The 72089-nt window shown below is 36.7% G+C and overlaps 2 protein-coding genes across 4 annotated transcripts; both read right to left on the bottom strand.

The window, feature by feature from the left end:
- Window positions 1–10180: 10180 nt before the first annotated feature.
- Window positions 10181–24822, bottom strand: TESMIN (testis expressed metallothionein like protein). The gene is made up of 12 exons (XM_085298377.1): window positions 24346–24822; window positions 22248–22365; window positions 20636–20694; window positions 19515–19673; window positions 18734–18854; window positions 17214–17290; window positions 15600–15691; window positions 14826–14897; window positions 14155–14257; window positions 12532–12669; window positions 11787–11962; window positions 10181–10343 (listed from the first exon to the last, which is right to left on the bottom strand). Exons 1-12 carry the CDS (start codon window positions 24820–24822, stop codon window positions 10181–10183), a joined length of 1755 nt encoding a protein of 584 aa, XP_085154503.1.
- Window positions 24823–27050: 2228 nt separating this feature from the next.
- CPT1A (carnitine palmitoyltransferase 1A) lies at window positions 27051–69256 on the bottom strand. Of its 3 annotated transcripts, XM_085298432.1 has the most exons (21): window positions 69156–69256; window positions 68415–68468; window positions 65453–65646; window positions 56289–56443; window positions 54928–55067; window positions 54359–54530; window positions 50661–50762; window positions 49643–49780; window positions 48708–48785; window positions 48038–48145; window positions 46433–46520; window positions 41771–41966; window positions 40510–40698; window positions 40173–40278; window positions 38231–38347; window positions 37063–37227; window positions 35754–35888; window positions 34261–34413; window positions 33169–33273; window positions 31604–31696; window positions 27051–30127 (listed from the first exon to the last, which is right to left on the bottom strand). In XM_085298432.1, exons 4-21 carry the CDS (start codon window positions 56427–56429, stop codon window positions 30041–30043), a joined length of 2313 nt encoding a protein of 770 aa, XP_085154558.1. In that variant the 5' UTR covers window positions 56430–56443; window positions 65453–65646; window positions 68415–68468; window positions 69156–69256; the 3' UTR covers window positions 27051–30040. The 3 variants fall into 3 exon arrangements, with proteins under 3 accessions (XP_085154558.1, XP_085154559.1, XP_085154560.1); XM_085298433.1 differs by lacking the exons at window positions 68415–68468; window positions 69156–69256 and adding an exon at window positions 66990–67070; XM_085298434.1 differs by lacking the exons at window positions 68415–68468; window positions 69156–69256 and adding an exon at window positions 66393–66411.
- Window positions 69257–72089: the final 2833 nt, after the last annotated feature.

Raw genomic sequence — 72089 nt, 5'->3', positions numbered from 1 at the left:
ATCAGCTGCTCACTCATCATACTGACACAGGACAGCTGTTCCATTCCCTTCCATAAAACAGATCCATTTATTTATAATGCTATGATGTGGAAAACAGTCACAGTTTGAGTTTGGGTATGGAGATGACATAAGTTTCAAACACTGACCTAATCTTGCTCTGTTTTGAGGCATCTCACCATTTCTGATCCTACACTGCAGACACTAGTTTATAATGTTCTTTAATCTGTTCTCCTTGCTTTAATTTTTAATTTACCATGATGGGATTTTCATGGATTTTATGCCATTAACTGGCAGGAAGAGTCCTAACCTGTTACAAGCATCCTAGGCACAACAATAGTATAAATGAACAAAAGGGTAACACAGGTGTTCTCATCTAAGTTTAATGTTTTGTCATTTCAATAGACAGTGATCATTCCCACAATTTCCATATAGTTTACAGTTAAAGAAATCAGGATCATGTAGGCTGCTGTTCCTTTTGGAAAAATACTAAGCTCTCCCTTGGCTGTCAGTTCTGCTGTTGCTGAAGTTTGTTGCACGCGACACTTTTACAATACAGTTGTTTAGGCCATGCTCTATACTCTGTTCTCTAGGAAAGCTGAAAAAAAATGTAGGATGCACTATTCATGTGAAAAATTCGTGTAAGAAAAGGCTGCAGAGATATAAGTTTTTATCTTCAAGAGACATAGCTATGAACGGGTGAGACGTGAAGGGACAAAGCTCAATATAAGCAAGTCTGCTAACATACTACTGTCTTTCACAACTCACTGAAGTCAAGTGAGTTCCACTGACTTCACTAACTGTTGAATCTTGCCCCTGCAAACTGGAAAAAGCTATTTTAAATGACAGTTTTTTTATGAAAAATGAAAATGAAAATGAAAGCTATTTTAATCTCAGTAAAAATGGTATAAGCCTCTGAAAACCCTTTCTGAAAGAAGCAAAAATRTTAAAATATAGAAGTGAAAAAAAAAGATGCGTGCATATTCGTTGCCACTAAAGCCAAAACAATGCATTGGATGTGATTCATATTCACTGAGGAAGGCTATTYGGTGTTCAGATGTCTATCTCATACTTTCTCTCTAATACTTCAGTACATAACCAGAAAACTGCTAAAGTGGGTTTCTTAAGGTCACTTTGTCTTGATAAAGCAGCACTCARTCTGATACTTAAGGTTTTAAGCTGAGAAGTCATCTGAAACTTCAAAAAAGGTAGTTAATTCTGCTTTGATTTCCTTGTCTAAAAAAATAGATCGAATATTTCTTTTTATTTATTTTCCATTCACATCAGTGAGTTGGACCATGCTCTTCACAGAAAGATTTTTCTCTTGCTGCATTAGTGCAATAGTCCCAATTTTGTTGTGCCCTATTACTTAAGCACTGTGATTCACGAAAAAAATAATCAACAACATAAACTTACTCCTAGTGACAGAGCATCAGAAGTGCATTCCTCTTCCAAAGAAAAATTCAGATAAGCTTGAACACCAATGTTTTTGTTGTTACACTCCTCATTTTTGCAAATAGTAGTCCCTAATTGAGCTCTATTAACAATTCAGATATGAGGAATAGACTCTGACAGTACATGACCCATACTTTTTCTGTAATTATATCTGCACTAGCATTGACAGCTTCCAAACCACAGCAGACCTGCAGCAACCTCTGATGATGATTATTACACTCACTGCAGTCAGAAAGTTKATTGAAGACTATCTGTTACTGCTTTTGACAGTGTCTACATCTTAATAAGCTTCTTAACAAGAGACAAGAGAAAAGATATGCAATGAAATGGAGTTGGAATTAGTGATAGSAAAAATATGACAAATTCTACAGATATGGATAGCTTCCTATTGAAGTTGCTTTCTGTTGCCCCCAATCCTCTTAGTATCTATCAGAGAAATACAGTATTTTCATCCATCATTTCTCTTCATATAAAAACAATCTTTTTAAAGTTGTTACTCTGTTCAAATGAGATATCTGATTTCTGATCATTTCAAAGGAGGTGCTTGATTTGCCACAAATATAAATAAGAAATGGCAACTATGCACACCATTTTCTAAGATCCTTTTACAAATAGAATTTAGCTTAACTTGACGCCTGACTTTCCCATCTCCTGCAGTGTTAACTGAACAATCCAGGTTCATCTGCAAGGCTTTACCTCTGTAATCAAAGCAACTTCTGGAGCATGATGCTATTCTTACCAGTTTTATACATCATATTTTGCTGGAAACATTCTAGATATGACCGCTTTTTCTACTCCTGGGCAATCAGCTTGCAGTCAGTATTTCAAAGAGACCAAATCTGACACCTTAGTGCAATAGAAAGTAAAACCTTCAGGGAGCACTTACATTAGGCAGCATCCTTTCATCTGCCCACATCCAAATATATGCTGCCAGTCTCAAAGGACCTAGTTGCACCCTGTGTCTGCAAATTCTGACACAGCATCATACCTGTGAAGAGATGGACCTTTCAGTATCTCCTCTAGACTATTTAGGAGTTATTCACTTAGCTAAGCTTACAGGGAATGGTCTGTCTGTTATTCCTCAGCTGTTATGCTRAACACCTAATACTGTGTTTAAAAAATGTGAAATGCCAGGAGATTTTCCCTAGAGACACAAAAGGAGGTGAAAATTAAAATATAAATTAAATTCTGCASCATGTGGACTAATTAGAAGCTGACTCTAGTATTCAGGAGGTTTGCCATAAGAACAAATTAATTCCTGCTTACTTCGGTTTAATAATAAATCCACACCAGCAGAACAATCCATTTCAAAGAAAAAAAGCACATACCACCTTTTTCATAATAAATCTGTTTCAAGGACATCTACCTCTTTCAAAGCACAGAACACAATCTTGTTCAAATATTCCAAATACTTCTCCATACTCCAACTTCATACCGGTGGCAAGAAAGCACCTAAACACAAAAGATCTTTTTTCCCTTTGTGGAGTAGGAATTTGTAGTTGTAAACTACAATTTTTCTTCCAAGCCCTTTCCAAATGCGTAGACTTCCCCTCCCCCATGTCAATAATATAATTATACCCTAATGTTTCTCTTGTTACAAAGACYTGAAATATTACATGGCCTTTTACCAGCTTCCTTGCCAGCACAGAATACAGAAGGATGTGTTTCTAGATACAGTAATTATCTTAATTTTGTAGGAACATAAGATTGCTGTGTAACTGGCTATTACTAACGCAATTACTCTGAAAAAATGGCACATAAAGAGATAGTGTCAGAGGTGCTTCTACATCAGCACTGATTGTAGTAATTTAATAATGAGTCACATTTGGTCTCTGAAGTGGGTAATACTGAATAGTAAATAACCACACTATAATAAAGATTTATGAAAGTATTATTTTGGGGCATGCTTAGAGGATAGCTATTGGGTTTTGCAAATTCACTATACACCTCTTCCTCTCCTTAACTTATCGACAGTATTTCTACAATTTATACTACAGTAAAGGCCCCAACWGAGATCAAGACCTTACTGTATTAAGGACATGCTCAGGGTCTGACAGTCTTCTGTCTAAAGGCCTGACTCAGAGCCTGCTGAAGCAAATGAAGAGACTTTGGATGGGTTCTGGTCAAGCCCCTAGTAAATGGCAGACTAAAGGAGATCAAAAAAGGGTGGCCTGTTATCCCACTTCATAGAGGGGACAACAAAAGTCCTATTTTAGAAAGTGCTTTACAACATGCTTAACTTTATGAATCAATGTAGACTTAAATATTTCCTGAATCAAGGCTGAAGAAATTCAGTGAATATCTCTATGACCAGCCTGGAAGCCTGTAGCAGAGCTGAGAACTGAACTCAGGTCTCTCTAAGTCCCATTCTGCTCCTTAGTCACAAACTACACCATTTCTGTAACAGAACTTTGTGGTGTGCAATTAATTAGTACGTTTGTTAATTATTAGCATCTCTCAAACTGACCTTCTGACATAGCTTAATCAAGTACATCATCATAGCAGGTTGCATTGCACATGCTGCAATGGCTGGAATGAAGGTCATCGGGGTATGACTGACTATGCCATATTAATTGATTACAGAATCTCTACAGAATGAGCTGAGTTGTCATCACTACCCTCAGAAGCAGAAATACAAAAACGCCCAGAGTGCCAAACATTCATACAACCCTTACTGCAACAGATCTAGTAATTTTTTCCTCCTTTGTTCTCTTCTTTTTATTTCTACAATTAAAAAATSTGAATAAAAATCACCTAAAACAGAGACCGAATGATGACATTATTAGGGTTTTATGATCCTCGTAAGAAGGAACTGCTGCCGCTGTTGAAGCGGTACAATATAATACAAACAGTATAATCATTTCATATGAGTACAAAGTTCATCGCTTTCAATAATACTCACTAATTGTTATGGTATGTGCATAGCTGGTCAGGCCTGGCCAAGGTTAATCTAACAGGATAAGGATGTGAGAAACTGCCAGACACCACAAACAACAGAAGGAGAAAATCAGTTATCCAGCCTCACCCTGGAGCTGAACTAATAGGACAGTAACAGGAGAAACTTTCAGACATAAAATGAAAAGAGGGTATCAGGAATTTCTTTCGGGTGAAGATTGTGAAAAAATAGTGAAAGGAGGTGTGCTGACTTACCAGGGCCACTAATGAAGGTTGAAACTACTAAGTAAGAATTTAAAATCAGTAAAACCAGATCCAAAGAGGAAAGAGTAAAATGGAGACCGCTTGTTAATTTGGGGGGGAGGACAACAAAAGGACTATTCAGGGRTACCTGCTTAACATCTCTGTGTCTGATCAACACAGCTGGAGCAGGACAATAAATTTGTTGTTCTGACCACGTTGTCAGAACCTCAATTGCACCAACAGACTCTGCAACTGTTCCCCGCCTCGTAGRGGGTTGGCTGCCTGTGCTCAAGGTCAGCTCTGATATGGCACAGCTGTAATCTTRGATCAGACTTGTGTGAGAAAGAGTTGTGAGAACCCTTGATGGGGGCCTCCCCCTTTTACTCAGGAGCTGTATTTGAGCTTAGGTCTTCACTCTTGTCTAAGCTACATTCTCCAAACACTTCCCAGCACTCTCTTACTCATTTCATACAGGGACCAATTAATTCAAAAGAACATYGTGCTACAGAAAGAGTCAGGGACTGAGGCCATCAGCAGCGATCTAGGTCTTTGAGTTAGCAGAGCATAAGAAACTCATAATGGCAGGGAGACCTACATTATAGAAGACAACAAAATTTCAGTGATCCCTACCTACATGGTTTCACTGAAAATCCTTTCATGATCCCAAAGTCAGTTTGACCAACTGAAGATTTAAGCCTGAGTATTTCAACAGGGGAATTTAATCTCTCTATTGAATTCACTCTGCCTGCATTTTGTCCCAGTAGCTGTCAGTGCTCAGAACTTAAGTTTTCTAAGGAGGATGTATCAAGGAGAAAAAAATGTTTTTCTGGGTGCCACAGGTGACTAGCAGAAGCCCTGAAGTGTGAGATTCATATAATATAAATACAGCAAAAACTACCTATTCTTCTTTCAAAATCCCACGGATATGGGAATGGACGTTATTTGCTATCCCCARGAAATCTATTTTAATTATGCAACTCTTTCCATAGCTATATGAAGTTCCATATTTAACCATTCTAAGTTCCTGGCCCAGACTATTCTATTTGGAAGAAAATTTTAGAATTTTATTCTTTGAATGGTTAGGAAAACTACTTCTATTTTTCCATTCTATCTTTAAATGATATGTACTGATACTATCCTTTAACTTAAATAGCTTCTCTCCCTCTTTGATATTTACCYCTGAATTTGTATATAAAGTCATCACACTTCCTCTCAGCCTTTATTCGCCTAGACTAAATGAGTCAAACTCCCTTGATCTCTCTACCTAAAGGCAGATATTCCAGTCTCCTACTTGTCCTAGGGGGCTTTCTTTGTACCTGTTCCAAATTATCTTTTTTGAGCACAGATGACCAGAATTTTACACAGTGTTTTTTCCTAGGTTCTCTCTTATRCCTCCATTTGCTTTCAGGTTCTTCTGCATCCTGCTCTCTATTAAATTATATGTCTATCTAAAAATATTTATTTAGATAAAAATATCTAAAAAATATATCTGTTTGACAATTAGCCTTTTTGTTTTGAGTCCATATACATCAGCTTCTCAAGGATCAAGTGATCTAAAAAGAGAAGTGTTCTTCTGTCAGAAGAACAGATTTTTAATCTGTAAATTGAAAGTGAAACCTTTACTCATTAAGATCCTCAGAAACAGCTGGTTAAATTTGATGACACCTGCCATGATGAAATAGGGTTAGATATTGCAGGGAGAAATTCCTTTTAAATCAAAAACTAACCTAACTAATGGGGAAGGCACTGGAAAGCATCTTTTAATTTTTATGTAGAGATCTCAAGGAGTGGTTTGCAATTGTGACTGACCTCTCTCATCTAATATATAGCTGAGAAATTCAGTTCTCCACGTAATTTTTATCTGTATCAATCCGTACCTCTAAATAAGATTTCACATACCATATTACCACATCCTTCAGCAGAATTTCATGATTATAGGCCACTATTTTAGATCAAGAGAGACTTCTCATCTTCGAGGGCCTAAATAATATTGATTTGCCAATCCCCAGTCTCTGCACTGAAGATTTTGAAAACAGTTTGCCAAGTCTTTAAAATACTGTCTRATATACTCATAGGAAAAAAAATAAAATAGAAAAAGATGTTTGATGAATATGTTTGCCTTAAATAACTTTGCTATTGTACTCATCAAAAAACTCCAACATTATCCATTTTTAAAATACAAGATTTCTTATTATTTTCAGACCAGGCTGACATATTCCCAGATTCAATAAGGTCTTTCTGCTTTACCTGCAAGGTTAAAATGTAGGTATCTCATGGAGTTATGAATCCATGAGCTTACTTGTTACTTTTAATTCATCCTTAATTTTCTCAGAAATGTGAATATCTAATTATTTCTGATATGTCATAATTTTATATTCAGAGATTGAATACGTCTATGAAATACCTTAAAAAGAGAAGATCATTTACCAAGAACAGCACAATAGCTGCTGTAAAGAGAGCTATCCATGCTTCATCTCTAAGCTATCCTTTTTATTTATTTAACTGCAGGGGTCAGGATTTCTTTTGCTAGATGAAGCAGCAGGGGACATGAGGCAGCGCTTTTTAGTTCCTCTTGTTAACTTTAAGCCATCTGAAGTTTCATTGATTACTATCTAATTTCCAGTATGCTTGTATGAAGCAAAAAATGCAAATTCTGAACTTATTTGAAAACTTTTTTTTCCCCCCCTAATGGAGTGCACACRTGTTCCCATTCGAATTAGTTAACATTTTTTTTCTTTCTCTTTTTTGTATAACTTTCAACCTCCTTGACTTACTCAGGACTAGTTTTATGATTCTCTTTTCCCCAAGTCAACTTTTCTCTTGCAGTATTTTTTACAAAACTCAACTTTTCTTAGTAGAAAAGGGTTACTTTTATTTACGAGAACTGATACATCTTTCCTACCTGACAGTCTCAGAACTGTGGCTTTGCGCATGTTGTTCTCAAGAATTTTCATTACTAGTCGCAAAATGGTTTACTTATAACCCATTGACAACACAATGCCAGTTTTAGCTTTCTTTACTGCTTATAAAACCCTTATAACATGTATTTTTTTAGTCTGTTAACTTTAATAGAAATTGCTTCTGCTAGCCTTGTCCATTTCATCCTATATTACCAACTATTGCTCTGTATTAATTTTTTGTTTTTAAAATATAATTTCACTTCTAATCACCACAGAGCCTGACAACATTTTTATAGACTGAGTTTACATCATCTGCAATATAAAATACATTAATTCAAACTGTTTTTACCTCTCTATAATACCCAAAGATAATGAGTCTCAGATTTTTAAATCTGGTAGTAGATTCTTGTTGCTACAAACGAATCTTATACACTCTAGTGCATTATCTTTTATATTAGTTCAAATTTATATAAACTTCCTCTTCTGCCTTCTCACTTATACAGTTACTTTTCCACCATGATCCTTACTGTGATAGCATTGACTCTTTTATGTTTTTTTTCAAATTTACACAGAAAAAATGTAGAAAATACAGAAGGCCTCCCCTGCGTGTTCTTAAGTGGCATCCTGGGTGGAAGTCTCAGCATTATATTATGTTTATTAGAGATGGGAGCCTAGAGTAGTTACTCAAAGCTGTAGCTCAGGTCTTCTCTCATTCATTTCCCCTTTTTGCTCTTTGCCTACCTTCCATTCACTCCTACACTTGAATTTTAGCTGTAGTATTTTCTTCTCTTTCCCACTGTATTTACATTTTAATTCTCTAGATTACTTCTTTTACTTTTTCCTTGTGATCTTTTTCTCTTTCTTATTATTATCCAACCTCTTGAATAGCCACGATCTTACAATTTTTCTTCTTCTTTTCCTTGTCATTTGAGGTCATCTCTCTTTTGAGTTTAATTTGTCACTTTACATCATGGTGGTGTCTCTTGATGCCTGTATCCAAACCAAGATGTATCTGAGGATGAGACAATTCTCATTTTTTCAAAGATTCTAACAGTTCTTACAATTTATTTCTCCTTTTCCCATTCCTTTCATTTTACTTGTATTTTGCAGTTCTATTCCTAATCGTATTTTTAATCCATCCTTATGTCATGAGTCCTAACCCTAGTCTCTTTTTTACTGCCTTTAATTCTACTGAACTTCACCTCTACTAGGAATGAATCCAGCAAGCTGATTTCTGAGATTAACTCACCAAGGCATGGTTTAATAATATGGGTGAGTTTTTTCCCCTCTTCTTTGTGTTTTGCTTCCTTTATGAAAAGGCCCTTGTGAACCTCCCTAGAACTCTCTCTGGGAATGATTACCTTTACATAACTATTCATTCCAAAAGCAAGGAAAGGGTTTTCAGGAAGTGAAACAGCCAGGAAGACATGAAGCTGACAGATGGTGCCATCTCYCTTTTGGAGCACTTCAGGAAGTCATTTTCTCCTATGACCTTCAGCAATCCCCAGTAGCAATTATTAAAAATATACACATAAAATACAATCCATCCAAATATCAACTACAGCTCATAACCTCCCCATTCTCCCAACACCTATTACTAAACAAATATTTAAAACAGCCTGCAGTCTTACCTGTTGTCCTGACAATAATTTTTCATGAATCAACAAGACATGGAGAAGATCTTTATTCTTATAAGCATAAATGCTAAATATATCTAAGTCCATATTATTAATATATCATAAAATGTCAAAAACAAACACCATTAGCTTTTTTATAATCATTCAAATCATTTTGAGTACATATTTTTTTTCAGACTTACTCTAGCTAAAGAAGATAAAACTATCACAGGGAAAAAGTCCACATAAGAAAAATAAAGAATTAAACAAATCTATTCTGAGCTTTAAGGGAAACTGGATTACAAATGTAGAATTCAGTAAATTTTGATCCTATATCCTATGTACATAAAAAATTTCCTGTCACATTCTCTTAAAAGGCATTTTAAAATAGGAGGAAAAAGGCGGTCAGCTTCCTCCTGTTTTTATGAGGATCATCTGTCCAATATATCTACTGTTTAAAACTGTTGGGGGAGGGGAGTTGTGAGAAGAATATGAGTATTATTTTCCACATCTTTTCAGCGTTAAATACCAAATCATGTTAGTCTAATTTCCAAATAAAGTAAATCTTAAAACAGGAAAAATAGATRGCCAAATTTTGGAAGGCCCAAAGCTCAACTGAGTAGATTTACTTACTACCACTGGAAATGGAATTTTTTCACAATTCACATAATAACACTACAGTTTAAGGTTCTTACTCAGTTTTTACTACATCTCTATTCATATAAACATCCAGTAAAGACATTTTAAGTTAAACTTACCGTTAATAAGTGTCTAGGTAAAGACTGAAGAATTAGACCAGAATACCCTAACTACAGATAAAATCTGCTTTAGCAGAAAATATATTAAGCTTAGTCTAACACTGCTACTCTGAAAAATGCTGGGTGTGATTCTGATCTCGTTTATCCCAGCATAATTCACAAACAATTCAGCTAAAGTCAATGAAATTAATCCTACRAAAGATTAAAGATCATCGAGTGTTAAAATTATGGAGACTGTGGTAACATATCAAAATTAATACTAATTGGTTTTATAACGCGTTGAACATTATTCAACTTTCAGTCTTTTAAATTTAAGTTATGCACGTAGTATCTGGGATAAACATCTCCCGAATTCCTCCATGATCATTCGTTCAGCTAGACAAACAGAGTAACCTCCTTTTTCTGCCTCTTCAGCCTGCACCAGGAGACAAGTACATGTTGCTTTCACTTCTTCCCAAGATATGCATACAGCTGGCTGCCTAGCAGGAAAGAATAAACTAGTATAAAATTACTCCATTTTAAATATATAAAGTAATTTAAAAGACAAATTACTGTTTGTATATAAAACTCTTAACTAAGAGTTAGAATGCAAAGAGCTGAATCAGAGTAGCTGCACTGTTACTGCAAGATATATCCCTGTAGTAGTCTCAGTATTTTGTACTGAGTAGTTTCTGCTGCCACAGGATTGCTTGAGTTTTTCTAATTAATCACATGGAAGACTGTATTTACACTACAGAATTAATTCATGCAAATACTGCCTGATAGGTACAGACATGGAAAGGTAATACTACAAGCCTCTTCTTCCTTCCGTAAAAAACGGTCAGATTCCATCTCATGTACAAGGAAATATGTTAAAAAGGCTTAGTCATTACTGCCTAGCAGGTATAACTGTACATTCATCTATTGCTGGCAAAAGAAACAGTACCTGGTCCCTCAAGAAGTCCCAAAATGGTATCTAAGCTGCCTTGCTTTGAATAAACTCTTAAAACTATCAGGGGCTGACATCATACAACCCAGTCTACTACACAATCCAAGCAAGTAAGGGCATTACTTGGCACCATCCACCTAATCAATAAATTACCAGCAGCAGAAAATATTCAAATATTTTCAAAATATATCATCAGAAAGTATTTTTAAGTTGAAATTAACAAAATCATTTCTAGGTAATGGTTAATGAAATGATTATATGCCGTATGCATGATGAACATTTTAGAGCCTGGAGTAAAGTTCACTGAAATCACTTTAGAGGTGCTTTAATTAATTTGAATTATTATTAACAGATATTTTATTTATTAAACTATTGACTATACCAACCAAAAATAGAGATTGGGCTACAGCTCTGTCAGAAAGTATAAGAGCATCAGCATAGTATAGCCTTCTCCAAAGATTTTATGATCCAAATTGCCAACACAAGTAAAATTGAGAGAAGATGGACCAAAGGAAAAGGAGATAGGGTGAGAGGAAGAGGAATATAAACATGCTAATTAATTGAACAACACAAACTTTATATTAATAATATAATTTTCTAGCTATATCTTTGGGCAAGGTTTTGATATGAATCAACAACTAAACACAGACAAATGAAAGAAAGGAGAAACTGAAGGAAAAATATATGGTAGATAAAGGATTAAAAAAAAGAGAGAGACAATGAAATCTGTGATAAATACAAAAATAATTACTGGTTTGTAAGCAGAACTAATAAATTCTGCATATCATATTCCTAAGGAGTTTCCCTTAAGATAATTTTGAACCCTCTTGTTTCTATAAATAAAAAATTACGTGCAGTGAAAATCTATTATACAAGCCATCTGTCATTTCAGTCACTATTTCTTAGATAAAAGATGATAATGATTACATGACAAAATTAGTGAAGTCAGATAGACTGATGGATTATGTATGCACTGTCATTTCCAAATATTCACCTGTCTTTCTTCGATTTTGGTAACATTTCAAATGCTGATGTTAAAACTGGACTATTTCCTTCATTATTTCCAATGTCCATGTAGTTTGGCATATTCAAATGTTTTTTTTCATCTGGACTTTCTTCATAATTTTTGCAACCAATGCATTTGCAAATAGAGGAACACATAATTTTAGCCTGGCAAATATAGAATACTTAGAATAAAAAGTGTATAAATCTTAAGTTAAACATACATACGAGTATCTGCTGGAGCTATATCTCCAAGGACTTATTCTAGATGTGCTGGTCTTGGAAACTTGCAGAGTGAGGCCATCAATATCAACATAGTAAGGAAGTGAGTTAATTTTCTCCAAGGATTCTCTGTGGAGTTGGATGATTCTCCATTGTCCTGTACATGGACAAATTACTCCTCCCTTCAATTTGCAAGTATCCTTGCAAAATAACAAAATACCACAGATACAAAGAAACTACCAGGTTTAGTAAAAAACCATTTCTCATTTATTCTGGAGCAAGGAACTGGCTAAAAGTTTCTAGAACCTGATACTGAAAATTTTAGCTGATCAACCAGATTCAATTCTTTGGAAATAGAGCCATATAAAGAAGGAGAGACTGCTCTCTATGTTCAATAAGTTTTATGATGAACAGTATAAAAAAAAGGAGAAATAATTATTTTTAGTGACTAATAGTTACAGAAAAAAATCCACGTTAAGGTCACGAGTAATGATAGCAAAATTCACCTGACCGACCTCAAAGCACTCACAATAATTCTTAAGGCATCCTGAGCGCTTGCAATTACATCCTTTGTTGTGGCGAGGTTTAATTTCTCCCAGTTTCCATTTCCCAATCTTTGGTAGAAAAGCTTCTGGGTTTCTATCAAGACAGGCCTAAAACAGAAGGAATTAGACTATAAGAAATTCAAAGACATATTTTTAAGCACCTGAATGACCGCAATCCAATATTTAATGAAGAAATTCTTACTTGCCACTCTCATCCTTAGTGGTATGAGGTACATGGATATAGGTGTCTTCCAGAGCATGTGAGAGCAGGAATTCATAGACTCTAAAACCAGGAAGCAGCTTGCATTGTTTTTATGAAACATCCAAAATGACCTCATCTACATTTCTCTTAGGACTGCTTTTCTCTCACTGCTGAAGCCACTCTCACTCGAAATAAAAAATTCTCACTGAAAAAAGCACCCTTGAATACATTGGCATGCACATCTCAGGAGGTTTAACTCTATCTTGTTGTGTTAATGGCCCAATATAAAGCCCTTTTACTGAAATCAGTGTTGGATACTCCACTGGAATAATAGATTTTAATTAGGCCCTAAGACCTCTTGATGCCATGATTTGCTAAAAGGCAAACTAAAGAAACYAGTACGTCCTCTATGCACAATATTTATGGATGGCAGAAAAAACAGAATTTTCTTTGCAGGGAGAGGCAAGATCTCTTTTACTCTAAAGGATGCCCTCAGCACAATGGAGAGAGTGCTTACACCTCACCAACCCCATCAGCTCAGCTACTCTAGAACATCTGATTTGAAAACTAGTTGTTAGAGGTTAATACCAAAAACTGCTCTGAATTTGAATGGTTAGATAYAGCAAAGTTCTAAATCTAATTCGATCAACTTCTTCTACAAGCCAGAGATAATGTGAACGATACAAAAGAGTTCTATTCTAGAGAGTTGCATACAAGGAGTCCAAAGCTAGTAACACATCCTGACTGTAGAGTACAAGCAGAAGAATATTTTTATTTTCACTTTAAAATTTACAACATAATGTAATACATATCTAATATATTAAAGTATTGCCCAGTTTCATATATACACAGCAATTAGTCCACATATTATTCTTTATGAAACTATAAAATCAGGGTCTCCAAGTATAGAAGCAACCCGCTTCTCAGCAGAGCAGGGTTCAACATTGCTGCCATGGGAGCTTCCTTCAGATTGTTGCATAGGTTATCCAAAGAGAGCCACACAGACAAATGCAGATGATCTGTCCAGGGAGAATAATAATTTGGGTAATAATAATTCGGTTTCTTTTGACTACTGTCTGATTTTGGGGCACAATATATTTTCCCTCAAGGGAAAGCATTTTCTGAAATGAAATTTGGGTTTGCACAGTTCCTTCCAAGAATAAAAATTACCATTCCGCTAACATACCATTAGTTACAATACAAAGCAGCAGAAGTTCCAAAAAGGGAAAGAAAAAAATCCCTGTTCTTCTTTGAAAGAATAACATGGAGGCAACACTTGGCTTTACTTCATTTATGTTAAAAATAACATATTCCAAATACTGTAAATAAAAAAAAAATAMTGTATTTTTCACACATGAAGCAAGTATCAATGTGTACTGTACTTTTATTACCTTAATGGCCTTAAATCGCTCAATTTCATGAAGTGGATTGTTGTAACAATTATTGCAGTTGCAGTTGTTGCAAAAATCACCATTAGCAAAACAGTCACAATATCTATGGTGAACATACAAAATAACATAAGAAATAAAAAGATTAACTAGTTTTAAGTTTATTCTACTTCAAAGCAGAATTTCTGGTTTCTACACATGGAAAATATTCCTCTGTCATTTAATCACACACATACATAGACAAAGAGCTTCTCTTTCAATTTTACATTTTCTAAAATATACCCACATGATCAATTACAAAAATTTTAATTATCACGTGTGCTTCTCTGTATGCGTATTATTTACGTGTGAGAGCAGCAGTGAGACAAAGAAATGATATTTCAGTATACAGCATTTACATTATATGTGTTTTTTCCACATATACTCTGAGCTATACAGCTTAGCTTCACTTTTTATTTTTCATACTTTGGACTACATACAATCATCTACATCTCTGTACTGATTTCTGAGCATGTTTKACACTAGTTTTTATCAACTGTAGATCTCTCTAGCCCAGTATTAGATAAGTAACTTTGGACTCATTTTCACTTGAAAACACACATTTATTGTATGATTATCCTGACATCTATATACTGCTAATAGCATTTATCAAATGCTGATAAACTATTACTTACAATTTCAGACACTGAGATTTAGTGCAGTTACATGGTTTTTTAGACTTTGTATCCCCTGAGCCAAAATGTAAGCTATAAAAATAGAAAAAGGAAAAAAAAAAGAAAAAGAAAATTTATACAAATACAATTAGTATGGAAATTAATTATTATTTTTTCAAAAGTATAAAATAAATACTAATTTTTTTTTTTAACATCAATATCAGTAGTATTTAACAAGCATGGACTCCCACGGGTGGGGTAAGGAAAAGAGAAGAGGAAGTAACCTGTAATCTCTCTCTATCCATCAACTGTCACCACCTGTGACTGTCAGTTCCCAATCATACAACCCAGTAATGGCTGTGCAACTGCAAAGCTCTCTCACCTTTCACATTGGAGTTACATCTGCCTCTTATTTAAAAATGATCTCCAATTAAACATTAAAAGAGTTCCAATAGCATTAGAAATAAAATACAATACAATAATATTAGAAATGTTTTGTATATAAATTGTACAGTAGTTTAATTTGGAAATATACCAATTAACTTAGAAAATTAAATGATTTTCAGCCATATGGATAGCACAATTGCATTGATCCTAAGAAACCCTGAAGCAGGTGATACAGTCTTGACTGCCAGCAAATGGCATCATGACTACTGATATAGGTACACAAAGCATTCTTACAGAACTACATTTTTGTTAGAAGAAGGAAAAAGTATGTAATATAGAAACGTCTAGAAGTCATTACCAGTGTAAAATTCAAAAGTAATTGTGGACTAAACGTTCCACACTTCTTACCCAACTGAAGTCATTTTCACTGGTCCTTGCAGATTCGATTCTGAATGGTATGTGGCAGTGCYAGCTACTGATTGTAAGGATCCATTTTCAAACTGTTCAAGATAAAATGCATATAACCTGTTTAGATTAAGTTTTTAAAAATACTCCTGTAAGTTAGCAGAGAAAGTGTAATACAGTGAAAATGCTCCAGGAATGATTTGATTATCAAGGATACAGACAAAACTCACAAAGGCACAGAGCTATCAAAAATGTATGCGTTTCTTTTTGAAACTGCTCAATATGCTGGGACCTCTGCATCTCCCAGGGCAAAGAACCAAGAACAGCTTTCAATGTTGCACATTGGTGGCACACTATTTTCAATTTACTGATAATTCTAGGTTCAATTACTTTTAATTCCAGTACTTAACTGAAATTGGCTAGTGAATTGACGATTTATATTAAATTCAGCTGAAATATGATATGTAAATAGGTTGAAGACAAATGAAGACTTTAAAAAAGAAACATTTCACAAGCCAACAGAACAGACTGTAGATCAGTTGGTCTCTTTGACAGACATATGATTAATAATGGTCTTGATGTGTGGAGAAACAAGGGAAGAAAGGTTATGTTGGGTTTACAGGTAAAAGAAGAGGGCAGTGAACCATTGTAAATCACATTTATTTTAATTGTTGATTAATCTAGCTGACAATCAAGATGAGGAAAACGAGTATATTTATAGCAAGAGAAGAAATCTAGGGAAGAACAGAATGGGGATGAAATTAGAGAAGAATTATGAGCTGTCTATGTTATTGCTCCAGAAAGGATAGTCACTAGTTTGCAGCTATTTTATCTTTAGTGATGAAAGACTATAGTTGATTGTTCCATCCATCCCTGGGACTCTTTCTATCCCTCTTTTATGAAAGGGGCCACTATCCATGAATCATCTGCTATGTTTGTACCRACATCACACATTCATTTCACACAAATAAAAAGTTTTCAGGTAAAAATTTGCAGTGATTATTGCTAACAGCTTYGTTGGAAGCAGAAACATTGTAGAAACTGTTGGAAGTAGTGATTTTACACTAGAAATCAAACAGCTCCAAAGTTTATTAGCCTTCTGTTCATCTTTCATTATTTAAAATAAATTGYAATACTATTCTCCTACTTATTCCATTGTCAACAAAATAATTGAAAAAAAAGGTTGTAAAAATAATGACCATTAAACTTTAATCAAAAGAGGATAGAGTAAGAAATCCTACTGGAAGAAAATATTCCTCCTCTTCTGGTAAAAGTCAATATGCTTTCCTTTATCCTTCAGAAAAGTCTTAGCATGGTTTCCAGAAGTAAAAATCTACATAAATACTGAATTCAAGATCTCAAAACTGTAATAAATTTATTTCGCATAGAAATCTGTGATTTTAATTCTGGTATTATTTCTAGAAAATGTTGAAATCAGAAGCCATTATATACAGGGAGTATATTGGATGCAGAATTATAAGTGTATATGTTAACCAAACATTCCTTAGAGAATACACATAATTGTTACTTCCCTACATATATTTAACCACCCATTTTAAGAAAAGGAAAATTAGTTTATATTGTGCTTAATAAATTTATAGAAAAAGGTTTCTTTACCTGTTTTTCATTCAAATCTAGTTTACCTGGGACTGGTAAAAACTGCCCAAGTACAGCTGCTACAGGGTGGCCCACATCTGAAAAGAAGACACTTATTTGAAGACTGCAGACCTACTCACAGTGTATTAAGTTTCATTTATACACAATAATTTTTGAATGAAACATACAGACAAATGGGAAACTTCAACTTCTTTTATTAAAAATAAGCATTTCCTGTTTGTCTTCTATTGGCACTTTTTGCTACAATATAGTTTAGAAAACAAACTTACACTCTTCCTACGATAAACATTGTCAGTGAAGGGCCTATAATTTCTCTCTCAACAATGTTTTTCCTATTGCAAAAAAGAAAAATAAAAACCTCACCACACACAAATAACTGTAAGAAAAAGTATCCAACAATTTGTTAGCTAGGAATTTGACCATAGGTTGTTTTCACTCTGACATCAAATACATATAAATTCAAATGACACTGTCTTAAACTATTTTGATAAAAGAAGGAAATGGCAGAAACACTTAAACATGTTTATGCTGAGTTCTTATTTTATGACTTTCCAAAGTCCTGAGAGAACGTCTGCAGTGGAGGTACTGAGCTTATAAAAAAATACTACTAAAAGCCCATGGAGAAAACCATAGCTGTAAGAGTGAGTCTGCGTAAGTCCTGGTGAAGCAGTGCTTTTAAGTATACAAGCATCCCAGCCTGTGCAGAAAATAAACATCAGGCTTACTGAGATAACCAGATGAATCTTACAATTGTACTTATTTTCTAATTAACAGAATCCATATCTGGAGTGACTATTCAGAGATGCAATCAGTGCTTGTATGGTGCCTAATAYTAAGAGGCCTTGTTTTCACATTGCTATCCATATGCACCATTAAGTGTTTCTGCATTTTATAGTATTAAAAACAAGWAATGAAATAAACAATGTTAATAACATTGTTGAGGAAGTTATATTTAGGAAAAGAAATATTTAAGTTAAAATTAACCTACACTTACATACTGTAGTACTGATCAAAGGAAAATGTATTACTCCACTAAACATCTAAATAGGTAAAACAGAAAACTTTTTCTTTAAAAACTGATAGAATTTCAAGTTCACAKAACGATATAAAAATCAGCGACACATACTCTACAGATTGAGAATCCCAAGGCTAAAGTACAAGCACAGTCCTCAAAGCTGCTCTTCATTCATAGAGAAATAGTGACATACGGTGGCGATTTAGGGTAAATGCAGATATGTCAGCCGCATATGCTAAAAATGCTTCAAACAGAAAGCAGCCTGTATACTAACAACTTTCATTAAATTCAATATACCTATTACATCGTTCTTGTTATTTTCACTGAAGTGCCTAGCACTTCTGCAGGCACTATAAAATAAAGTAAAATAATAAGCAGTGATAGCTGCATTACTTTGGTTCATCTCAGCCTGACATTGCTTAGGAATATAACTTACGCAATTGCACATTAACAATCTATGATACACTATCTGACATGCTAGAGATAATTTTCATTTTCATTGTACCTGATTGAAGATAATTATGTTGGTCTTGATACTGGGGAATTAAATGAACTGTTTTTAGTTCTCTTGTGCCAGAACTGTTTATACAGAGTATTTGAGTACTTCCATCCAACTGGCATATCAGCTGGAATAAATAACTAATGATTAGCTTTCATCCAAGAAACAGTAATTCTATGCATACAGATACAAAGGTTTTCATAAGAGTACCATCTGTCTCATAAAACTGCATAATCACAGACTGGAATCTCTGTCCGAGATAAATGGATCATTATGCATTTAGATGTTTTCTTTTTGACCATTATTTTCAATTTGTTTGTTTTTGGAAGCAACTATTGAGCAATGACACTATACCWCCTCAACCCAAGTGAGATGGATTTCTGGTTCTTTAGACTGCTCTATGAGGTTTTGGAGAACTTACTCTAGCTAGTTTTGTAGCATGCTGGTTTAGGATTCAGTTCCCTGACCAGAACATGCCACCATAATTCATGTTTCATGTTCATGTTTCATTTCTTTGATTTATGACTGTAAATCAAGATTTTCCCTTTAGATGAAGTAATTTTCATATTGCCCTATTTGTTTCTAGCTGATAAATAGAAAATAATATAAGTTATAAATAAAATATCACTATCACTAGATACAATGTAGATGAGTGTGAGGAAGGCACTGCTTTATTATTCTTGGTACAACACCCAGTAAGTGGGACTTTTTGCTGATAGAGTGTTACAAATAAATTAATAACTTCCTTTAGCTTATAATTCTGCTATCAATTTCAGGATGTAATTACCACAGGATTGGAATCATTTTTGTGTGAACAGCTGGGTTCCTCCAGTACACTGTGCAATGCTAATAACTTGCAGCTAGATTCGCCTACATTTGAATTCTGAAAAATGGCTTCATCTTGGTCATTCTCCATAACATTACTAACTGCCTCTCTTACTTCAGCCTGAAAAATAAATACTTTTACATATTAAAAGGCATATTTTAAAAGCTACTTTAAAGTCCAATGCAAATACAATAAATACAAATTTTAACTGCACAGACCATGCATATTAAAGCAAAGATTGTTTTCGAATGTAATATATTGAGAATAGTTATGTCTTATATGTCAAATAGTCTTGTTGAAAACCATTCACTATCCATCTTGCTGATCCATTAATTTATTATAGTGTCTTCTGCATAAAAGTCATACTTCCAGATGAAGCCTTGCACCCTTCAGTGCACATATTAAAACACTGAATGGATGGCCTTGAAAAACTTGGCTTCAATATCCCAGTAATTTGAAAAATATCCCTTTCATGAAATATCTGAATTTCTTTAGTTTGTTTTTCACAAATCTGGGAAATGATATTTAAAAAGTCAAGCCKTCTAAGAGAATAGTAAAGTTGCAAAGAAAATCTCTAAACAGCTAGGGAATGCTAATGTTAAAACTGGATTTTCATGCTTCATTCTGCTCATTTGTATATTTTGCACATCATACAGACTCAGACAGTAATCAGCTGCCCAACGGTATTTGGCAGAGTTCCAGAGGGTGAATGTGTTCAGGTGGCCTTAAATTATCTTGGAGTTGCCCCATCCTTAATTGGTCTGAATGGGCCAGAACCAGAACTGGCAGATGGGAGTCAACTAGACTTGAACCAACAGGAACAGAAACAACTGAAAAATCCAGTTTTTGTTCTCCCTTCCTCTACTGTGTAGCAGTTTATCAAGTCTATGGAGCACCATTTTTTGTTCTTTCTCTTTCATGAATAGATCAGATTTTGAAACAGATCAGTATTTGAAAGAACCTTTTACYTGCTGGCGCTCATAACAAATTCTGTTTTAGACATTCAACACTTCTGCTTTTAAATAGAAAATAAACAACAAATTATTCCAATAATAACAACAAAATCTTACAGGCATACTTACAATTTCATCGTACACAGAAGCACTAGCCTGAGGTAAGCCACAGACACCACTGGAAGATTCTGTTACACAAAATAGAGAACATTTTACTTAGTAAGAGGCCAGTGTTATATACTAGGAGCCCCCTGATAGTATCAGTAAGAGGAAAAGAGGTTTCAATGACATTACAGTATTGCATTCTTATGAAAGAAATATTGAGTATTCTCTTATAAGAGACTTCATTTCAGGACTGTTGGGAAAAAAAGACTTCTGTATGGATCTGTCTGATGTTTCTCAAAAGGTTTATTGTGCCTTTCTGCTAAAATTCACTTAGCAATGATGTTATGTTAGCAAGGCTGATTAATATGTCAGTTGCAACGTAAATACTGCATATTGCTATCGCACAAAGGGAGATTCAGTTGCTATCTAGGAGATTTAGCRTATAAAAAAAGATATACACCCGAAAGAGAAACTGGTGAACATTTGCTTTATAAAATGGCATCTACCTGATAGTAGACTCTGTCTTTTTGATCCTGGCTCACACACAGGGCTGGTACCCCAAAAGGGAGATCAGAGGCATCATTCTTCAAAGGGATACAATTCCTCCCATAAGCCCCAGGTTAGCAGGGTTGCACAAGAAACTGAAGGATGATTCCAATACACATATAAATTGAGCTTTGCATATCCAGCCACATCTTTCTCCCTTCATTCTGAGGTTTCTAGTAAGCAAGGGACATTCTTTACACATCATGAGTGCAAGCTGGCACTTGAATAAGGGCCAGAAATAATAGATGAAGGCTTCTTTCCCCATCTTTGGCATTTTCCCTGTACCTGTAGAAGAGCCAGGCACAAACTGACTACTAATAAAATCCTGAAAGGAAAAATCCCTCACAGATGAGGGACACTTCTCTAACAAAAACTTCTGAGCAGATAAAAAAGTAAATTTGTCTCTAATGTCAAAACATTTCTGGTTGTTAAAAAAGTGCACACCAAAGAGAAAACAYACAAAATAGTAATCAGAAATGTCATGAGTACACATACAGCACACAAATATAAACTACTTGAGACAAATATTACAAAATTAGTAGCAAATAAGAAATAGACCATTCATTATTCTTGGTCCAGTCAGACTTCACTTTGTAAGACCAAATCTGGAAGTCGGTTTAACCCTGAGTAGGGTGAAAAAGTAGGGTGTGAAAAAGTTATGAGCAGAACACAGCTAACAGCTACTCAAGAGCTTAAYATCATTAGCAGCATGGGTGCAACCTGTCTAAATTTCATTATCTGTGGTCAATCCCCAAAATGAAATAACTTTATTCCTCTCAATCCAAAAGAAAAATTGTACAGCAGGGAGGAATACCTTCTTCATAGAGCATGAAGGAATGGGGAAGAGGTATGGAAGGAGGGGAAAAATCTAAGACTAAACTACATCGTTGAAGCAACATAAACACATATGAACAGCAGTGACACATTCTCAAATCCTTTTAGCTATACTAACACACTAGGTAAGCAAAGGCTTACGCTGCAATTTCTCATCTCCACAAATTATTGTATGTATCTATTTATATCTTTCTTTAAGCTTATGAGAGGAGCCAAAAAAAACCCAAAAAGACATTTAGCCACTTTGAGCACTCACCATTTAAGCAATCTGGCAAGTTTTGTGTCTGCATAGAACTGTTATGGATTCCTTTGAATTGATCATAACAAATACAGTTATTCTCACCTGCAGCTGGAGGTATTAATGATCTGAACACCTGAAGAAAAGAATGTTTATTTGCAACTGTTCTATGAAATAAATATTGAATTTTTTAAAACCCAGACAAACAAGCAAAAAAAAATGACTTACAGTAATCTTGAAAACTGAAAGTTACTTATATTGTCAGGATGTAATTAGGCATATAAATGTTGCAGTCTGTTCAGCATTAGCTGATACTGCTGAAAGCTGAATATGATTGTTTTTTCTGTTCACCATAGAGTTATGGTTTGGATGTAATACAGTTATAATAGCATTGTACTTAATACTTACATTTTTGTTTTCAAATATAAAGGTTGTGAAAAGAAAACAGAACACAAGCCAACAATTTTGTAGTGTCAAATTACAATTGAGATTGTTCAAAATAGACAATTTGCTCTCTATCTGTATGTGCTCTGCTTCCTCTTTTTAATACAGATAGCAGCTTAGGAGGGTAAGTAAGCAGCACATAAACAGCCTACTAACTTTCTTTACTTCAGTAAAAGCATTCATAACCTTACTGTAAGATTGTGCTAAGACTTTTAAGAAACAGTGTAGAGTYAGGATTCATGCAGACTCCTAAACAATAGGAAGACAGCTGGTCAGAAAGACATTTTCCAAGTCTTATAATTTAGTCCCTTATACAGAATAGTGGAGCCTAACAAACTCTCATTATCTTCACCTTGACTTTGAAGAAACCAACTGCTATGCCTTAATCACATCTTTATTTTTCAGAGGCTTCCACAGCCTTCAGAATCTCATTAATGATTCAAAAGATTGAAGATCTAGATTATTAAAGGACTATTGATTTTATTGGACATATGTGCAAACAGCCTTCAAAAACAGAGATGCTTTTAAACCAAAACTGTCATCTCAAATCAGAAAGGAAACTAAACCACGTAAGATAACTGTCACAGTAGACTTGTAGCTCAGGATGAAGCGGCACTRGGAAATCGAGTGGGTTGGGCGTGGCCTCTCCCCCTCTCCCCATTTCTTCAATGGGAGACTTCCTATGCTGCCAGCCCTGCAGCTGCCGTCCGGCTTCCACTGGGGGCACCAGGGCAACCTCAGAGCCCGCTCCGAGACCAGTCCTTTCTGCCAGTTTAGGGTTTTTTTATGCTTTTGATTTTTGACTCTCTGAGCGGCAAACCTCGTTAAAATATTTACGTGGAACAAATGTCAAATGGAAGTTCAATCATTTCAAGATAGCTGCTCAGAGGACAGACGACTCCGAGAAGCAGCCACAGTACAAAAACAAAATTTGGGGATTTCTTCAGATACTCTGCAGCTATAAAGGAAAAAAGGTAAGCACACAGAAATATCCTAAATATAAATAGTCTGCATTAAACACTGATGACGGTTTTAGTCCTGTGCAGATCACAAATGTTTTATGCTACACTTTTCCAGATAGTCATTTATCCAACATAGAAACTTAAACTTTAAAATAGAAAAAAAAATCAATTTYGAAAAGCAACAGAAAATCTCTCTTACARAGCTACTTTGCTCATGGAGAGTTAACAATAGAGGCCACACTTTACTATTTTAAGTAAATTACTTTTTTACTCCTTTGGAATTTAAATTTTAAGATGACAATATATGTCATCTGTGGTGCAAAAGAACAAAAGGTAATACCCAAGTTGTACTTTATACAAATTCATAATAGTTGCTGTTGTGGATAATAATATATAAAACTGAAGTGGATACATTTGAGACACAGTAAGATTTTTTAATAACCAAATAATAACCCAGCTACTTTAAAATATGTCTCAAAAAATGGACAGAAAAAGAGCAGCCAAAAGCATATATTCACTGCATGCTATATTTGGCAATATAACAGAGAAATCTATTTCTGTATTTACTACTAAATTTGTTCCAGTATAAAATTTAGGACATAAAATTTATATGGGATCCACACCACATTTAAAGTTAACATACTAATTCCGTACACTTAAATCATGAATAAACATCGCTATAYAAAAATTCCTATTTTGTTTAATCTTACTGGTATCATTCTGACATTCTGACCGACTGTTCCTTCTAGAGAGGAAATGCTTGAAGATGGATCACTGCAATTTTTATGTTGCATCACTACAGAAGAAAGAAAATGGACACTATTTGAAGGCAGATAAGGTGAATGCATACGTTCAGCTTCTTCTGGGAAATTCAATTCCTTGTATTTTTCAAGGTCTTCATTGTCACAGCTGCTGTTTCCATGTGGATATATTTCAAGTTTTGCTAGCGTATTTTGATTTTCAAAAGTAAGAGGATACTTAAAATGATCTAACAAAGTCTCTCCCACAGCTACGGTGCATAAGTGATTGTCTTGATTAGATGACAATCCCTCTTCAATGGGATTATTAATTAATGCAGTTTCCAAATTAAAGTTTTCAGAACTAACTGGACTATTTTGGCTAAATATTTCAGTCACAAGTCCACTGTCTATAACCGATCTTATGTCAAGTAGTATCTGATTCTCCATAGTCACAGACAGACTCTCAGCTGGTTTGTATCTGTTTTTTTCTTTGAAGATAACTAACTCTTCTAATTCAGTATTCTTCAGAGCAGCTTTTAGATCTAGAAATGAACGAAATAGCCTTAAACCAAACATTTACATATAATACTTAAGATGTGTTAAAATGAAACAGTGAAACCACCTTTCTAACTTTTAAACACGTTAACAATTCAGAGTTAGATGGGGATTTTGCCACTTAGCTTTGGGAGATGAAAAAAACTGACACAGTACACTGGCAGAGCAATAGTTATGTTCTTCTAGGTTCATGCCACTGTTACCAAATTAGGCACTGAGTAGCACACTGAAACCAAACCCTATCCTTTCCTCTCCTTGGTTACTGCTACATGCAAGGTAAGGCATCTCCRCTCCATACAAACTGTGAAACCCAGGCCAGGATCCACTTGCACCACCCTCACTACCGTTTCTGGATTTAGATCATGCCAACACGGGGAGGCTCAAGCAGTCCACATCCTCCTGACAGGACTGGGACCTGGCAGCCCCTTAAGGCGCAGCCTCTCTGCACCCTAAACGAGTGCACATGGGGCAGAGCGTGCCAGGTAGACGGSGCCCCCTCCTCCCTCCAGGGACAGGAGCAGGTCCCACCTCCACCCCAGGGCCCGCCGCAGAGGGCAGGCTCTTGTCTTTCCTTTCCCCCTCGCCCTTCACCTTCTCCCATAGCGGGCGCCCGCCCTTTCCCGCTCTTCTGTGAGGGCGGAGGCGAGCCCGCAACCGACCGTTAACGGAAGCTGCGCATGCGCAAGACATTCCGCTGCCTCCCGCTCGGCGGCGCGAGCTGCCGGCGCTCCTGCGCTCAGTCAGGGCGAGGAAAGGAGGAGATTTAGTTTTCAAGTTATTGTTTAACGGCAGTACTGCTTAAACTGGAGCTCACGTGTTCCCGGGGAATTTCTCAGACACGAGACTAAGGTCAGTTTTTGAGAGGAGTACTCCCTTTCCCTGCCTTGCTTCAATAGGCAGCTTAGTGCTGCAAGTCCGGCACAAACCCAGGCACTAAAYAAGGGACAAAGGGGGTTTGCCGCCTTCAAGATTGCTGTTTGCTTATTCTGCCTGATATCCTGGGCACATTGGCCCTTTTAATTCAGTTTCAAGACTTAACACTCGACGCAGAAAAAGGTGCCTAATTTGGTTCTGAATTCAGTGCCAAAGCTGCAGTTTCAGGACCTACCCCTCTTCCCCCTGCAAATAAAAAACCCATCCAAAACCCAAAACTCAATTCCAAGCCACCTTTTACCTATAAGCTGCCATCACACTACTTGCACAGCAAAAGAAAAAAAAAATTCCTTATGCTTTGGACTTTGCTTCCTTTCCCCTCCCCCGTCACAAACATGAAAAATGGTCAAACACTTTCTAACAGCCACCAGTCTTCAAAGGAGTTCACTAATCCCAGCAGGATCTGAGCAAGTGAGAACACACATACAAAGTAGTATTTTCTGCGCCTAGAAAGCCTTCACCTGTTTGGACTGAATTTCACTTTACAAACTTGGTGTCCCTCCTTGGCAGGAGTGTCCAACATTGTGTGAAATAATATTCTTCCCCCCACACACACACACCTCCTTGTTAAGCGTTGAAGTGAAGCCACTGTGGTTTTAGGAATGTTTATTTTCAGCAGGGGAAAAAAAAAAGAGGGAGAAAAGCGTAAGTGAATCATTGGAGGGAAAAAAGCAAGGTCCCTCCTTTAACTGCCTCAAGGCAGTCCTCAGTCTTAATGCAATTTCAGAGGAGTTTTCAGGTACTAGCAACCTTCATGCAAAAAAAAACAAAACAAAAAAAAAATCTAAATGGCATTTTAACTTTCTGGCTCTCAACTACTTCTCTACTGCTTTGTCTTTCATATTCTATGGAGTGCAAAGTGCCACGCTTAAATTGACTGTAAAGGGCAAAGTGGTGCTATTTACTAGCTTGTAGACAGTGTCACAGAAGCCTCCAGCAGTGGTTTGTATCTCATGAAAAAGGCAGGTAAGACCTAAGTTGTTTCATTCTTTCTACTGAACCTTAAGAACAGTTTGTTAACATGTTCCCTGTTAACCAGCTATCTATAAATCATTGCTAAGACAAACAGTAGYCTCCTGCTACCACTCCTAACAAATTGAATTTAATTAGATTTAGCAAAAATAGCATCACAGGGCCAGAAAAAGTAGCAAGAGAGATGGGAAGAAGATGGAAAGAGACATTAAACATTAGTGGTAATTGTGAAACTTTATTTTTTATTTTAAGTCATAGAAGAGGGTAGAACATAAATATATTTGACACAAAGTGCTGGATGTAAATAACCAACCACAGGAGTAGAGTAAGTAAACAAGATAGAACTAGTTTAAATTAATACATTTTATACAAGAAAGCAACAGGTACAAAGGCTAAATTAGAACCATGATTTTCAAGGTCCGGCACGTACCTCCTTACTCCCTCAAAAACCCAACCCTTAGAGGGTATTTAGTTTGGCATGGTGTTACTGGACACTGAACTAGCCTCCCAATGCACCTAAGCTCTCCTAATCTCTCACATAAAAAGAGCTGAAACAGTAAGAAATTGTGCAAACGCACAGTTGAGGTGTTCCATCAATTCCTCACTGCTATGTAATAAACAGGTCAATTAATTATCATCCAACCTGACTTTCGCTGCCTACTCAGCCTTAGCTTTGAGCCCTTAAATCACTAGCTGAGAATGTGTGATTCAAGGCTTTAGTAACAGATAAATCATTTTCCTAAAATACAAACAATTTTATTCTAATCAAGTACACTGTACTAGAAAGTTCATTCAAATCTAAGTAATTTCAGTTAGATTCCTATGGCTTTTGAACAAAAATGCAAGCAGTTTGACTGTATGTACATAATATTGAACATCAAGATTTAAATTATTAATAACCTACATTCACTGTGCATTTCTAAGATTTACATCCAAAAAGCGTATTTTATTTACATATTGTTGACATTTTAAAGAAAATGAAATAAAATTCTGTTTAGGAATTATGATCTACCCCAATTAAAAAAAAAGATACATTTAACACTTACCACCCTTTTAAACATTTACAATAAAAACCAACTTCCTGTGCCAATTACACTTACTCTTTTTAAGAATGTAAAATTGCATTGATAACTGCACTAACTACAATTAGACTTGAAACATTTAAAACCTGAGAGTCAAATCTAAACTTTTTTTTTTTTTTTAAAGAAAATCCTACAAGCTAATATGTCTTAATGTTAAGTTAAGCACAGATTGGTCAGTGGTCAATGAAAACAGTGCATTATTTCTGCAGCTTCAAATGAATAGGTCACTATGAAGATGTTGCAGTAGTTTGATAAATGCCAGGCCTATCAGCTGCAGTAAGGCTTATCTCAAAATCTACTTGCCTGCAGACCATACCCAATCAAATAATGAATGTCTTTGGCCAATTCCTGTGGGGAGTCCTGCATTCATGTAAGCATGGATTTGCTTAAGTATGCATCTGAGATCTTTGTTGAGGCTTCCCACCTCCAAAGTATATAGACAGGCATTTTATTATCTAGATCAGAATGAAAAAAACATGAAGAGGCATAGAAAGTTAGGAAATACTGGCCAAAAACCACCCCCAAAACCAAGAAGTTTTCTATCAACCAAGAGGRCTTTTAAAGTTAGCATAGCTCGGGAGCAGCATTCACTGTATTTACTAAACACCATGCACCTATTTCATAGTCTTTTATATTCCTGAAAGAAAACATTGTTGCCCTGACAAATACATTTTACAGCACTACACAATTTAAAAAGTAGCTACACTCGAAGAAGCATCACACAAAGCAATTTCTGTTTTTATAAAAGCTGCAAGCTATTATACTTCTTGGAAAACATCATGCCACTTTGAGTGAAACAGTTCTCTCATTGCATTCTTCAGGAAATTGTGCGAAAGTTCTGATCTGACCAAGGGCCTCTCCAGGAACTGCTTTGAGATGGCTGTGATTCCCCCACTCTGGGGCTGCATCCTACTTGCCTTCATGGTTAGTCTTTCTCATGTAGAAGGTTGGCAATGCAGTATTGGTCCTTCCAGGCTGAAAGCAGGCAAACTTTGATTGTGCAGCATCTGCAGGCAGCCTTGCCCTGCAGGCTATCCAGCAGCTTTGAATWTAATTAAATTTACATTCCTCTGTACCCAGAAACTGTGTGTAAGATGCAGCTTTTATCTCAGATGACAACTGATACCATGTAGCAAAACAAGTGTTTGAGTATCTGAGCTCTGAAACAAAAGTTTCTCCTGCTTTGCATAGGGACCCATCTCCTGCCATTTGAGATAAGAGCATTTCATTACAGCTTTAAACCTAAATGCACCATTCAGAAGCATACTCAAGTCTACTTGTGTCACACCCACCTAAATTACAATTTGAAATCTAAATCTGCATCACTACTTCCACTTGTCCACCACTAAAATAATGTAAAACCAACTCCCAGTGTAAGATTTTTCCCTTGTTTAGAATCTTTCTTTTATAAGGCACTAACATAAACAAGCACACAGGTCCATTTATATAGAAATAAAGATGTAGCAAATATGCTTGCCATTAATTAGAAAAATGTGATACCTGCTAATTTAGGTGACATTTTACTACCTATTGTAGCACATACTTCTTCCAAAAAGCAAAAAAAAAATCTACTAGTTGGTGTGTTACACTGGGTCATATTCAGGGTGTTTTTGTATGTTAAGTTATCTTTAAAGAAAAAGACAATATAGGTAAACAGCCACAAATTCTGTCACTCATTGACATAAAGCAGATGTATTAATGAACATTCTGCTGTTAATTCATACCAAATCAAACCTTTTTAGGATTATGGAGGTTGAGATTTGGTATGTTTTATCCCTTCATTTATAGAATAAAAGCACACTCCAATTTTAAGTAGAAAAGAGCAAGTGTATACAGTTAAGAGAAAACTGCAGTAGTTGGAATATACATGCCTTCATGCAACAGTGTTATACTTCAAATCCCTCAGAATATACAAAATATCAAAAGTTGTCTTCTGTGGAATGAAACTCTTCCAAACTACTGAAAAATCATAGAACAGAAGCTACTGCTAAGCTTTTCATAAATGATTGAGTGGATTATGACTYGGTTTCTTCTCCAATTATTTCTTGACAAACTTTGCTGTCATGCACTGTTCAGTAAAGTTCACTCCAACAACAGAAGTCTATTGGCATCAGTAAGGCAAATCATTTGGTACAATTTTTACTGAGGCTAAATAGAGCCATGATGTCAACCATTGCCTTTTGGATGTTTTTTCCAAACCGATGAGAATCCTAAAGAGAAGGAAAAAAAGCTGCGCTGTCAGTCACTACTTATCTTTTAAGCAAAGAAACAAACCTTTTATTGTTTGTAATTTTGGAACTTACAGCATTATAAAAGACACACACAAAATGCAGRATTTGAAATCAAATAAATTCTAATGCAACACAAACAAACAACCTGGATTTATGTTACTAATGACTGTTAAGTCCTTCATTACGAATTTACTTTCCTACAGTCAGGACTCAATTTCACTGAAATCGGATTTGTCCATAGCTTTTTATTGTGACCAAAAAAGAAAAACCACACGCACTAGTTTATACAAGATGACTTTGCAAAAGCTAGTTTTCAGAGAGCACAAGGCTGGGGAAGTGTAATATGGATGATGCAGAAATGCCACAAAACAAAGCAACATTTTGTATTTGAGTTCATATCTGAATCTTGTGTGTGCATGCACATGCGTGCATAAAGAACTGTATGAAGTACTGAAAATAACCAAATCAGTGATCTACAGCATTAATAAACTATGAACCTGCTCTATAAACGTAAGTTACTTGCAACATTACATAACCTACTACAGACAAAGATACCCTAGTAAAATCAAGGCCAGGCACAAAACCACATGCCACCTTCTTTCTTTATGGAACTTTGACTTGACTGATAAGTTAAAAAAAAAAAAAAAAAAATACAAGGAAATTCAAAGTACAAAACTAAAAGGCACCTGAAGAATAATTTAAACTATGCAAGGACAAAGTTGTATTTCCTTATCTTTAATGATTAACCAAAGGCACTAAGATCTCTCAGGCAATTAAAGTTCAAAAAAAGAAAATGAGATGTATGTAATGTGGGCAAAACTCAGCATGTTTAATGTCATAAAATATGATGAAGGAGGATGGACTGAAGGTCAGTCAGTGCAGGCCTCCACAGTAGCAGGATATGGAACAGACAACGTCTGCTAGATCCTGATAGATGAATGAGTTCTATTCCAATGAAGTTTTTGTTTAATTATAAATGTTTCTTGAGCACTGATCAGATTATGGGCCAACTTCTTTCAGTATTATTTAGACCAAGAAGGTCTTAAAAAAAAAAAAAATAGAAGGAGCATAGTTTTACACTGTCTACAACTGTAATCAGAGCAAAGTCAAAGCAAAACTGTAGTAAATGAAAATGAGAGGCATCCTATTTGGCTGTTTATGAGACAGATATGTATTACTTGAGTCAAGTTCTAGGGAACTGTACGTGTTTAAAGATAAGCTCGGGCCACATGCTTTCATTTCACCTGAAGCATAAGTGAAATTGAAAACCACAATTTTCTTGTTTCATAAAGCTATTAAAGTTATAGAATTTGAGAAAATATACACAGCAGATGTTAAGGTAACAAAAACTGTGACACTGTATGTTGCAAGTCCTGCTAAATCTTTAGACAATGAGTAAAATTTTTTTAAGAATAAAATACAATTATTGAACTAAATGAAAGTATTATTCCATACCGTCTCAGAACACGAGAGTTTGCTAGAGACATGGAAATGGATAGAATTTTCATCCAAGATAATGTAAGAAACACCATAACCATCATCAGCCACCTGGTGGAACAAAGAAAAGAAAAATGAGTGCTAAACTCCCCACATGCTTCAATTTTTAAATACATCCAACATACAATTACATAGTTATTTTTCTATGAAATTTAATTCAGTTGCAATTTTTCCTAAGCAAAAATAAGCTTCCACATTTAATATATCATTTCTAAAGAATGCTGTAATTTAGGGGAAACAGGTCCAGTCTCATCTGAAGTATATGGAATTAACATTTTCTGAATACAGTCTGTAATATTCCCCCACTTATCTTTAAATAGAATTTGCTCAAAGACCGTTTCCTTGGTCCTAAACAGGTGTAACTTCAGTCCTTAAATAGGAAGGAATATAATAGTTTGGTTCTATATACCTAAACATTCTGTTTCAAGGGGTCACTCTGAAGATGTAAACAGACATGGAGCATACAAGCCTCGTATTACAAAAAGTTGCCCCAAGGCAAAGCCACCCAATTCCAGAGCAGAGCTATAACTCTAAACACTAGAGCACCTTAGCTCTTTCCTCCTGCTGCTGAGCAGCCTGATATTCTTTGTGTTAGTGCTACAAGAACATGTTCTACAGAATGGTAAAACATGAAAGGCATGTGAAAAGCCAGATGTACTCAATCTCTGGGCTGCCTCAGCTAACCAAAGCACACATCCAGCAGCTTTTGGAAGGATGTAAGATACTATGAAGGAAAACATAAGGAATAGGAATGTCATTTGGAAAGGCAGACAGAATGAAGAGAAGAAAGGAATGAAGTAGTAGTAAGAAGGGAGGAGACAATGTAGCATCAGCAAAGACAAAAGGAAAAAATRAAGTGGTAGAAATTTGAAATTCCTTCAGCCAAAAAGACTATTTCATTGCAAACCCTCACTTTTTTTGTTGTTTAAGTACTGACTTTAGAATCTGCTGCAGAAAGCAKGTTTTTCACATACCAAGCAGCATCAAAATAGCTAGGTTTCTCTAATAATGAAATTTAAATTCAGTCCAGCTTCTCAAGAAGTACTAGAAGTCACACCAGAAACATGAATCAAAACAAACGAACAAAAAAACCAACCCCCCCCCCCAAAACGTTCCAGCTTGAGAAGTCATCCAAAATACATAGTACCCGTCACTCCAAATTCTGAGTGGCAACGTAACCTTATGATCCCTCTCATTTAATGGGCTGGAACAGATTTTCCTCATTTGCATAGATACTGTGATAAGRGCCCCCAGTTCATCCCATCTCTCTATTATGGACCCCTGTAACACATTTGGTAAACATGTATATCCTTAAGAATAATTCCTTCTTGCAGTGAAATAGGAGAAAAAGACGATACAAATTTTTCTGAACACATCCACATCATGAGAAAGCATTAAACACCTGTTTTCAAAAGCCTTTGAAGTGCAACGTTAAGGTATTATAGACCTGAAATTTTTAGACTAGCACACATTCAAAACGGAACTGTTTTTAAAACAGATACTTTTATAGTTAGCAAACATACCGGCCCAAATCCTCCACCACAGGCTAGCATCTCAGGGTTCTTCTTTAGATCAATGTATTGCTGTGGTGTCTGACTCGTTGACAGCCTCCAAGGCTCTGACAAAACCTTTAATAGATATGAAAGCGATGTAATGAAGCATAGTACTCTTTAATAGCATACAGCTTTCTCAATAGCTAGTCAATGTAAGTTAGAAAACATTCAAGAAAGCAACAGTAAGAATCAACTCCACTTTATATTTCAATGGAATGAACAATTGAGAAGACTAGAAAGAAAATGCAGCAAAGCATCAGTCTTAATGTGGAAACCATTAACATGCAAGGTCTTTATCTCTTTATTTCAGAGAGAACTGAAATATTTTGAGTAGAAATTCTTTTTGAAAACAGAATGGTCTGGTCTACAGCCTGGTAAAGTCTGCTTAGCAGGTCTTTTTTAATCAACAGCCACAATCACCATCTGCCACAACTACATCATCATCAGTAGCCATATTCAAATCTCAGTAAACTAACACAGAAGTCAGAACTCTGTACCTGTCTATAATCTCTAACAACATACTAGTTTCTTGAAAGTCTAAGGAAGCTCTGGAAGGGTTTTTTTATTCTTAACCTGGCTGCTACTCACATTCAGGAGGAGAGATGCAAGTGTGAGTAGTTTCATTTAGAGAAAAGAATWAATTTTTTAATTAACCAGGAAATATAAGCAAAGTCATTTTGGCACAATTCCAAATGAACAACAATTCTGAAAGAAAAATTAAAATCCCTCTTGTGCTGTGTTGAAAATATGGTAAAAGCTACAAGCATTCAATATTCTTCTCAGTAACACCTGATACATCTTTCTTTCAATCCTGAGTAACATATACTAAAATTCACAGAAAGCATTACTGTACATCTACTAGTAAGTGTAAATATATAGCAATATAATACTACATTTGCAATCTACCAGCAGATGTTACTGTTAACCAATGCTTATCTAAATTCTTAACTCTTCTTCTTGAAACAACCAGAGTTATGCAAGTACATAAGCACATCTTGGAAAACATTAAGTAAACAAGGGACTATTCAGTGTAGTTAACAGTTATCAATAAAATCCACCTACTTCCTTAAGAAAAGGAGAATCAACAGCAAGGTATTTGGACACCACATAAAGGCAGAACAGATGACGGTCAATACCAGCACCAGTCATGGCAAGACGATATAGAAGCTGATGTTTGGCAGCAGCAATCCTCAAGAGTTTGAGCTTGTTTTCATTCTAACAACCAAAGAAAAAACACAGAAAAATAGTGGGCTGAGAGTAGTATGCAGAAATCAAGTTACAGCAATGGCTCTCAAGTCTATGAAGTACAAGGCAATGCATCTAACAGCAAGTAGCAGGATCTTCTAGTTTGTCTGTCACTTTTTTTAATACCTGAAATTGAGAAGTGTTGACTATTTCCTGTAGTAAACCATGCATAAAGAAAATACTTATATTTTAAGTGTGACCTAACCACAGAATCAAATAGTGTAAAAAACAAGATTCCARTTTGAGTTTACTACATTCTGGTGAATTCAACTTCTAGAGATACTGGTCTTAGAAAGCTACAGAAAAGCAAGTCTTAGCTTTTAGATTAAAATAAAGTTGGGATTGAAAGAGCCATTTTAGAAGGCAGGCTGACAACACTAAGTGTGCTGCAAGTGTCAAGAGAAAAATCTGTCCAAAACTCACATCTACATAGCCATTTCATTAGATTTTTATAAATGTGGAATGGCAACTAAGTATACGATACCTTGTCACTTCCTACCTCCAGTATCAGTATATTTTATGCTATCTATTTGGGAAACTGTAAGCAGCCTATTTGCTTTCAGCATGAGAAGCTGCTAAGTTATTYGTAACCATGCTAAGCATGCCTATCACTGGCATTCCAAAATAAAGCTTTTGTGGGAAGAGAGCATTTCGTGGAGGATKCAAGTGCTATGAAAAAATTCTAAGGGAGGAGGGGGGAAGAAGAGAGAGCAAAAGAGAAGTTGAAGAAAGCAGTGAAGGCAGGTTTCTTTCTTCTTCTTCTTCAAGTCTTCTCACTCCCCCCACCCCTGATGACATATTCTTCCATTTTGACAGAAAACCTTTTAATCAGTACTGTCCAATTTTTCCAAATTAAGAAGCTTTCACTTAGACTACAATTCCTTTGCTTGCTGAATGAAATTTTAAAGTAAAAAGTCTACTGAAATCAACATATGAAAGCAACTGTTTCTTTCCTAAGAATAATATTCGCTTCCTTGTCAGAGACTAAAGCTTAACTGATATGGTATGATTTACTTTTTATGAGTCTACATTCCAAGTTTCACAAATCATAAAAATTTCATGAGTCATTTCAGTTTTCTGAGATGTAAAAAAAATCGGTGCACCTAGTTAACGCCATTCACTTTTGTTGTAGTCTGGAAGTTCTGTCCTTACTGACAGAGGATGTAGACAATTATCTTAGGCTGTAGTTAATTCCTCAAAATAAACACATCTGTTTAAATGTTTAAGAACTATCTGGGAAATGGCATGGTGATCCAGTGATAACGCATATACCTCATGCATTGTATCAGGAAGTAACACAGTATACTCACGCTTTCAGTTGAATCTTCCATGGCTCGAACAAAATTACAGGATTCGACAGTACATGAGCGAACAGTTTCAGTCCTGCCTTCTCTGAACAAGCGAGTCATAGAGGCTTCATACGTTAAAGAAAATTTTCCCATGTCCTTGAAAGAGGAAAAATAACAACTTAAGTAGTTTACCCAGACTTCGTTCCTCTTTCTTAAGCAAGAGTTCAAGGCAAGCATACAGGATATGAATCATTCCACAAATTAAACTYGGCAACATACACTTTTAGTAGCCCACTATTAGCAATCTTACCTAAAGATAATAAAGGAAAAAGTAAGATTAATAACTGCAATTTGATAAGTGTTATCAAAAGAACAAACTAACAAGGACTACTTTACGCATCTTACATTCAGTTTTCTTTACAACTGAACCCAGTTTAAACACTATCAAAAATCCATCAGGAAACTCAGTGGCTTCCTAAATTAACACAATTATGGTACGAAGTCTAGAAAACTATGATGTCCTTAAGGATATTTTCCACAATTAAAMCTTTATAGCATGGAGAGGCATGGCACCATGGAGATTTTCAAGTACGAGAGAACTGATAACAGTCTGCTAGCCCCCAAAACATGGTTTCCATATTTCCTTAGGGACACATGATATACAGATTAAAGTTTAGTAAATGATATGAGTTTATAAATCAAACTATTTGCCATGTAGCCACCCTAACCAAAGGCAGCAAAGATTAACTGGTGAAAGCAACCAGGAGATCTACATGTTTTGACATTCCATTTGTAATTATGTAATAGAAAGAGTAATACAGTATCTCAACAGAGACAACCAGAATGCAAAACCAGGAAATGTAAATACATAGGTGCTGTCTAAAAACATGTTATAAAAAAGGTAAACTAAGAAAAACTCAGTAATCTCACCATTCATCTTGTTAGGGAGTATCTGTGATTACTGAACTAAAGGAGACTCTAAGCTAAAAATAAATTTAATATGGCTTAGACTATAAAGACTATAAAGGTAAGAAAATTCAGGTAGGTGTGTTACTATCTACTGCTTTCAAGTCCAAAATACCTAGATGATCTATCTCTAAGCAGAAGAGAAAAATCTGCCTAACTGTCAAAAAGCCAACCTTTGGACAATGAATTTCCAGCTAGTAATCTATTTAAGGCTTGTTCCAGCTTCCACTAAGTGTCCTTAATAACACTGCACAGACTCAGGGCCTATGTACTTTACACAGCCATGTTCTTCTAATCAGAAGTACATGAACGTACTACATCCAATTTAATGAGGTTCTATAAGCTTGAAACAGTTTGTTCTTACCCGATAGTGAGCAAGCTGCAGGGCAAGCTGCACAAATGCATCAGGGCTGGTTTTTGCTTTCTTGATTAGYCCCTTCCCAAAGGCATCAAAGAAAAATGAATAGAAGTCTACATCATCTGCCAGAGCTGTGGCAGTGCTCAGAGACCTCTCAATCACTTCTTGGCACTTAAAAAAAGACACACAAACATATACACATAAAACTATATTCATATGTATAAGTGTGTATAAACTATTTCATATATTACATATTATACTCAATAAATTTGCACAGCATTGTAACACATTTTAAATTTTACATAAACATTTATACAACATGCAAATACACACRTATGCACACATTCAATGGCACCTGAGAGAACTGATGAAGTACAAATATTTTTTATTGATAAATAACATATCTTGCCATTATGTAGACCCATCAACACCATTTTCCTTTTTGAAGGGGAAGAGGAGTAATCTTTGCCTGACAGTTAAGATTCAAGAGAAAAACATACCTCTGAACTTTCATTTTTCAGATAGGAGAGTTAAGTTTATACACATTTGGAGTCCAACAATTTCGCATTTCCCCCCCCCCCCCATTAAGACTTTTCAGATCACTAGAACATAGAAAAATGACATGTAGATATGGAACAGCAATGGTTGTGTGGCTTCTGATCTGTCATACATGCTTAGTTAAACATATCACCAACCACTACTATTTTATTTAAAGTTAAAATCCAAGTAGTGTTAGGATGGTTTGTCTTGAGCTCAGGCAAAAAACTCGAACTTTTAGATATGCAGACAGAATTTCGGACACAAAAAAAAACAGTCTCAGGGAGACCTTGTACTCAAGAGCATCTGTTGTCACAACAGCAATGCAATCTCAGCAATTTAAACCTCACTGTAGTACAGTAACTATTTAAAATGAGTAGCCACTTATTTTTGACATGTTAACAAGGATGATCTCTAGCAAAAACTTCAAGTTTGCTAGCCAGTTTTGAAAGYGTCATAAAAGCAAACAGCTTACTACGCTTTTTAGCGAACAACTGATTAATGACCACGTACGTGAAATACACATGGGACCTTCAAGAAGTTAAAGCACCATATCAATAAGGTAACTACTGAAGTGATGTGACTACTCRGGGAAAGAGCAACTACTTCCCCAACCCATTAGTTGTTCTGTACTCACTTCTTCTGGAATTTCCCACTGTAGTTTAGTAGGAATAGGAATATTTTGATTGGTATCTCCTCTGCAATGTCCATCTTCTGAATAGCCTAGTTCAAGATAGTCTGTTGCCATGGCATTCTGAAAAGAACAGAATTACAACACATTACATATGGCTGTCTAATTAGGATTTCACTGTTATACCTGTATACTCTATTTTCAGTGCACAGTGAAATACTATATACAATCATTTTCAATTTCTGAAAGCAGCCGCAAGCAAAGTCCTCTGATCTACCTCTTATTTTAAAGCATTTTTACTTCTGATACAAATAGGAGAATACCAAATATGCACAAAAACRCCCACATGTCTACACTGGTGTCTTTTGTTAGATGTTACTGACATAATTAAAATGTTTCAATTACTAACAAATTTAGATTTTTTTTTTTGTTACGAGTAAGTCTTAAGATTTTACAAGTTTTGCTCAATTTAGATTCTAGAAGGATTTCATAAGTTTGTCACCTGTTAAAGACTTGTTCATCAAGAAACAGTTTATTTCACAGTAAGTGCATATCCCTGGAAGAATTTAATAAGGAACACCTTGTCCTCTTTCATTACATCCTACTTAATATTGCAGTCTATATCATAYGTGCTTTAGAGCTTTTGGGTGGGGAAGTGGAATGTTTTCAAGATGAGCAATATGCCAAAGTACAGGGTGGGAAGGGAAAGGGGAAGGAAAAAAAAAAAAAAAAAAGTAGCTCTGTCCTACAAGATTCAGCATTCTTAGAGTAAGTCAACACAGAAAGGAGAAACTTGACAAAAATCTATTGCACTTTCTACATACATATTTTTAATCACTAGTTTAATCTAACTTTCTCACTTAGCAGACAGAACATGCCACCCATGAAATAAAAATCTAATTCACTGTAACTTTTTCTAAAAATAGACAATCTATAAACACTTAACAATAGGTAATTTTCTAGGAAATGAAATTCTATTTAGTTTATTTTATGCTTTCTAAGTTTTAGCAGGAAATTGGGCAACTAATAGTAATTYTTGAGTACAGAGATATGAACTGAAGCTTCACAAATTGTGCTCTAGAAGAAAATAAAAGCAACTSCCAGTGAGCAGAATGGCTAGTCAAAGCTAGACTGTCAAGCTAATCTCAAATCAGATTTGTCTTCTTTCTTCCCTGGTTAGAAATTACAGTTAGGATTTTTTTGTTTTTATGCAAAAGGATACTCTCAGATAACAAAATTAGAAAGCACCAGTCAGGCCTGAGACTCTTTTGCACAAGTGCATAACAAAATCAGAATTAATCAATGCTTATGACATAGTTTTAAGAGACGCAGTCAAATAATTTATATGTTTAAACTTCAAAGGGAAAAAAAAGAGAAAGGATTGCAAACAAACTACACACGATGAACAAACCTGACAAAAAGCACATTAATTTCATTCATTGCAAATAAATACAACAGCCAATTTAAAGAGCAAATCAATCTGCAGCTCATGATCCAATGGCTTAGAGGAGCAGTTAAATTTGTGCCATTTCTTTAAATTTTGAATGCAAGTTTGTTTGTTTGTTTTCCTTAGAGCTCAGTTCTTCATAAGCACGTATGCCTGCAAAATAAAACGTCCTATCATAAAGGCAACAATCACTGACTTAGGACAAGTTAGTAGAAGTACTTTATCAGTTTTCCATGAGCACTCCAATGGTCATTAAATTAGAATTATGATCATTAAATTAAGACAAAGCAATCTATTTTTAGCAAGCTCCTTTAAATTCTACAGTCATTGTAAAAGTCAGACAGAAGCAGTTCCATAATCACTTACCAGCAACACACACACACACACACACACACACACACACACACACACGGGACTTAAAGGGACCTCCTGATCTTCAGGACCATTGCACAGACATCATCACATGATCTTCTCCATTAACTGTCTATATAAAACACTTACCTCCCAAAGGTGTCCAACAATAGGAGCATCTGCCCAAGAGTGCTCTGCATTCAGGCCAATCCTGCCATTCTTGAACACGATAAGAGTGAATGTTTTATCAAACCACCTAAAAGAGAAATTGGGATTTTCTAGGGTTTTGTGGCTTTTAAAAACATTCTTAYACCATAAGAGAAACTTGATCTCTCTTATACAGTCATCTACAAGTACGCAAATTTCTGTTTTAAATAAACAGGCATAATTTTTTTAGCTTGTAACACATCGATTTGTATATATTAGATAAGCAAATCAGTACAGTTATATCAAAGAGAAGGGATTTTCTACAAAGTGAATACTGTACCTGTCATAACATCTGCCATGTATTAGGGACTTTGCATACATATCCAGTGATGCCACTGGATCTTCTTTCCTGTACCCTTGCTCAGTRTCATCCAGTGTCACAAAAAATGCTGCTTTTTCAACAGCATCTAGGGACTGTTTGTTCTTTCCACGGCTAAAATAAGCCTGCCGAGCTTTAGCCCATGGTACTCTGTAGAAAAGAGTTTGATTTATAGCCAGCTTACATAAATTAGTCAATGTTTTAGCAATGTTAAGATCATTACAAGACAATCCATGTATTTTTAAATCAAATTTAAAGCACCTACTTTTATTACACTGAAACTATACTATCACGAGAAGTTCTAAAAGTATACGTACAATGGAATCCTAGGAAGTCACGTATTATTACACTGACTTGAAGCTTATTCTTTCAAAAATTCAGTATCTTGCCTACACACAAGATGTATAGCCTATATCATTCACATTTGTAATTCATTAGAAGAAAGCATCTATTTCATGGAAAAAATCTAKTAATGTGTCATGAAAGCAAACCACAGATACTAATATCCAAATCTAAACAAAACAGCCTGGGTAAAGCTCCATGAAAAGATCAACAAAACAAAACCCAAACACATCTGAGGTTAAAGCAATCCTGAACATTCACAAGGAAATTTCTGTATAGTTGTACCACATTTACTTAGACATTCAAATGTTTTCCAACTAAAAATTTATTTTTGAAACAGTAAAAAAAAAAAAAAAAAAAAAAAAGAAAGGAATATTACTTAGTAGGAAAGTACATTAAGATTCAAGACTCCTCCCCCCTGTCCAGAAGAAATCAAACTGAACTGTAAGCCTGTCAAATTTAACTGAATTCAGTTACCTTGCATCTAGAATCAACTGGTTAAGGATTGCTTTATTTTGTAGGTTCAAATCATGGATATGTGATAGTTGTTACTGAATTCACATTCAAGACTTAAATTTTAAAATACAAACTGAACCCAAAACAGATTTAAAATTTAAGTATGTTCAGTACTAGAAAGCTTCTAATAACTGCTCTCACAATAAAGATCTRAGTTCCAAGTATAGGGAATCTGCACACAGGGTGGTCACTACCAAGTTATTTTTAAAATCCAGTGGAACTGATCAGCTGTCACATGTCAGCAATGGAGGAATCAGTGGTCATGATATAATTGACTGACCGCAGACAGTTTTAAAAGGTCCAAAGCCAACACTTAACTAGTAAATGGCTCCAAGTATTAGAATTAGTATGAAAGCAATCCTACCTATCTCCTGCAGTAAGAGCTGCGAGCTTCTGCTCCCCAGCCTGAGGTTCTGAMGCATCGTCAAGAATTCTTTGCATCTGCTGTTCAATTTCTCGGGGTTTCAACAGTCTACCATCATGGTACAGCCACACTTTGAAGTAACGCCCCTTATGATACACTACAATGTGTTTGCTGTCTTTCACATGCTGRAGAGTATCTGGAATTACAATTAATTATATGAAAACAAAGCTGAAGTCTCAAAATGTTAATACACTAAATATTTGGCATTAAACAGCACACAAGGAATGCTGCATGAAAGTGTTAGATATCCAGATTTAATAATTACTTGCATGTATAGCACCAACAGTTCTCATACTGAATGCCAACATTAAGCAACTAAATCTGTATTTCAGTAACTGAAAAGTGAGCTCTGATTCTGTAGTTTAAGCAGTCAGCAAAATACGCTAGATCAATCTACGTGAAGGTACTTTAAAAAAAATGTTCAAAAGCTGGACAGCTCTTGGAGCAAGCTGAGGGAAATTCATAAGAGAGCCCAAGTTTAGCCCTATGAGCGTCTGTTCAAATTTATTCTGGCAGATACAGAGCAGAATACTTCATGTATGGCCATAAAATTCAATGATATGGTAATCAGTGAAAGAGAAACCTAGGCCACAAGTTTCTCTATTTACAAAAAYGAGGACCAAGCCTAAGAAAACAGCTCACAAGTCTGACAAATTTGAGAAACACTGTACCACTAAAGTGTTTTATACTTCGAGTGCTCTCAGCTAACCATAAGGTTTTGTCAGATAACCTCCATCCATTGATCAGAAGCAGTTATGTTTGAGCCTTTGACTATCCTCTCAGCAGTTCTGCCAAAGACAGGATGCCTGTGACAGAAGTGGTAGGATCTGCCTAAGCACCACTCCCCAACTGTCAAGTTGGAGAATTTCTGAATCTATTAATACAGTGAGCTGTGAACTGAGGAGAAACAACAGTTGTTTCTTCTGTTCCTGCACCAGACACAGTAGCCCACAGAAGGCCAAAAAAACTGCAGAGCAATCATCTACTAAGGTGACTTTCTCCACCATCCCAAAGTCAGGAAAGCACCTGTGTTCATGTCATGTGTCCATACAAAAGGACAACTCTTGAGTGCAAAAGCAAAATAAAAAGATCATTAGTCATCTACACCAACTGACTTCACAGTAATTGTACAGCACCAGCAACTATCCTTTTGGATCTTTTATAGGCATAAATACAGATTTAGCCACTTGGAGTAGAAATTTGTTTAAATTATTAAAAACATCCTCCCATTTATTCCTGCTGGTGCAAGAATTCATTTGTGTACATCTGAAGATGCATGCAATGTGTTGCATGGGTTTCCTATAGTTAATGGGAATGAAAAGACAATAGTTCTTGTCTGCCTAAAATAAATCACTTACTCCATCAAATACCTAAAGACATGAAAATTAAACAACTGGGCAATTGTCAGACTATAATGTCTATTAAGATTTTACCAGCAACAACATGAAAGCATTAAAATAAGAGATGCTGTTCACAGCAACCTTAACATATATAAAAATATTTAAAGCAGGCAGCAAAAAAAAAATAAATAAAAATCAAGCTACTTTTCAGAATTTGGGAAAAATATTTTTTCAGTATTTGAAAAATGAAAGTGAGTCACCTGTGCACAGGCATGATGAGACATGTTATCTTTCTTTTATGAAAACATGGAAAACGGAAAAAGCAGAATGGGAAGCAAAAAGCACTTAGAAAAAAAGTTAATTTTACAAAGCTTACTTTATTTTTATTTAACATACTTTAAGCCTCAAGCAGGAGAAATTAGGAGGAGTATAAATAGGTACAGGATGTAATTTAATAGGTGTTACAATTAGAATACGCTAATTTTATAACTTTTCAGCAAAACTCAGTTCAGACTGATAGAACACCAAATTCAAAGTTAAATGYAAACAGTTCATACTTTCTGAGGGGGCAGGGCACAGAAAGGAACGCAACAGCAAGTGCTTTTGGTACCTGAAGTATTCCAACTAATAATAGCTCATACACTACAGTTGTCTAAGAAGCAGATTTGAAAAACATGCTAGTATCTAAGACTATAAAGACCACAGTTAATGTCATAGTTTATGATCATGGATCTCTACATTAGGGAGAGACCTTTTTCTCAATTTTGCAGATAAGGAAGCTGAGGCATAGCTGGGAAACAGTTTCCTAGCTAATTACCAGAAGACCAGTAGCTGAACTGAGAGTAGAATTCTGATCTCTGAGACAAGCCCATTGCTTTGCTTACTGGATAACATCTCTTCCCGCCTCCCCCCCCCCCCAAACATACACACATAAAAACAATTTTGATACAGGACAGCAAATGTCAGCAATCCTGCATGTAGGCAGGGAAGAGAGAAACTGACATATCCCTATGTCTATTCAGAAACTCTTAAGCTTTTTATTCAGCAGTTGAGAGGGAACTAATGTACTCAAAGGCAAGCTGGAGCATAAGAGTGGATTACATATCAACAAAACTGCAGTTATAAGAAGAAAAAAAAAGACTCTTATCTTCAGGCAACAGCCTGCATGCACATTCTCAATGTAGGTGACTAACCAACAGCCCCCTGCATTCCAAGTTATCAGCTATTCTCTTCCACACTAACCATGACTGTAAGGATAACTCAGACAATTCTGTATTCCATTCTGTATGCTGCCACAATGACATGGTGCTAAGTAAACATGTGAATTCAATTCCAAGATCCTGTTCAGTAGATATCCAGATCAGAGAGGCCTGGTACAGAAGGCATCCCAATAGCAAAAAAATCTCAACTGTGAGATTATTATACAGTTTGCTTCTTAAAAAAGAAAGCGTATAGCAATATTCTTTTACCTTTTGTCTAACAATGCTAGTGTTTCCAGAAGAAACATGTCCCCTTKAAGTTCCTCAATGAAGGAAAAAAGCCATTTTAATATTAAGAACACAAAAATAAGCTTGAATCTTGCAAATGTCATTTAGGATTATTCTTCTGGCCAACACAGCTATAGAGGCCACCTTGGGGAGAAATCCACAATAAGCCTTTAGGGATACACTAGCTGTAGAAAACAGCTACCATACAAGAATAAGCTGCAAGACCTCATCTTTGAGATTTGGGGAAATCTGATGTACTGATTGCTTTCATGTTAAGGCAGAACAAGAAGTTGTTAGAGGTCTGCCATTGACTCCTAAGCACTAAACTCAAACATCACATAGAAATGAGGCTCTTAAAAGTTGCAAAAACTTAAAGCTCTTCAGAACTTTCAGGACAGCTGGATGCAGGAATTCTAAAGCTCCAGTTCACTACAGAATACAAACCGAAGTGAAAACCAAGTGTACCTTGACCAAAAGCACCGTACTATTTAAGCCTGAGATGTAACTGCTTAGTATGGCAGGTATCAACATTCACACCAGTGAAAATGAATTATAGGCAAGGCAGACGGAAAGTTTGGAACACTTACTCAGAAAAAAACCACGCATCTTATAGAAGTGTCTGTTAAAGAGCACCACTCTTACTTGGGATAAGCAATCAAGCCCTGATATGGTTAAGTAACAGGATTCTTGCTATGCAATGGAAAGCAATTAAAAAAAAAAAAAGAGAGAGAGAGAGAGAGAGAGAGAGAGAAACAGAGATTGATTTATCCCAGAGTTATATGGTTAACACTTCAGTGGCTCAGTGGGCAATTAAGAGGACCCAAAGTGAAAAGAGGCATGCCAGGCATTTATGTCTTTAGGCAGTGTCAATGGAGGCATGCAGCTGCTCTCCCTCAAGACAAACTTAATACACCTACAATAAAAAATGCATATACGGACTGTCACTAAAAGACACAGTATTATCTTCTCCTGGGCTAACATGATTGCTTGTGTCATGTAAACACATCCTAAGTGTCCCACAACAAGCAGAAGATGAGCAAAAGATCCAGGTGAAAACCACCCTGCTATAGCTCAGCAGCTGCCTCCCTTTATTCAGCATTACGCTGTAAAAATTTAAGTTACACATAACTTAGGATAATCAATCCATAACTGGGAGCTGGGGCAGGGCAGGAACTAAAAAGAGAAATGAGTGTATGCTTTCCTTAGCGTGGCTGGTATTTTATAATGTATTCAAATGGTCACCTGTTAACAGTGGGATTGAAATCCTTGACAGGACTAAGACTGAGACTGTCTCTAAGCCAGGTAAATGACWTGGGTTGAACATACCTCTGTTCTGAGAAGAACAAATTGAAATGGTATTGTGAATCACAAGCTGAAAGGAAAGTCAAGCAAACAAAAGATAGACTTTAAAATAGTTGAGATAAGATCACAGCTTTCACAAAGCTAATATGGATACCAAAAGAGTCTGAAGGAGCAGAATAGAGAAAAGTAAAAGGTTTAAATTACACCTAAAATACAAGGCAGACAATAGTTTCCTGAAGTCAGCTTTTAAATAAAGAAAGGAAGAGACAGAAAAGACCGAAATTTAAGTCACTAAGAAAAAAAAATATTTATGTACTTGATAGTGATTCATTAAATTCTGAGAAACAACTATGACAGTGACCTTTACATCTTTCAGATCCTTATCTAGGAAAATAAGATTTTAGCAGAAAACACCCCCAAAACTTGTTTGAATTCCCTGAAGGTGTTCCTTCTCCACAGCTGGGCCTGCTTACCTGTTTCCTCTCCTGGGATACGGGAGGTATTAAACATTCGCTCCCACTGAGCTGAGCAGAGTGGAACAGTAGATCCCAACAGAAGAATCTATGCCACAAACAGATTAAAACTGTAATTTTATATATAATATATATATAGTCAGCAAATAAAAAGGAAAGTAAAAACAGTCTGATTAAGGAGAGGCTGTAGAACAGAAAATTCAAAATGCATGAACTCAAGTTTTTGTTCCTTGTCTTCCCTTGAACTGTGTGTGGAAGATTCCACCAACTGAATAAAGCTGAATACAGCCAGGTAAAAATTCAGTAATATTATTACTAAACACTAAACATTTTGTAACATCTAGCAATACCGTCTTCACTGAAGCCAGTACATAAGACACATCACAATATGACAGAGAAATGCAAGGGCAACCTTTCCTGAAGTTCCTTACAGAGCAGTTGAGTAGTGGCTAATACTACTCAGCTTCACTCTGTTTTCAGACAGATTTTCTTACAGCCACAAAATCCAAATCAGGATCTATTTTTCTCTGAAGTCTGGAACTTTTCAAGTAGAGTTTTGCTTGCCTAATATGATTTCTTAGACACATTTGTTCCAATGGTCTGAGTAATATGTATATAAACAAAATAGAAGAATTCCTCTAGGACACCTGCTTTGAAGAATACAATCACTCAGAAACCATTTCTTTATGTTTCTTTGGGTGTTCGATAATAGGCACATACTGCATCCATTTGAGTATCAAAGAATGAGTATGCAGACAGGGGTTGTGTTTAAATAAAATATGAAATAGAAATAAAATCTAACACTTGTTTGTTGCCTGCTTGAAGGATACTGAAGCTTCCAGGAAGTCCAGTGTTCAGAGGTGGTATGAGATGAGTACTTTTAGTAAATCATGAGATCGCTTACATTTAATTTCATTAAAAAAAAATAGCTTCAGGGTTAACATCAGGTTAATAAAGGATTAAAATCCCAGCTACAATCATATTTTAATTTCCACTTTGACAAATCAAGTCAATTTTTCCCATTTGGGAGATTTACTTGAGCTAGGTAACCATATAAAGAAATCTGTAAAAGACACAAATATTTCCTGCTTGCTTTCAAGCATAGTTTAAAGTTCAGCATACAATACAACCTATTTCATACGATCCATCTGCTGTTATTCTAAAGATTACTTTAAGTCCTCCCTTAAGAATGGTTTTAGCAGGAAATATGCAAACGTGTTTTCTGCTGAGAAATTAGGATTTCAGCAACTCAAAAAATATCACTACATGCTTAGTGCAACCAGTAACTTTTGTTAGATTGAATACTTAACAAATGAAGTACAAGCCCATATCTATTTTGAGCAAATACATACATCAATTTTAAACACTGCAAATATAACAGAGGATTTTTTTAGTTGACCTGAGGCCTATATTTTTGATAGTTGATAGTTTCCATCCACACATAATTTAGCTGACAGCACAAACATTTGAGTTTGCAAATTTAGTTACATCTTACTTGCAGTTCTGACATAAGACATTCCCCTCCCCTCCTTAGAGATTAAAAAAAGATCTACTTCTTACAGACTGCTAGAAAAGATCATCAACAATTTAAATTGATATACATACTGGCTTGATTTCCTGTCTGTCCAGTTTCTTCCGGTATAGCAGGATGGCATGGATAACATTACCAGCTCTAGCTGCCTGCAAGGTAGTGGGAGCTAAATAAAGGAAGTCCTGTAAAGTACACAGGAATCAGAAATTAATGCGAGTACCACATTATACTGAGAAAAGTACTTGTGTATTTCTCATCCACTTTCTTCCTTGAAGTTTATTCTGATGTCACTAAAGAAAATGCTTTAAATTATATAGAGTGCCCTATTGTGTTGACTTGATGGCTTCAAAATTGACTATTGTATTTTGTAGTTTTGTTTTTAGGGCCTTTTACATTTCTACTTCTAGAAGACATTTGCCAATATGAACACCACACCCCATTGAACCATGTTACTTAAAAAGTTTTATATGGAGCTTTTGCAAGATGAGGCAACACTTACTGCAGTAAGCAAATAACTATAAAAAGCCATTACTGTAAAATGCCCAATTGGCAGATATGCTAAGTCTCCATTATAAATTACCTCTATACTTTAAGACACGGGCTGCCTCTCATACTAGAAGAAAAACAAATGTCACGTGCTTTGTGGCAATGGAATTCCAGTAGGAAGATATCAAGAAATAAGACTCCCAGCAGAAGTTATACAATCCTTCTTTGACATGTGAGGTGTTTATAGTATTTACTTACCATTGCAAAATAATTACTATTAACCATAATTGGTCCACGTCCTCTAAGGTAAATATATTCTTCCCACCAATCACTAACCTGCAGTGTGAAGAAAAAACAGTAAATAAATAAAAAAAAATCTCACTATTTCCACAGTTTCCGCTAGGTTAATAACACCACTTGTACATAATACTTAAAAACAAGAATCGTCCCCTCCACACACATACTATTTGTGTTAACATTTAGGGAAATTAGCCAAAAGAGTCAGAAAACTAAAAAATCAAAATTTCAGCTACAACTTCCTCATAATATGTGTTTGAAGAAGTTGTCTTCAGCTAACATTTAAAATGCATCGTATCTCCTGAATGTTATTCAGCCTAAGCCAGGGTAACTGTGTACAGCTAAGTGTAAATTAACAGTTCAGAAAGAAATTATGTTACACATCTCTCACTGTGGTGTTGGCGGTATGGGTTTCCTTTCTGGTAAGGAACACACATTGTTCTGATTCTTGCCCAGGTTTCTCTTCTATATGCTTTAGATGCTCTAAATAGAAATGCTGATCTAAATCACTCTTGTAAACTATCTGGGCAGCAAGGCCCAGTGCCAAGTTATAAATTAGCTTAACAAACAAACAGAACTCAAAAGCTACAGAGACAGCAGCAGAAGGTAAGTAGCCTGCTCCAGAAAAATGACCACAAGCCTAGGATTCCTACATTCAAGTTCTGCTCACTACATTGCTTGTTTACCATGTTATCCATATCAAATTATTTCTGCCCAAATTAAGTGGTCTCTAACGCACTTTATAAAATATTAGGCTGGGTTTTTTTTGTTTCTTTCTTCTTTTTTGCATTCTTTTAAGTTTCAGAAAGAATGAAGATTAAGGCAAGAATGCATCATGGAACAAAGGAACAAATTAAGTATCAGTTAAACAGTACATCTCTTATTTACCCACTTACATAGTTTGTGGCCCACCAAGATTTTAGCTTCAAATACCACTGAAGCCTTGGTCCCAAATTAAATGCAAAATCTTTGGCAAGACCCTCCATTCTTCGGAACTCTCCGTCATTCATAAGTGGTCGAACTGATTCCAGATACTGGAAGAGAAGAAAAGAATCTACATCAGCATAGTCATTGTTCTGTGGCTTGTTGTCATATCTTCACAAAGCATTTGAACAATAGACAAAGAGTACTCAGACTCAATTCATAGGGTTGCAAGTATTACATTGGTAAAATAAAGGCATAACCTCCTGTACTGAGTGCACATTTTCAAAGTATAGAAACAAATCTTTTCCAGGAATTTGTTGGCAAATCACAGATGAAGGTGACTTTTCTAATTCTAAAGATGTATTTTCCTTTCTCAGGGAGCAAGATGTTTTACGTAAAGAATTAAAACACTTCAGCTTTAAATTATCCTTTTCCTCTGCTACAGCAAGCTGGCAGCTTCTGGAATTGCTTTTGTTGCTTAAGTCAATTGATACTGCTTCTTCAAGATCAGGCAGAGGGAGTTAAGCCTCTTGTAATCAAACTTTCAGTTTCTGTGACATACTGTCTTACTTATGACACAAACCTCATAGCAAAGTGTACAAGACACATGCTGTATGTTCAAGCTGCGAAAGATAAAAACAGGTATGTCAAAGGCTAATAAATACCCCTGGAAGTCATGCTTCATAAACTGATATTGTACCACCCAATAATGAACTAGCATGCCACCTCTGGCTTCAAATTATCATTTGTTTCAGTGGTCTCTTGTAATCTTTATTTTGATTTCTATGCAGAAGCGTTAATCTGGTAGACTGTATTAATTACCACCATACAGTGATTATATAAGGCATAGAAAGATCATGAGGATATATATACACACACACGTGTATATATACATATACATACATATATACATATATATATATATATACACATATATATATATATGGATTCAACGTTACTGAAAAAATGAGATAAATTCTTTCAACATACCCTATTGACCGTGTCTTTCACAGATGGAACTGGCAATCGTGGTAAAGATGTCTGGAAGCTGTATAACATAGGCTTACGTCCTGAGAAGAGTTTTACAAGTGCCTGAAAAAAGACAAACCCAAAATACATGCCTCAAATTACTAGGCTCAGCAAAGGAGCATGGCAGAGTAAAAGAATAATGTAAATCATAGTCCTTTTCATCAGTAAAGGATACTGCACTAAACTTAGACTGATATCCTTATCACTGCTTCATAAAGAAAACAAGGCACTGACAAACCAATTTCCTAAAGGTTAAACAACCTGCTCAGTGGAACAGAGAGGGGTATCAAGACCTGACTTCCCAGACAATGCTCATCATTAATCAGTATTATCCTGTGTACCATATACCTTAATCTCAATCCAAAATAGACAGTTATACAATATTTTTTTTTATCTGTGAAGATTAAAAAAGCAAGTCTGCATGTTGATCTTTTATTTATATTGCAGATAATGCAAAATATCTGCACTGTGCTTCAAAATAGGAATCATTATCAAGCCTCTCACTTAGCTAAGAATCCTGGATAACTATAGCCATTATAAAATATTTAATTATGCTTGGGAATCCTGTCAAGTATTTTCCAAGATTATAACTCAACTGCAATAATAGTACTGCTGTAAGAGGGTATCTCTTCAAGTACAAGTCTGTCTCAGGCAGTATACTGCAGGATTTGAACACACCAAATTGTGCAAGCATGCCAGTGTTATATTCAGTACTTTCTATTATAAAGGAAACAGCCAAAGCAAAACAGTTCCCATCTCAGTTTTAATTTTTACAGTATCCTCTGTTTTCTATAGGAGACAGAAGCAGCATTTCCATGTATGACCACTCCTCAGCTGCAACATGTCCTAGGCTGAATATATAGGTCTTGGAACTTCTGGGCCACACATGGAAGGTTCCTGACCTACCACTTCACTTCAGCAAAGTATTACACCAACAACCCACCAGATCCTTCTCTGTGAAGCCCAGTATTTAAATTAAGGACAAAAGAAAATAGATCACAAAATTTCATTAATAAATTCCCAGAACTTGCCACAGAAAACAAGATTTTCAGTAACTGACAGAATTATTTCTTAGAATAGTTAGAATGAACTATTTCTTAGAATGAACGTAGAATATAGCTTTTTCTCCTCTCAATTTCTTTGGTCAGCACTGCTATAGGAGGTTATTTCAGGCAGTACAGCTGTGAAGAATTGCAGAGTGATACCAGGATCAAAGACTTCCTTGCAAAAGGATTTGCATCAGAGAGATGTTATATGTACATGCATGTGCTACAGTAATCAGCTCAACAAAATCGAACTGTGCCTCACGACAAGACAAGTTTAAAGTCAGGTCAGAAAGATAGCTCAGACTATCATAAGAAAAGCTGCTTTCCACACCTGCATGTTTCCTTTCATGTAGGAAGGAAATAGTTTTATTCAAACTCTTAAGCCATGCAAGGCTGAAATTTTCTCAAAGAGAGTACCTGCTCAACTGATGTTAACAACACACACATTTCAAGGTATTTATCTCTTAAGCAAACTTTACCAGAGATTTTTTTTAATAGTTTGAGACCAACAAGGTGATCTGATACATGCACATAYACTTAGCTTCCCTGATTTCACATCCAGACACAGCAAATGATCTCATTCTAGCAGGCTTTGCACCCGTTTGCAGATTTTTTTTATTTTTATTTATTTTTAACTGCAACCACTACTTGGATTCTTCCCCTAACACTGCTGCAGGAAATTTAACTTATTAGGAAGATTAAACATCTTCCTTGAAAGTGGCATCAGATTTCCTACTAGCCTAAGAAATACTTTGCCCTGTGACTGAACTCAATTCCCAATTTTTCTAGCTGCTTGACTATTTGAACAGAGGACAGTAAATTCACAGTAACAGTTCTTCATGGTTTTAATCAGAGAAACAGCTAAGAAAAGAATTGGAAACTCCCTCCAAAAAATTATGGAACATCAAAAGGCAATAAACATCTAGAAAGCTAAGGTAATTGGGACTGTTTTACTAGGGAAATCAGTCTTCTCTTTGGTGGGAAATAGTTAAAAAGCAAATAAGGGATCAAAATGAAACTTCATATCAAGCAGAAATGAGACACTGTTAAGTATGCACCTTTACAGCAATCTGCATTTCAAATTGAGAATAGGAAGAGCTTCTTAAGAACCCAGAAATATAATAAACAGCAAAGCAGGGTAAGCAGCACTACATTTCACACTGTTTAAGGCTAGTGTTATATGGGAAATTAACACTAAAATATCCATTTGGTAGGACATGCTGAAAACCCAAACAGTGAGAACTACAAGCAACTGACAGAAAGCCTTACCATTCAGAGCCTGTACTGTACATATTCAAGTCATGAGGCTCCTGATACCACTTCCAGGAGAAACTATCAATTAGAAATTTCATTTGTAACAAATTAATATTGAACTCTATTTTAGTGCATCATTTTTGTTTGCTCATTACTGAACACCTCCCAGAATAAAATCGCATTTTGTTAGTCTAACACATCAGTTAAAAGTTCAAGGCTGCACAGACTAATTTTATCTTAGTAGGACATTTCAGTTACTTCTACAACACTGGAAAAGGATTTCTACAACACTTGAAACAAATGAGTTTGAATAATAAAAAACTCACTTCATCCTTTTGAGCACCCGTATGCATACTCCCTCACTTTACCCCCACTACATCCTTTGAGGAAATGACAGCCTCTCAAATTGTTTTCCAAAACACCGTAATTATCAACAGAAGCCAGATCTGTTTAATTTCATCCTGACAAGAAAGAGCATTACCATCTCTGTCAATGTTCCCACATATATGCAAAAAAGCATAACAATCCACCTACCTCACACACTCACCTCTAATACATTTTGGAAACATACTGTTAAATGGATTGAAAGGGCATTCAATGCTACTTTATTTCAACATAAAAGTTATCATAAACAAATGCAGCATACAACTTTAGTTAGTTGTTCAACATAATACACCTGAAATCACGCATTTTCAATAATAAGGATATCAGTTACTGTAAACATATTTCAAGTATATCAGTAAAGAAGATTAATCATAGAAGCAAAATAAAGATGACTTTCAATTCAAACTGCTTGGTAGATGTAGTCTCATACCAGTCTTTCAAAACAGTCCTCTTGGACTTGGAGACAAAAGCATAAAATATTTGAGTCCACCACCAACTCTTTTAGGTCAAGTATATTCAAGCTTCACTGAACTAGAAGCCACAGTACCAAAAGCTGTAGTTACTTTACTTTAAAAGTGAAAAGATTACACTCATTCTCAAAAATAATGGTTCATAGAGTAGATCACTAGAATTCCCAAGATTTGAACTTCAACAAAGAACTAAGGTGGCACTTTCTGGGGAAGATTGTCATTGTAGCTGCAGCCCGCATTCATTCGCACATAGAGGAAAAAGTAGGTATTTCAGTCATACAGTCCCAAGGTGCTGGCACATTTAGAAGTTATTCCAAGTAGTTTAATTATAGAATCAAAAGCAAGACAGTAGTTACTAGAATCTCTACCTAGCAGCATCCCATCCCAATACACAAAAGAACAAGCAAGAGGGGGAAAAAAACGAAACAGAAGTTGTCTCTTTTAGGTCTTTGCATACAGATCAGACAGAGATCAAGGCACAAACMAAAAGGCAATATATTCTTACCATCCAAAATTTGGTGCCTGCAGAAAGTTTGCCATGTTCATCGAACATCCAACCGTGATAAGAAAGCAGCATTTTTAGAGAGTAGCGCATTGTGACAATAAGGGCTACCCAAAGCCCTGTCCCAAAAAGTATTCCACTCACGATATTCTGTGTTTGGTTCGACATATAACCTCTATTTAAAACAAAAGCCAGCAGGTGCCAGTTAGTGTCAGTTCATGTTTTAAGGGAACTTAACAGTGCCATCCTAAGCCCCGTGATAATGCAGGAGACATTACCTAAGCTTCATGCCAGTTTGTCCCCTTTTAATACACTTCTTACAAATATCCTCTCATCTAGCAAGAACAAAGGCAACAGAAGTTGCCAACTGTGCTGCTCAAATGCTCATTAAATGCAGTAATACTGGTATGACAACCTACACATTTTATACTTCTTAAACATTTTGCTTATTAAGCTTACTCTGTTACAAACTGTTCAAATATTGACTGCACTTCAGTGGGGTTACATGAAGAGTAGTTACAAATCAAACTGATTCAGTTTAGAGAAATAATGTAAGATGCCAATCTACTTACGTCGTATCAAGAGTTCGGTTGATTTTAGCTATTATTCCTAAAGAAGGATCAATTTTGGCATACATTGTTGACATCACACCCACAACTACAATAAGCCAGCTAGATGGGCTAGCAGGATAAACGCCTGTGATAATTCCATTCTGGAAAGAAAAGCCTTCACATAATTTTTTCATACCAAAGTGGTTGACTTCATATTACCATGGAAAGAAACAAAAAATCAACATATTCAAGTCATTCAGTTTTAAACAATAAGTTAGGATTTTCCAACATTTTCTTTTATATGCTTAACTCACAAGGTAGGGAATGGATATAGTTAAGTTTGACTACTGGAGGAATAAAAAAAAAAAAAAAAAAAAGCTATGCTGCATAAAATTGTCACAACAGTATCTGGAATTAAACAAACTCAAAGTTTCTTTGCCAACAATATTGATCCTGCCCACAAGTCTTTCCTAAAAATACTGAAATCAGTAAGCTAGTAATCAGTGAGTTACAAGTGACACCTCAGTAGCTCCCACTTGCACTGAGTCAGGCCTTTCCAAAAGGATACTCTACATGGCAAAAATACTCTGCTGGACAAGATATTGAAAATTAGACTCAAGTCTTTCTATGGCATTTAAACAGTCCCTCTCAGAGTTTTCTAAGATTTTATTAAGACTACATTTAAGTAGTATGTGTTTGAAAGAGATGATAAAAGTAGCCTGCAGTTTACCTAGGTTACTATTACTAAAACAAATAGTGCCATTTATGGCCCCATGAACAAAACTTAATAAATTTAAAACAACCTAGATCAAATACCTCAGACTGTCACATTTATATCCATAGCACAAAGCAGAAACATCACTATTTAGCATAACTTATACAAGAAAGAAGTTCAGAAAAATTACCTGAAAATACTGAACRCTTCTCCCTAAATTCAAACCTGAATTCTGGTAAACAGTACATAGACTAAGTCTTGTACCTCTTTATATATGTGACAGGGCTTAACTCCTAGCCCCTTTCCCCTCCCACCCCCAAAAGTTGTATTTCTGACTTAAGCTAAAAGATAATTAATTAAATGAGCTACTGTGAAGAGAATGAAGTAAATTAAAACTATAGTTAACTTAGACATCTCTATCACATCATAAAATGGACCAAAAAGACACACCCTTTCAGCCCTCACATTGTGATTTTAGCATAGCATCACACAATGCTGCCTTTCTCAGTATCCCTTGCCTTAACTAAAGCCCACAGAAGTCTTTCACAATAAGGACATTTATTTGCATATAGACACAAAAAGTTTTACTTAAATAAGACTTCAATAAATTTATAAAACATTAAACAAACATCACGTATGGTAGATTTGACCTGTCAGTCTTAAATACCTTGAACCTGATGAACTTTTTCTTCCATGAATGGACACCAGATAGGTATATTTGTTTGAGTGCCTCATGGCTCATGCGCAGGTCGATCCCATCTGGAGTTACTGTAAATTGAAATGCTACTGCTTGATGGGCTTCTGCCATTTTTAGAGAGAGTTCTGACAAAAAAAAAAAGAAAAAGAAAAAAGAAAAAAGTTAAAAACAAGACTTTCTTTTTTATTCAAAGGAACTTGAAGTTAGCCATTTTCCAGTAAAATGCCCCCAGTGCACTCAGTCATTATGGGAAATATCTCAAAGCATATCGAAGTTGTGTAGCACTATCCTCTTGTTCACAAACTATGCTTGCACTTCAGTCTGGCCTCCAGTATATTAATTAAATTGCCACTTCTAATATGAACTGCTGAAAATGGAACTAAAACTTTCTCAGATAACTTAAGCCTTTTTGGTAGGATTGCAGCCAGTTAAATATGGGGCATACACGCATTTTATAAGGGCTCAGAATAGAACAAAAGATTAAAGCTATATTTGGAAAAAAGTGTGTATCAGGTGGTTAGCTTCTCATTCTGCAGCAATAAAGGAGGTGCAGAAATTTTTTTTGTCATTTTTTAGTCATAGTCTTACTGGCAAATTAGAGTAAAATCAAAGCTGAGCAGATATGAGGAAACAAAATCACACCTATCAAAAAAATGACCTTCACATAAACAAGTCTGAAGTTGAATGAAGAGGAAATTCAACAGAACTTGAGCTCAATTTAACTATGAAAACAGAAGAAAAATCAACAATAGTGTTAACACAGAGAAAAAGACCATCATAATGGGTAGGCAAAGCAGTCAGGCTCAAATGGAAAGCACTAGCAGTTAAGACAAATGTAACTGTGATCCAGTTTGTCTATATACGTTTTAAATTAGTTTGAAGACGCAGCCAACTTGGTGTGAACTTTAAGCTCTTCTTCATCCACTCATCTTCATAGCTTACTTTCCTTCTATAATCAGTACTTCAACATAAATATCCTAAAGTTATTTCTGCTCATTATTAATTCATAGAATTGTTGTTTCAGTACCTACAATCAGAACATAGAAAACAGATTTGTRTAGATAGGCTATAAGTATACTACTGGAAAAGTTCACTCCACATATTCCAGGAGACCACYGTGATTCCAAAGTCTTTTGTCCACACAAATTTGTTACCTTAGTGAAACTTCTATGCATAATCCCAAAACAGCATCCTCTCAGAAATGTGTCAAGAAGGTTGTAAACGCATCTGTAGGTCATAATTCAATTTCATATTCTACTAGTACAAAACACAATGCATCTACACATCTTCTCTCTAAAATGACACTRGCATTTTCATTTACTTTTTAGCAAAATCAAAATTAAGTACAACTAGTTTATGTCTTTTGAGGTCAAGAGCTCAAATTTATTTTTGCAACTCTGAAGGGTATGTACATTTTTTAGTGAAACTTAAATTCTGGTATTTTTCTTTTAAACAGCAGCTGAGAGCATGCAGTCAAGTGCAGTTTCTASTTGGGCACTTCAAAAGCAGTTTATTGTGACTGCCATCCTACTCTTCTATGCTGTAAATATCCTAATGTGTCAAAATATTCTGGAGGAGAGAAGGGTCACAAAAGCCCACAAGCAGGCATACTTGTAAGGACTGAGAACGCTGCAGTAATAGTAGATCTAGGAAATAGTGAATATAAGAAGAGCATTAGGCAGAAGTGAACAGGTTAAGTGATGTTGCAGAGTATCTAATAATGGAGTTTAACAATGGAAAGTGACTGCTTGTGATATTTAAAGTGCCTGTCCCTGGATCAGCCTTCAATGATCAACTTCAGCAATGCATCTGCTGCTTATGGTGTCTGACGGTAATTCACTAATTTCCAAAATCCATCAGCCATTTCTTGAGTTTTTAAAGCTGAGTGTCCTGGTCTTCTGGGTTTCCAGAAAAGCAGCTAAAGCTCACAGCAACTTAAAGGTAATCTGCAATTTGTTCTGTGAATATACAGGGTCCAATCAAGACAGAGGAACCAAATCAGCTTTGAACACAAGCCTCAAAAGATAGCCCTGTATGCCCTAGTGACAACTGTAGTTTGTAGTACTTGCTGACTCGGCTGTTAGTGACAGTTTATTCATAGGGGCTCTGCTGTAGACAAGTATCAGGAAGCCAAAGTCTGCTGTCTACTCATTCATTTGAATCACACATCACTAGTTTTAAGTTAAGACCAAAACTAAAAGACAGCAATAAAACAGTCGGGCAGGAGTATTACACGGTACACAACCTAGATTCAGCACAGTTTGCAACAGGAGAGAGAGCACTTAAATCATGAATTCATTATATGTTTAGTGGTATTAAGACAAAAGATCAGGATGCAAAACTAAAACAAAACAAGAAAAAAACTCCATATTCCTTTATGGATAGTCAGGCTCTCACGTTTGTCTCCAGAATGGCCAACTGGTTCTCAAGCTCASTCATGCTGAGATGCCAGTGCTTTTTAAGTACTGCATCAACTAGTTCCCTTCAGCTCCCCTGTGGCTTCTCAGCCTGCAGACTTGTAACTATCATCTTTTCTACCTCTGAAGAGAAGGAATTTCACGAAATTCTTCCCTCTTTTGCAAATGCATTTCTATTGTCTAAGATAGAAAAAAAATAGAAATATTAGTCATAAAGCACAAACAGTGATATACTCAAACYGAAGTTTTAATAAATTCAAATTTAACCTGATCATACAATTAAATGAGCTTCCATAAGGAATGTATCCCTCATTCCCCAAAGTACCAATTAATTCTTACTGGATAAATGTTCTTTATCATGAATCAAATAAATGAGCCCTGAACACAACGACAAATCTAGTTCTAGTAGTGCATTACTTCACCCTGAAAGATGCAGGAAAGAAAACCAAAATACAAAAACACAACTGCACACATGATTTATTCCCTTTTCTTTTCAAAGGAAAAACAGTAGTCTTTGAGTTGAGACTACTGTTTGTCTGAATTACGATGGCTGAGCAGCAAAAAGACTTCCTGGAGTCCCTTTCTTTAGCCACTTCTTTTGCTCTTAAAGGCCAATTTAATCCTAAACTACTATACACTTCCCCTCTGCTGCATTCCTCTACAGTCACGTGCTCGCTAGCAAAGTAGGTAAAAGGGCACAGGCCTAAGGCGCGTGCGTGGGATTTATGAACTTCACTTGCCAAGTTGGTAAGGCAGCGCCCACATCAATCAGCTAACTACCACTGAAACAATAACTCCTTTTAACTTCAGGCATTGTGGTCAGCAAAATGTTTCTGCACAGCATGTGCTAATTAACCTTGTTTCCCACAGTGAGCCAGGAACATTAACTTTCTTAGCAATTTAGTCAAGGCTTTAAAATAAAGCAYGGTTTTGAGAAATTACCTGAAACTGTCATTTCCACGACTAAGTGTTCTTTCAGAACATTAGTGTATTTAAAAAAGAAACCACACACTTTTTTTTTTTATTAAAAAAAAAGTCAGTTCCTTATTCTTTTCTCATTTGAGTCTTACTCAAACATGCTGTAACAGCTGCAGATGCTTCTCCTCCCTTTCTGTACCTCTGCTCAAGCCAATCAAAACTTACCACGATTTTTTCCATTGTTACAAAATACTGCTAGGTTGGAATTCAGGCTTCAGTCAAGAAAACACATAAGCATATTGGAGTCTAAGACCTGATACAAAGGTCTGAAAAACCACGTTGCTCTTTCTATTATACATAGAACTTCCTCAGCACACAATTTTCAACCTTAGAATATTTACATTATAAAGATCAAGGCTCAACTTTTCAGSTTCTCAAGCCTACTGCTCCACAGACCTTATGATTAAGGTATAAACACAGAACAGTCAACTCCGCATTAGGCCCTACATGTTCTTCATCCACTCAAAGATATGAGTGCCTCAGCTCTGGGAAATCTGAAGCCACAAGAAACATCATATACAGGACCCTTCCATTTAATCAGGCATGTAAAAAGTCACTTGTCATTGGGAATATCTCCCTAAAGTATATAATACAGAACACATCTAAAAGACAGGAAAAATTACCATGTATATTTTAAAGTACCATATACATGCTACATGTGATGTATTTATTACAGAGTGCATTGCATAAAACCAGATACTAATTGYTGAAACAGTTACTTTTGGAAATGCTGTTGAATATGAAGCTTTTACATGTTTTTACAGATTTCATAAGCTTTATATAGGTAAATTGATATAGTTAGTTAATGAAATGATCAAATAAGAAAGTTAGACAAAGTCATCACCTCCACCTCACAAAAAGCTACTCATCTCCCTTTAATGGGTCTCTGACACCTCTTTTCTAAGAAAAAATTTTAGACACTTGCTTCCCATACATTTTTTGACTAATCTGATCATTTTTCTCCTGTTCACTGTTTCATTTGGAATAGGGCAAGCCTTGCCACTTCTCACTAATTAGATTCCAAGAGCCCACTGGAAAGAGACTTATTATYTAATTGCAGTTTTCACATCCATAACTATTTTTCCTGCAAAGCAAGCAAGTTAATAAATGCAGAGGAAAAAAATAAAGAGGAATTTTACTCATGTGGCTGTCCCAGAAGCACTAAAACCTTAATTCTATGACTACTACTTATAAACCAGCTTACCAAATTAGTTTGTAGTTGCCTTYATGGTACTTTACCATCTATTTACAGATTAGCATTTACATACTGGGCATACAACCATCAGGAATCAAACTAAGTTCACAAAACAAGTCTCCCCAATTATTTTGCTTTGACAACCAAAGGTTAACAGATTTCTTGGAAAAGCAGTGACAGTTGCACGCAGTTTCTCTGAAAACATTGCCATGTACCACTCCCTGCTAAGTCTCATTCTGACAGAGACTTCAAATACACATCTCTGGCACTCAAGCCACATACAGGCTGCTGAAAGATGGTAGACGTGCTTACAGTAGTATGCGATTCACTGACGTGAGGTGAAAATCATCGCATCGTAAAGTATGACAGCACCTTCCTTTCTGTGTTTAGAAAGCCTTTGCCTCATGCAGCTACAAGGTAACACAAAAATAGCAATGAGAAACATCTTGCMCTAGAGGTAGTGTCTCCTGCCTTCTGCCAAATTCCTACTAGCAAGCTTAACCTCTAAGCTTGCTAACCAAAGGCAAAGGCATTGAGATACCTGACCTTAAACTTCTTGCTTCTTTCTTAAAATCCACTTACAACTTTAAAATTCAGAGGGGCACTGAAGTTAAAAATAGGGATACAGTCAGGTGAGGAGAAAGTGATAGTAATCATTTACAGCTGCATTGTTTAAGGGTGTTTTCCAGATGGAAAGTGGAGAGGAGTAATAGTTGAAAGTACATTCAATCCAATTTTAGTTAGGAAGCAGACTATGTCCTAACACTTAGAGCCATATTAAGCTTGCCATTTAAAGCTAGACATCTTGAACTCAGAAGGTCTTGGGAAACCAAGCRATTGGCTCAATGCCTTTGAAGTAGAACTGCTTCAGAACAGACAAAAAAAATCCATTTCTATCAACATGTAAAGTAGTAAGTTACTGTTTGAATGTTACAAGAAGCCATATATAAAAGGGAAAAAAAAATCAAGAGCTATAAAGTTCTCTTAACAGATTCAACTCTGAGAATTATTAAAAAYTGAAAACCTTTAAAAAGTTCTATCCTGTATTTTCCTCATCACATTCCTTCTAAGGAATAAAACCAATTACACCTCCCYCTCTCTCTCTCTGTCTCTCTCTCCAGGAGCTGACCTTGCTACAGCTTTTGGAAGGAAACAGACATGCAGAAACCTCATTTCTTTTTTCTCCCAACAAGTCTTTACTATCTTCACTTGTTAGTATATTTTGGCATCTTTGAATACATCACAATTCCAAGAGCCTTGCCTGAGGACAGACCTAGAGAAACACTATTAAAACACCTATTAAAAACAGTAAAACACTTCTGCTGTGTTTGTGCAGAAGACAGTGATCAAGTCTTTCTTCTCATCTGTTTTGTAAGCTTTTATCACTACTGAAATTTGCATTTTCTACTTTCCTAGAAAGCCAAACTATGCATGAATAACAGTTTATATAAATATTTATGCTCAAATCTGTTGTTTTCATACCAGAACTAAATTAAAAGCAAGATAATTCCGAAGACTGAGACAGTGTCTATGTCTTCATGACTCTTTAGATTTGTTATTGATGCGCCTCTGTCAGTCCAAACTTTCAGTGCAACCTACACAAAGTATACAAAAGATGTCACTCCATGGCAGCTGACTTTTGCCTAGACAGTCTGCTGTGCTTCCAAATATGTCGCTTGATTGCCAAAGCCACTGCCAGCATCCAAAAATAACTTCCTAATACGGTACCTTGCTTCCACTTTGACACCAACTACAGTTTAATGACAACCTGACAACCACATACACAACAGAACAGAAGGCCTTTCTTAGAGTGAACATACTTTCTTTTCATTGTATTTTTACACTCCCATATGCCAGGTATAACTTTGTTTCTTTTCTGCTAGAAAGGCAAAACAAGYGATGGCAGAACACCTTTGAGGATGTAGAAAAATTACAAAGTTCAATATTTCAGTACTGGCTTCAGAAGAAAAATTAGCAATATAGAAAAGAAATGCAAAATTCTGAATCAAGTCATACAAAGGTTTTTGTTCTCTTGATGATGTTTAGAGTTTAGGGATCAGCCAAATACATTAGGCATTGACTCCACTCATCAGTACTTGTAAAAACATCCCATTTACAACCARATCTGTAGCTACAGCAGACTAGAACTCCCAATTCATGATTAGCACTGCTAACATACATAAACGTACAGAAATGTTTTCAAAAGCATAGTTTTAATTGTAATATTATCAGAGATTCTTCTTATAATTTAATGCAAGAGATTTTATAATAGAACTGCTTCAAAAAAGTACATAAACTTAGTAGATCAAAAAACCTGTACATAAACAGTGCAATGGCTTTAAACGAACACCACAACTTGGCAGTCAAACTGGTAGCAGTCAAACATTCAAGAAAAGTAAGTTTTTGGTGACCAACAATAACATATTATTAGCTTGGAGGATAAAGGAATTAAGACTTTGCAGTAAGATTTTGCCACTTCTCCCATTTTTTCAGCATTACTCCAATAACTTTGCCCTAAAAGCACCAGTGCATTGGTACACAAAGGTGTGCATGTGTGCACGTGTGTGTGCATTTTAAGCACTATGTTGTCCAATAAGAGTCAGCTAGTCTTAAGGCAGCAGGCAGATTTCTAGAGCTGGCCCAAAGTGCCACTTACACTGCTATGCCCAATGATAAAAGAGGGAAACAGTATAGTTCCTATCGAAATAGGAGAGCCTGTATTATCAATAGTAAAACCAATGTGATTTCAGCAGYATTTTCAGTTTGCTATGAATGCAATAGATTCAGTCACTACAATTTATGCTGTACAGCAATGTTCAGCACTGACTCAGTAGCTCAAGGCCTCACCTGCTCTTAGGAGCGCTACCCTACTTCTTTCTGATATAATCTAACCTTTAGCACAACAGTAAAATTTCCATTTCCAAGTAAGACAGGCAACCAAGTACAATTAAGGATGCTCCAAAAAAAAWTTTTATTCACATGCATCTGATGCTACTTGACACATATTTGAACAAAATTAAAACCAAAGCTAAAGTAAAATCATTCAATTTAACAGAAACAACAAAAGATCGAAGTTGTCTACAGTTTCATATGTTCATACACAACTTCCCAAAAAGGTCACGATGTTTCCCAAAGGAAATTGAGGTTTTGATCTATAAAACCTTCTGAAAACAGTATGAAATATACTGTTTAAACAACTTTAAAAGATGCCCAGAAAAGCATCCGTTTGCTGGATAGTCTACTAGCTAATACGACTTTCTTGCAAAGTATACCTGATTTCTTCAAAAAGGTAACAAGACACTAGAACCTCAAAGAGTAGACGGCTTATTCGTAGGTCATGTGATATTCTGCAAGTAGCTGACTTCTGAACTTACTATGAAGATTAACCAGACACTGCTATTCTCTGAAGAATTCCTATTTCAAAACAGYTTCCTCCTATACTAGCCTTTGGTAATATCTAACCATGCTCTTTGGTACATTAAAAAAACATGTAGATACTTGCTGCTCTTAAGTCTTACCAATAACTCACTCTACAATAATTAAGTATATTCTAATAAGACTGCAGATGCACAAAATCATTAAGAGAAGCCTGAGAGAAATGAAGTCAAGTCATTCCTACGCAATAAACACTTGCATGGATGCSAATTTAAACTCACTCAATATGCTTTTTAAGTGAACCTAATAGCTACAGTACAAACATCGAACAAAATATCACCCTCCTTTAAAACTTATAATTAATGTATCATTCAATCAACCACCCTCTGATATGGATGAAAACAAAATTAAACTGACACATTCTCTCCTGCCACTTCAACAGCAACAGAAAACACAATGATAGGTTTCAGTTCCCAAAAACATTCATTTGATTCTTATGTGCGAGCTGCCTCTCAGAGGGTCCTCAAGGTCAGATTAGTAGTCCATCCTCAAAGTTGCTTAAGCAAAGTGTTGAAATAGACAGAAGTCTTCCCTTCTCTCCAATATTCAACATTAAAATTTTAAAGTTCTCATTTCTGATGATTCCTAATCCTTGGTGTCAATCCTTCCCCACATTCAGAACTAAATCCCCCTACAGCTGATAGCACTGGTTCCTTGGAAGTACAGTATTTTAAAGTTACTCATGTCTAAAAATGAGTAAGTGTTGTGGTTCAAGACAAGCTGAAGAACAGAATAAAATGTATTTACCCARGTACAGCAACAGTGAGACCTACTACAAACCTCACCCACAGCAGGCAGCCTGATGTCAGAACATCAGAAGCAGCAGCTTGCAGCTACTCACTGTCCCACTAATAAAGCCATAGGTACATGCTATCAGCTTGTATCCTGTCCTCAGCAGTTTTCCAAGATCACATGCAGGTGCATATTAGCTACCTGCTGCAGGTATTTCCTTCGGAATCTTTGCCTCATTTCTTTATCCCCTTCCCAAGTGGTTAACTAGAGAGGTAGGCTTATCAGGAAAGGAGCAGATGCCTACAGGAAAACCCATACCCTCACACAAACACCCCACAGACAGATGTACAGAAAGAGCAAAAGTAACATAAGCATACCTGAACAGCTCTGTCTTCCTTAAAAGAGCACTTAAAAGGTACTTGTCACACAGAAATCGTCTCCACTTGTGCTCATTCACTGCAACTGGGATCTCAAACTTCAGGTTAAGACTGTAAAAGGCCAACTCATTCCGATGTTATTAACTGCTAATATCGCACTAAACCACAGCAACAGGAAACAGTCTACTGTATCTCTGAAATAGAAAGACAAGAGAAAACAGTCTGAGTTTTGATTCATACCCACCTTTCAACTGTTGAGAGGAACTGGATCAGAGACTGGAATGGTTTAAGAAAAGCTGCTGCCAGAGAAAAGAATAGTCACAAAGAGTAGTTCTGAAACATTTATTCTTCATTTAACAGGTCAGAGACAGTAAAAACTACCCAATCAGGTGGGAGACCCCAGGCAAAGGACTGTAGAAATGACTGGCTATTGTATATCATTAATTACTGGCATAACAGTAAGGAAGATTAATCTCTAACACTGACATGCTCCTCATCTATCATCAAAAAAGCCTTTTATAACTGTCATATTGCTTATCAATTTTCTTTTTTTTAACACAGAGGAGGACATGCTGTACTCTTCCTAGATTTTTTACGACATTATTGTAGTCTGTATTGCAATACATGTTATACTATATAGATCCATGCAARAGTCATCTCTTCTAAATTTCTAGAAATTTAGAATAATCCTGCTAAGAGACAAGTACACAAAACCAAAGTACTGCACAGCTATCATACCATGCAGGGGAAAAAAAATGCACCCAGAAATTACGCTCTAGGCTCTGGTGGTTTTGTTTTTTTTTTTTTTTTTTAATGCTGTTACAAAAAGACACATCCAGGGCACTGTGATTCTAGTAATTTTACCCATTTTCTCTCCCTTTACACTAATTAGCTTCAATGTATGCTGATGCACTAAAGCATTAGAATTTACAATATTTACCTTTTCTGTGGTAACACTTCTAGAATGGCAGCACTTCTATCAGACTTGTCAGATGCCCATCCTCCTGGGCTCAACAGTCCTAACACACTGACTACAATGTTTTGTCACCAAAGGCAAATAGAACACGATTCTTGCAGTAACATTCAGTGATTTTTTTTACTGTATGTTAAGTTGAAGAACTGAAGAACCAGGTCCAAACATTTTACCAACATTTAAACAGATCATTCAAAATGCAGTTAGTCCAGACAGGGGGAAAAGGACTGCCTTTCAACTGCTTAGCTCTTGTTTTCCTTTGTGTCTGGAGTTTTTAGCTATAGCATGCCACAGCATAAAAGCAATGGGTTTTTCCARTACAAGGAAAACCAGCAAAGGTTTGCATGCTGTTTTTACATAATTATTTTAAAAAAGCTTCCACCTAGGTCACCTTTCAACCCAAAGTTTTCCAAATACATGCTGCTGCAGTTGCGGGATGCAGCATGCCAACACTCTCCACATGCGGCAGGAAGCAGGCGGCCTTCCTGCCAAGAGCACGGCTACCTGCTGGTTGCTCCAGAGAAGTAAATAAATAAAAAGAAAAAAAAGTCAAAATAATCGCACCACACATGTGCTTTGCTCTGCCTCCTTCCTTCCCGAGTCTCCCTGCGACACCCTTGGGGAAAGCGAGGGACGGGACGCGCGGACAGCACCTGCCCTCTGAAGGGCGCGTCCGTTTCCCTTCCCCTCCCCCCCCCCGCGCGCCCCGCCCTTTCCAACGGCGCACGGGGCGCGCGCGCCGCGCCCGCTGTCCGCCCGGAGGCGCGCGCCGGCTCACCGCCACGTGACCGCCTCGGAAACTAGGGGAAAGGTCGCGCCGCCGCAGCGCGCCGCGCAGCACAACAAAAGGCCGCTCCGCCCCCGCTGCCCTTCAGGCCCGGGCCGTGCGAGGCAGCARCTTCCGCCGGGGGCGGGGGGGCCTCCAAACCGCGAAAGCCTAACTCAGAGTCGTGAGGGGGAAAAAAATAATAAATTAATAAAAAGAAAAGGGACAGGCGCTCAGTTACTCTTGCAATATACCTTTCTATTACAGTTTTCAGTCATTAAAAAGTCTTAGTTGTCCATTTTTTTTAATAGTATTTTCTGTCAGGAAGAGGCTCTTGAATGAAGTACATATCACTAAAAATTTTTAAGAACCTTCAGAATAGCTAGCTTGATTTGACATCTGCCACAACACAGCCCAGTAAAGGTTAMCTTGCTTCAGCTCCTGGAGATCCTCATACTTACTACACTGACATCTGCAATACTGCAAGTTGGGAATTAATCTACATTGACCTGATCACCACAGGAAAAGAGCCTACTGATTACCACCGAGGACTACTATATATATATACACACATATATATATACACACACACACATATATATATACATATATATATATAGATAGTAGTATGTGTGTGTATATATGTGTGTGTGTATATATATATATATATATATATATATATATATATATATATATATTTCCCCTCCTCATAACATCAGTAACATTATTTTCTGGCCATTCACTGTGATCGGAAAGCACGTGACCATCTGATGGGAATAAAATAGCTTGCAGATCTGGAATTCAAGAGGCCAGGCAGTCAGGTAAACACAGTTGTTTCAGACAACTGAATAGCTTAGGCAGATCTTCCCTATTCTCCATGCTGCACCATTACAAACGTGACAAGGTAGTGAGCAGTTTTCTGTAATCTCCTCTAGACTGCAGAGTTTCAAAGGGATTGTCCTCCAGATGCTGGTAAACTGCCAGATAAGAGAAAGAATGAAGTATTTGTCTTGATTCTACTTTGCACTTTTCCCAAAGATGCCCTTCCTGCTGCAGTTCCACTAACACTGCTGCAGAACTGTGTTGGACTGGGTTATGAATGACTAAATACTTCAGGTTGATTTTTCTATCTAAACCTGAAAACATATCTTTCAAAATATGAAAGCTGTGTGAAAAATAAGGCAAGATTATCTCGAATGCCGCAAAAATCTTTAACAACTTACCTTCTGCAACAAGTCTAATTAGTATTCGCATCCAATAAACCAGCCTCCCCAGAGCTGTCATGAACAAAATACAGACAGAAAAAGTTCTAAATATCTCAAAAGCAGATTACAGTAACTGCGGTTTTTATAAGCTTCACAACCACCAATCACATAAGCATATGGCCCAGTCACCCAAAAAAAAAAATAAAAAGAGAAGTTTAATTCACAAGACTTTTATGCACACACACTTTAAAGCCCACTCCCGATACTAGCCGTGTGCATGTTTCTAGAGAGCTCGAACTCATCCTGCTGATGGTTCAGAACAGCTCCACTARCCTCCGCTGACCTACAGCCACCGGTTCTTCTCGGCTAGCTTACAGGGCGTTGAAGACTCAGTGAATCACCCCTTACAGCGCGGTACTCCCCACCACTCCCCGATCTGCGGTAGCAAACCCCTGACACCGAAGCCAGAAACAAACGCGACCAGGATGCTAAGGAGACCTCGCCTTAGCGCGGCTCCTCCCGCGACCGTCGCCGCCGCCTTTCCCCGAGCGCACTTGCGCCCTTGACCCGCAGCTTCGCGCTGGCCCAATACAACGATAATTAAATAAAAAGAGGCGAACGGCTTCCTCCTCTCTCGCTCCCCGCAGCCCGGGCGCCCCGGCAGCCCAGTCTAGCCTAGCCCGGCGCAGGAAGGCGCCGCGCTGCCCCCTCCCACACCGTGCCGCTGCCGCGGCAGGGGAGGCAGTTGCCGACGCTCACCGGCTCCGGCGCGCGACCAGGCGGCGGCGGCGGCAGGACCCAAGTGCGACAGGCGACAGGCAGCAGCCGGCCGCTCCCCGCGCACACCCCGCGCGAGAGCCGCGCTTGCCGCCCGCGCGCCCATTGGCTGCTGGCGGGGAGGGGGCGGGGCCGGCATCGCGCCGCAGGAGGGGGCGGGTGTGGAGGCCGGCACCGATAGGCTAGGGGCAGGGAGAGCGCCATACGATTGGTGGGAAACAGAGGGAGGGGGCGGGGCTAAGGGGAGGCTTGGCGACGACGTGAAGGGGAGGCCTGAGCTTGGGTGCGGGCGGTTGTGGGGGTGGACGGCCCGTTGCGGAGCACGGCGCCTTTGGGCTCACCGACACCCGCCAGCCCCAGGGAGGAAGGAGACAGCTGCTTCTGGGGATGAGAGTTGCAGGGATTGCGAGGAGAGGCCCCAGGAGGTGTAAAAGTGTGAGGGAAAAGGCGTGCCTCGAGGAAGCACTCCGCACGGAGGACCTGGTCTGGGTGCAGCCAGGGTGCCAAGATGGCCTCCCCGGGGCAGGGTCCCGCAGGGTGCCCTTCCCCGGCAGATACGGGGGTTTGAAGGAACTGGGTAAACAACGCTTTCCAGCAAAAGTAACTGCATTGTTTACTAAGTGCAAAATCTTTAAAAGTAATCCAAACAAATACCTACACTGCCTCAGGCAGAACAGAATGGCACAATAATTTGATTAAATTTCGGGTTTGTAATGGGGCAATTCGCTTTTTACTTTGAAGGGCTYGGAGTCTGTCTCTGATGGTCTTTTGTTTCAGTGTAAAAGCAGGAGGGCTGCACCTTCTAAGGGAGGTAATGGCCTGTCCCACTGCAATGCTGTCAGTATGAAGTTTCACCCTCGAGTCGTTACAAAGTTGGGATGCGTAGTTTTGCATCTGTGGGCAGGTTTTGCCCAGYCATCCACTTCTGCCTGCTGCAGTTTCCAGGATGTGACTAAAAACTCCAAAGGCAGTGCATGCACAAACATATGACCAAATCCAGAAGCGTGGGTGCTACAGATGGAACCTTTCCCTTACCAATAAGATYATACAATGTCAATAAGAAAAGCCACTGCTGGTCAGAAATTGCACTTCTAATGTTTCTTGCCTAATGGTGCAATTATAAGAAGATGTTCTTTCATAAGGAAACATAAAGTGAGGGGAAAAAGAAGAGCAATTTAGAACTACTAGTATTAGCATGGAAAGAAAAAAACCAAGAAGACTAAATAACTCAAACCTGGTTACGTCCCTGAATTCAGCAGCATCCATCTTTATGTATTTTTAGCCTYAACAGGTATGACTGTAACTTGGACAGTTAGAGGAAGGACTGCAACTCTTGGAAGAATGCAGTGAATAACTTTTCATCTTGGCCTGCCTGTGTTCTACAAGTAGTTTAAAGTCATCTGCATGTTTTTCATTATGCACATAGACATCCTAAAAGATCTTATTGTGTTTTTTTTACCTTCTAGGTGCTTTTTGCCTTCAAAATACTAAGAAAATAAACCAAATTTGGTCTTCTCTCATTCTACCAGGAGTTTCCTTCATGTCTTAGTTGCATCAACATTCTCAGCTACACAGTGGTCAGGGGGGAATCAGTCAGCTGCAAGCAAATGTTAGTGCTATTTSTTTGGTTCTCCAAATAATTGTGCAAGCTGGCGTGAATTAGGGAGCTCAAGATAGAACACTTATTTTATCATGACTCTCAGCCCCCTGCAGCTAGGCTGGGTAAAGACAAGAAGAGTGTTGCATTATATGAGGTTGCCACGYTTGTGACTAAGCTGAACCTGGCTTGGCTTTATTTAGCTGGCAGATGCAAAAGTGGTACTCCAGATAGTCTGTGACTGGTTACCAGTGCCTGCCACTGACACCTGGCTGMGGCTCTATTCACCCATTAATCCACGTGAAGCCTAAGATAATTGCTAATATTTCAAAATTTTTTTCCAATAATTGTCATATTTCTGATTTCTAAAGACTGATGAGTACCATCAGGAAAGACCATATGTGCCTAGCTCTGTAAGGATGTGGCAGACTCCCTAGGAATTCATTATGATACTTGCAATCCAAAGAAATCAAAATAATCAATGAAAAGCCACATTTATCTGTGCCTGAGCAGACAGAAATAATTCTAGCTTGCTTCAGTGTATATGTAGGCCTTAAATTAACCGCATCTGGTCAGCTTCTCCCAGTCCTTCAAAACTTCTTGGCTTCTATACATACAACCTGCCTTCTTTGTAGCAGCTTTTCTTACCTAGTACACCTTTTTTCATTGTTTTTACTTTTGTCTATTTTTTGATGGATTTTAACAATGTCAAACCACAAAACCTTGAATCTGGCTCTAATTTAGAAACCTAACTATCCCCCATGTGATTTTGTGGTGTTCTGTTTTTGGGTTTTTTTTTCAAATTAATTCAGTTTCTCATGCAACTTGAATCAAGCAGTTTTAGTATAGATTTCTCTTTGATATCTTGAAACTGAATTATTCTGCTTATTGAAATTGGATTATTCAAGGCCTTCAGAGTACAAAATTATTGAGTGCAATCTCAGTTGCTTGAGCAAATGTTTTCCCAGTTTGCTGGCTAGTCAGAATACCACTGCCATTTCATTTGAAACAGAACACCRTTCATTTTTGTGTGTCATGTTATTTTCGTTTATCTGAAAATGAAACAATCCATTTCATAGTCAGGACATAACCAATTTAGCCAGCCCTGAGTGGCAAAACAAATTGGTAGTAACTAAGGAAGTGCTGCAGAATTGAGGGGGGAGAAGCATTGGGAAGACAAAATTAGGAGAAAAGTGAGGCAGGCAGGGCAATGCCCTCAATGGCACGGGCGCAGCCACACGGCACCTGAGCACAGTGAACAGAGCAGGTCCGGTGATGGTAATCAGGACAGCTGGATCACAAGATGAGGCCATGGCCAT

Source organism: Rhea americana, unplaced genomic scaffold (assembly GCF_003343005.1).
Source record: "Rhea americana isolate MKP2758 unplaced genomic scaffold, rheAme1 scaffold_139, whole genome shotgun sequence".
In the NCBI taxonomy this organism is placed as follows: domain Eukaryota; kingdom Metazoa; phylum Chordata; class Aves; order Rheiformes; family Rheidae; genus Rhea; species Rhea americana.
This window is presented reverse-complemented; position numbering and strand designations above follow the sequence as displayed.